Below are 71,185 nucleotides of genomic sequence, written 5' to 3'. Positions count from 1 at the left end.
GTTGTCTACGCCAAAAGGACTGGAATGATGAAATGTTCCATTTGTGAAGCAGCCTCCTGTGGCCAGGTTTTGTAACCATGGCCATTCTGATTTCCACTGTCTTCCACTGGAGCCTCAGCAGTAGTCAGCAGATGGGTTGCTTCCCACCCATAAGGACCTAGAAGAGACACTACTGTCACTGGTCCAGAGATTCAGAGCTGGGATTGGGAGGGGAGTTGCAAGTGATTTAGAAATCTTGGACAGACCTAGCTCTGCCAGAGCAAAGGCTGAGCAGCAGCTGGCTCCCGTCTGAGCTCCCGAGTCTCCTGCTCAGTATATAGGTCCCAGGAACTGCAGGCTGGGCCTCTCTGACAGGAGCATGTGACCTGTCTGCAATGCTCTAGTCACTGGGGCTCCTGCCTGCAAGCCAACAAGGCAAAAGGAAGGAGTGATACTATGTGGAAAAAAGTTGGAAGATATTTGGGTTGCAGAGAGAAAAATGTAATATGGAAAAAGTAAGCATGGCGGAGGGGGATGTATTCTTAATGTTCTTTACAGGTAAATGACTTCTGCATGAAAGTCTGGAATTTCACCTCCCGCCATCCCATTCCAAAACCCCAAATTCTAGACTTCTTGGCGTCTGTGCTAGAGGAATCCTGGGAGGAAGTTGTCTGGGCCAGGCCAAATCCTTCCCAACTTTGTAGGGAGCTGAAACCCCAGAGAAGATGGGGTACTGTCAGCTATCTGCCATTCCCAAGACCCTAGAATTTTGAGGCTCTCCTGTACACATTTTCTGGCTCTTGAGGTGTTATGACAAAGTGTGTGGGGAACCTTGCATGGATTCCATGGTAGGCGAGGGTGACCAAAGCAGAGGGACAAACACGCCATGCAGACAGAGCTTAAGTGGGAAGTTTTATTAGAAAGGGGAGGGAGGGCGAAGGAAAGAGAACAGAGAGAGACAGAGAGAGAGAGAGAGACAGAGACAGAGGCAGAGACAGAGAGACAGAGAGAGACAGAGAGAGGACAGAAGAGGGCAGGAAAAATCCTGTCTGCCTCAGGGGAACAGCGGGAAAGAGAGAGAAAAAAAAGCAGGAAAGAGAATGGGGAAAGAGAGGAGTGAGAAAGAGAACATAAGTGGGTAGAGGTCTTTCTTTTAAAGGGGTCCTTTGCACCTGAGCTGACCAGGGCACTGCCTGAGTGTGTTCTGCCAGGTGACAGGGACAGGCCAGCATAATGCCTGAATCCTTACAAGAGGGATGGATTCAAACAACTGTTTGGAGAAACTGGGCCACTTCAGGGATGCCTTGACCTACAGGACTACTGAGGGATGCTGGGAAGAGCTCTCAGAGATTCCTCTGAGACACCTGGGTGAGGCCAGGCTGCTGAGGATAACAGTGACTATAGGTCCTCTTGCTCCCAATCCTGAGCTATTTGTATTGTTATCTCTGCAGCTACACCACAAGACCTTCCTCCACAGTCCTATCTACCTGTGCATTTTAACATCTTCATATCCCAATAGTTATTTTTGCAACTGGAGATCTAAGGTCTCAAGCCAGCCCTAGTCACTCAGAGATGCTACCTCCATCTGCAGATGGGCATGTCATGGGGTCACAAGGGGCTGAGGACTCTGGAACCTACCACCACCCCAGCATTCTCTCCCCTGGTACTTCATGAGTACCCCAAGTCCTCATAGCTGCCACCTGTTCAACCTTTGCCAGAGCATAAGGAAACAAGAGCTCAATCCCAATCGCTCCTAACTTTGGCTTTTGTCCTTCTTGCAAGTGATCCTCTAGTGAGGATAAAAAGAAGAACTACCCAGCAGTCCTGTTTCTCTCCATAGCCTTCCCCTCATCCAGGCCCTCTATACCCTCTCTCGTACGTTCCTGTCCAGCTTAAACTCTACGTCCCTTTCATTCCATCCTTGCCTGTACATTTGGGGATAAGAATGTGGAAGCCAAAAGATGAGAATGCATTTTCCCAAGGTCACATTTTCTTTTCTGAAACAAGCACCTAAGTAAAGCTGCTGGTCAGGTTGGGTGCTTGGGAGAGAGACAAGAGTCAGAGGAAGAGAGACAGGCTCTGTGGGCCCTGCTAGAGTGCTGCATTTCCCAAGGACACTCCCTTGGATCGGGTCCTAAACTCTAAAAGAATGAGTAGGAGATGAGTATGTGCATGGACAGAAATGGTGAAGCAAGGTCTGTTTTTTGGGTTTTGTGGTTTTTTTCTTTCTTTCTAGGCCAAACTAGGCAGTGCCTGCTGTCAGCATTTTCAACAGGGATCCCCATTCCTGTGTCTCGAATCCTGGTGCCTCTTTTCTCCATAGTAACCCTCTGCCACATCAAGCTCTCTGGGAAAGTGACTTAGTCATCAGAAAGTGGTGTTTTGAGCCAACCATCACAGGGATTAGCCCAAGGGGGCTGAACCTCATGCCTGAGATGTGCCCACAGATATATCCAAAGACAGGGACCACCAACAGGCACCACCATAGCTTGGGCTTTCCCACCACCGGTCCCAGAGGCCAAGTCTTCTCTGAGTCCAGGGTGTGTCTCCAGAGCTTGACAGCCTCCCCAGGCCAGCAGTAGTAATGTCAAGGGCAACTGTGCAAGAAGAGGTGTTACAAAGAAGGCATTATCAAGTAAGTAAAGAACTGCCCATTTTCTGTTCTATCTACTCCCCACATTCCTAGCTTTTCCTCAAAACCAGAAGTAAGCAGTGTCCACAAGAAATGCCCAGGCTGTGTTTCAAAGAGCAGCCTCTAGGTTTCTCCAGAAGACACATTCCCCAGTGACATCTGCTTGAGCTGCAGATTCTTTCCAGCCTTCCTACCTCTCAGTCTGAGTCTGCATCAGCCCTGGAGAACAACATGCACAGGGCCTCTTGGCCTTGAGTTTTCCAATCTCTTTTCCACCCAGGCCCGCTTCCCTTTTCCCCTGTCCACACCCTCTAACTTTGGTCATCCCAGCAGGGAAAATGAACTGAAAAGATCTGCCAAATGCTTCCACATGGATCCACAGGAGAAGGTAAAAAAAGCTCCATTCTGTGCCTCAGTTTCCTTTTGGGAAACATTAACTGACACCAGCTATGTCAGTGGAGAACCAGCTCATACCAGGACCAGGGCAGTGTGCTAAGGGGAATGACAGCAGATCAGGGGGATCCAAAATATTGCCCCTAGCAGGGTGTGCATGTCAGTGAGGACATTGTCTTTACAGCTTCATAGGTAAGAGAAAGACCCAGAGGCCACACTAAGTTCAGAATCCAGCTCAGCAACCATCCACTTGTACAAACCTGGGCATGCCACCTTATGGCCGTGATTTCCCCCTTATATTCAAGCAGTTTGGTATAAGGAGAAGATTTAACTTTCCTCCTCTAAGATCATGGGAGCAAGAGATGAGGTAGGTCCTAGGCTGGGATGAAGAAGCCAGACAAGTTGTGGGCACCCAGGCTCATTCCCAACCATGGGTGCCCAAAGTCTGGAGTGCAACATGAGAAGTTTCTCTGATCATCAGAGCCCTAGAAAGCAGCTTTCTTCTTTCCTGGCAATGATCCTGTCCCATGTCACCACAAGGCTGACAATGAAAGTGACCTCAGGGTTCAGCAAGCGGAAGGTAAATTTGTGTCCAAATAAAGGGATCAGTCACATAGGGGAGGCTTCAGTGAGAAATGAGGGAGTGTGGGCTTCTGGCTTTCAGAGTGCATCAAGTCAGAATTGGGGGTGTTTGCTTGACATACAACTGAAGCTAGTTCAGAAACAGGTGCCAATGCCTATCTTATCCAGGTCCTGGGTGCTGGGAAATCAGAGGCCTGGCCCTAGAAGGTCTTAGAAGACTTTAAAGGCCTCTTGGAGCCCAAAGCAGTTTGAGGAAGAGTTATGCTAGATTCTAGTAGCTCCTGGGACCACTACCCTCAAGTTGGGAGGGCTTTGTCCCAGATGCATACAATTGCTCCTATTATGATTCAGATGGAAGCTCGTTCCAGAGTGGCCTGTCCCTTTAGACTTGTCTTTGTAAAATGTCAGGCTGATTTCTCTCCTACTCCTCTTGACCTGGAGGCTGCTGGACTCTCACCAAAGTCTCCCTCCTCCAGGGAGCCTACCTAATCTTTCCAGCTGGGGTTGCATCCCTGATCCAGGTTTAGGGAGCCACCAATGCTTTTATGACTCTCAAAGCTGCAACACCCTCTGTAGTCATGAGCCACCTTTGTCGCTGACTCATGAGCGTCTAAAGGATGAAAAGGAACAGATTTTGAGCACCTGCTATGTTCCTGGCCTTGACCTATCAGTTCCATCCCACTGACTGCGGAGCCCCAGCCATGGCTGAGAATCGATGACAGCAGGACAGGTGAGATGCTGTTGTTCCTCCCAATACTGTAGCATGTGAGCTGGGGGTGCTGAGGTGAATCGCACACACCAAAGCCCTTCAGCAAGTTGTACCTGGTGAGTGCACCACTAGTTGGCATCTAAGCTGGCAGTGTTTGTTCAGATGAGCCAGTTGAGGTTATGGGAAGATGACCTCCTAAACCTTCCACTGCAGCTCTGGGATTGAGAGCCCCTCACCACTATTCAGACTTGGCAGCTTGTGGAAACCAGCTTCGTACCCCAGCCCAGGCACCAAGACCAGAAACCCAAAGAGCCACGAGACCAAGGCAAGACCAAGAACAGGTGTCACCACCTGCTTTAATATCAAGACTCAGTACAAATGGCTTGTGGAGGACACAACTCTCAACAAACTTCAGAGAGTACATAGTCCTGGAAGGCTTCTTCTCCCTTTGACCAGTTGGAGCTGTTAGGTGCCACAGTTTGGAAGGAAGTGGCAGAGCACACAGGAAGGCCTGAGTTTTCAGCCTTTCTCAGAGGCCATGTATCACTACGAAGTTCCAAAGAGGATGAGGCTCTTAACTCCCCCCCCCAAACAATCCAGTCACAGAGCCTGTGCGTGGCAGATCCCGCTGATAACACCACAGTGACACTTGATTCGGCACCTTCTGTCTGAGTATGGACAGCTCCCTTCTGAGCCCTGAGATCGCCCAATGCCCAGTACATGCCTATCACAAACCACCACCAGATCCCTTTGCCCTAGGCCCCAGGCCAATGAAAGGTGTCTTGGAGTATGCTTGTCTCAGAATCTCATTATTGCCATCTATAAAATGGGCACAATTTACGGAGGATGTGAGATTCCATAATTTTTGCAAAACACCAAATCTGGGCTCACCTCGCCCTCTCCCAGCTGGCAGTATACTAACAACCAGTCTTATCCTCAAATGATTAGGACTGAGGGACAAGGCCAGCCAGGGGGTCACTTGCCCTTGTTGGTCACACTAAAGTCCCCTGCCTCTCAGTTTCTTCACTCACAGTGAAAAGTAGAAAACAGAGGGTACTGTCTCCCCGAAGGGAACCCAGGAGGGATGTTTGAAGGGAGTATGAATTATGGGTAGAGAGACTGAGGCCCTGACTTGTGTGCACGAGGACACAAACCGGGCATCCCTTGCTGCCTCCCTACCTGGTACAGGTGCCCAGCTTGTGGGATGGGCGGAAGGTCGGGCAGGCGTGGTGCGCGGGCTCCCTGGAACGGGCAGCTCCGGACCCTGCTGGGCTGTGTCAGCGGGCAGGCACGGGGCGGCGCGGGGTGCAGCGGGGAGCGCGCAGGGAACAAGGAGGCACGGACTGGGCTCCACCCGCAGGAGAACAAACAGGTTTTCTCCGGCTGCAGGGAGCCTCGCCCCTCGCCCCTCCCCTCGGCCGGCCCCCTTCCTCTGCCCTCTCCTGGGGTAGGTAGATGCGCCTGGCACATTCCGCAAATTCTCCCGCCAGTGTCCTCGGTCCTCCCACTCCTTCCCTGCTCCGCCTCACGGAGCTGCTGGAGAAATCAAGGCTGGTGCTTCACTTGCCCGGCTTGGAAAGAGCTCCAGAAAGTTTTGCCGCCATGGAAAACTTCCAGGCTAATTCCTCTGGGCACCCGGCCCTGAGGCCAGGAGGCCTCTACCACGTGAATGGCCCCTTCTGCCTAGTGGCGTCCCTGCCTGTGCTCAGCGAGATCTGGCCCAGACTCTGAGCCAATGACTTCCACAGATGCTGGCGGATCCATTCTGTCGAGAACTACTGTGCCTAGATCCATTTTACAGATGGAGATTCCAGACATGGGCGGGGATAGGACCGGGGTTGGGGGTGGCGACTGATGATTGAGATCATGCAGGAAGTCAGGCAGAGGAGAGAAAAGGTGAGCAAGAAGCTTCTGCCTGGCACCCGGGAAAACTTGCAATTTGGAAGGCCATTTTTGGAAGAGGCGGGGCAAGATGCAGAAATCAGGACCACCTCTCAGGCCAGGCCAGAGACACACATTCAGTTTGATAAGTGACATTCATTCATGTTTGTTGGATACTTAATGTGTGCACGGTACCGGGTGGGAGGGTGTAGGGGCTGTTGAACTTAAGAGAACATTGGACAAAGGCTCCTAACCCTATCTGTGAGGTAAGGGAAAGCCTTCCAACATAGGAGTTAATTAAGCCAGCTCAAGTAATAGCCTATCAGGTTGACAGACTCAAAAAAGAAAAAGAAAAGAATAAAGGTCAATAGATCCTACTTCTCCAGTCTCGCTAATTTTATAGCCACTGCAATGACCTTCAAATATGCCCACTGGTGATCCCCACCTGCAACTTATACTTCCTTCCCACCCAGCTATCACACAGAAGTCTGGTTAAGCAGCTTCATTGGGTGAGTATTACCAGATGCTACCTGCTTAGAGCTCTCTCCTACAGCTTCCTGTTGCTCTTTGCATCCAAAGCAGATGTCTTTAGAAGGCCTAATGGTTCACTGTGGTCAACTTCTCTCTGCAAGACTGGCGACTCCACTGTACTCACCCTGATTTTCTCCTGTCTTCTGAGTAAGTACATCATGTGTCTTCACGCCACAGACATTTGTTCCTGTACTCACACTCTCAAAGTGCCCTAGTGAACTCAGTTATTCCTCAGACTCCATCCAACCATTCCTAAATCCTCCCCAGCATGTCACCTAGTCAGGCTGACCACTTCCTTCTGTGCACTCACTTCCCTAGTTCCCTTTCTTCTCGATGGTGAGATTGGTGCCCTGTCTGATTATCTCTGGGTCACAGAGTTCAGCCCAGGAGATCTGGGGCATTTGCAGATGGAAGAGATGGGAGACTGTAACTCAAAAGAAGGGTTCTTCTCTTTGTGGGGTTTATCAGACAGAAAGGAAGAGCCCTGTGTGTTCTGAGCGAGTGGTTAATCTTTGTCTCCTGCCAACAGGTGTTTTTCTCCTTTCATTTCAGTTGGCCCCAGGCTAGCGGCCATCATCTAATGCTTCTTTCCCTTTTCCCACAGAGGCTACTGATGGTCTTGCATTTGACTTGGCACCCTAGCTTCCAAACATACTAACTATATAACCTAGGGTAAACCTTTTTTGAGCCTAGCTTAAAAAGAGGCAGAATGTAAAACAAAGTGATACACCATGGGTAAGGATGAGTGGTGACACTTGTCCCCAAGGCCCTCCAGAAAATAGAAAGCTCTACCCCAGTACCTTGAATCAGGATGGGCCATCTGAGAGCATGGGCAAGAGTGGTGTCTAGTAACATGACTATCCACTGAGGGCTGCACCAGACCTCAAGCTCTTTTCCTGTCCCAAGTGACTCAGCCCCTGCACAGGACAGATCACTCATGACAGCTCTAGCCCAAGAGACCAGCCTTCGACTCCTCCCTCCCAGCAAAGCTGCCAGGCCCTGCAGCGGATCTTGCCTGAAAACGGGTTTGACTCGAATGGTAGGTGCCCTGCCCTGCCCTGCCCACCTGTTCACTGCCCCAACAGAATCTTCCAATGATGCTTTCCACTCCCACACTCTTCCAGGGTTACCTCCAGTCACCTCACCAGTCACCATTTGGGGAGGAGGGATGCTGGCCTCAGACTCACAGCAATCCTGAACTCAAATATAGATATGTACAAGTAACATGCTTTCAGATAAACCAAGTGCTGTCATATCCCAAGCACCCTTGTTTGGGATGACATTTCTTCTTGGGGGATATCAGGTAATCTTTTATCCATTCTCAGCTGTCAAGTTGTTGTCTTTGTGAACCTTTCCTTGGACTCCCCTCAAGTTCTGGGTCAAGGTTGTTTTTGTGGCCCTCCTTTCCAATACTGCACCTTAGCCCCTGGCTTATCTCTAAGACTAGCCAAAAAGTCTCCCCCTTTCAGAGTTGCAATTTCCCCCTCCAATCTTTCTTTCTAGCTCTGGTATCCTTCCAGCTTGGGTAGCAGTGCCCAAGGGAACTGGGAAGTAGCCCCCAGGGATGCCATCAACAAGACAATGCTCTGAAAGCACAGGTGCTGGTTGTAAATGTAAAAAGCTCAAAGATCAGGCTGGAGACTACCAGGAAAGGGAAGGGGTGGTAAGTAGTGTCTCTGTTCAGAGGGGATCACAGCTCAGGAGGAGGTAGCCAAAACAGCTTCTCCAGAAGGCCTGACTGAAGTCAACAGATGGACCAGAGGAGAGATGGCTATCTGACAGGATGAGCCAACAGGATTACTAAGCTCACAGAGTGGCACTTTCCCATCTGCAAGACTGGAAGCAGAATCCAGGCAGGCCTATTTAGCTAAAGAGTTCCCAGGCTTGGAAAGGAACAACTGGTGGTAGGTACCCTAAAAGCTATCAGGACCCAGAGGTGGTCCAGGCAGGATTCTTATGCCAGAGTAGACTGGAGACGAATGGCCTGAACTCTGCAACTGTACACATGGAGAAATGGAAGCAGGGGGAGGGATCTTGAGATTGCACAGGTAGTCTGGTGCAGAGATGAGCTCCAGAGGCTCTGGATAGACAATGTGATTAACTGGTAGAAGCTGGGGTTTGTGTATAGGCAGTGCCACGTTCCTGCTTGGAGCCTAATTCCCTCATCCCCTCCCTCCTTCCCAGATCCTGCCCTGCCCTGCTGCCTCATCCTGCTAAGCTCTTCAACTAGCTTATACTTGCTGGGTGACTCTGCTGACTCTCAGTAGGGTGGGTCCCCTGGGGCTAGGGGTCCCCAAGCCAGGCATAGCTACACCCAGGAAGAGACCTATGGAGCCCTGAGCTTGTGACACTAGGACTCTGTAATCAGCTCACTTGCTAGGAGGTGGACCAAATTCTCAGCATTTGGGGGTGAATTCTTCACCTATGAAATATTGCCTTCAGGGACCCCTACAACTGTAGCAGTTTGCTCTATCCGCAGTGAGGTTGTGCCCCTTCTCCAGCAAGCACAAACTCTATTACTTGTCAAGAGCTCCCATTACACTGCCATCTCCATCTTGCTCAGGAAAAGGTAGCTCCCAGGGTGGTGACAGAGACAGAGAAGTACTTTCTGAAGACCAGCTTCCATGCCCAGGGATTGTTTGTTCTTCAAGCCACAACCTTGCTGGGAGTCTTGAACTTATCTTCCAGTAAGGGGACTAGGAGGTCACGCGTCTGCTGAGATGGGCCACATTGAAAAGTCTTCCTGCCCTGGGCTTGGAGCTGTGCTGGCTTGCAAATTTGAATAAGCAGGACGCATTCTACCAGCAGTCTCTGTCTGCATGACCTGATGCTCCAGAACAGACTCTGCCTTTTCTTTCTGGCTCTGAAGCTGCCCCAGGCCAGGCCTCCAGAGCACGAGTGCACAAGCCGAGCCAAGGCCTTGCTGGCAGATAATCCCCACATGCCCTGAAGAATGACTTTTTGCTGCTTTAAGAATCATCCACAGATCGGAAAAAGAATGTTCTAATTGGAAAACCTCCCCGCCATGGTTTTCCGGAGTTTTAGTACAGTTGGCCGGCAAGGAGGCTCCTGGGATGAGGAGGAAGGGAAGTCATGAGAAGGAGACAGTGGGCTCCCTGCCTAGTACCCCCCTCATCTCCTTAGCTAGCTCAGACACTGCTGGCTAGCATGGGGCCATGCTGAGGGCTTGGGCTTGTCAGCTTTGAGACTCCAGAGGCTGTCTGACTTTAGCTAGGAGCTTCTTCCTGGAGTCCACCACCCTCTAGGAGGCCCCATTGCTGCCCCAGAGTGTTACAGGCTCTTGGAACCCTCTCACAGGACTGATGCCCACTGGGCATTGTGAACAAGTGTTTGGAGAGGAAAGGTATGGAAGTTGCCGTCTGCTCAGAAACAGAAAGGCATAGTCAATACTGGGGTCTGTGGGGCCCATGGCTCTAATGGGTCCTGCACTAGGAGGCCTAGCAGCCTTCACTTCTGAGCAGCCCATCTGTTCCAGGAAGCCGAGAAAGAGGCACCTCAGACTAGTCCTACTAGGCCTTGCCTGGTAAGCCACTGACTAAGCTGTGGCCACAACTACGAGAAGGAGCTGTGGGTTTGTTCTGTTAGGTTGAGCTCTGCCCTTATACCTGTAGAGCCCCACCTAGGAAGGAGAAGTGCAGAACATTCCTGAAGCCCCATTGCACCTTCTTCACCCAGGAGGGGGCAAGTTACTTGTGACTTACCTCTTATAGGCTGTAGACTTCCTAAACTTTCTCAGAAACCTTCCTGGATGCTTACCTGCTTTGACTTCACCGAGTGGGGCAGCCTTTGGGAGAATAAAAGGAAGGAGTATACTGAATTACTCCTTGTCCATCTGAGGAGGATCATTATTCTCCTGCCCCATCTTTCAATTGAGATGAGCATCTTTGTTCTTGTTGCCCAAGTTGCTGCTGGCCAGATTCCTGGTCCAATCATGGAAAGTCAGGATCAGGGCAAAGGCCTGGCTTTCATCATAAATAATCAATCTGGCTGGGGGTTACCTTTGGCTCCTGCACATGGCATGTAGCTTTAGTAATCTGTGTCTGTGGACCATGAACTGACCATATGACTCTAGGTTGGCACTGTGCCTTCCATCCTTCTCTTCCTCTTGTCCCATTCCAGGTTTAGAGTTCTGCGACTATGTAGCCTGAAACCAGCATATATCTGTAGAGCTGTACTGGCTTCACTGGCCATTGGGGGATGTCCTTGAACAGACATTGATCCTAGGCTGGGAGGCCTAGCAGAAAGCTACAGGGTACACATGAATGCTCATTTCTAAACAACTGCATCTGTCCTGCTCAGAGGCCCTGCTACTGAAATTTAAATGAGTCACAGTGAAATACTGTTGGAAATTCTGCTCCTCTGTCATCCTGGCCACCATTCAAATGCTTAGTCACCCCACGGGATTGATGACTACTGTGTGGGGGAGCACAGACAGAAGCTGTATCTATCATTACAGAAAGTTCCATTAATAGTGCTGCTCTGGGTGCCCCACTTCCCCTTTGACAGGTCTCTCTCTACTTTAATCCTAACTGAAGCTTGCTCCCTCCACCTGGCACGGACTACCTGGAGACCTTTCCAGCCACATTCACCTTTCTTGAAATGGACTAGTTTGTTCCTGCATGGACACTCAGGTCTACTGACCTATGTAGCAGGTGTGGGAATAGCAACAGCAGTGCAGTAGGCTAGTCAGTATGTGGCACCAGTCACTCATATCTGGGAACTAATCATCACCAACCTGCACCTCCCAATTTTTTGTACCTTTGTGTCTCCAAAGACTCTGTCAAGTCCACCTCAGGTACCTGGCATTGTGTCTGGACTTCTAGAATCTCTAATACAGGCCTTCATCTTTACCACAACTTCTTCTCTTTCTAAGTTTTTTTTAGTTGCTTCTGAGACAAGTATACATCAAACTTTGTAGAGCTCCTAGCCTGATTTCTCTACTTTCTTTAGCCCCTTCCTTTCCTTGTTTGTCTCCTGATCCAACTAAGTCTACAGTTTATCCCTTCAGTCACACTGTCTTGGAATAGCCTAGTCTTTCTCTATTACCTCCACCTTGTAACAGCACTAAATCTGTGCAGAAGGAAACATCTGCATCTTTGAAACACTTGTCCCAAGTCAATGAACAGGGCTGGCAAAGCTCATACAACTGTGCAGAATGGTGTACCTTCCTAAATCCTTCACAAAAACTTCTTCAACTGCCTGCTTTCCTTCCCTCCCTCCCTCCCTAACTCATTCCCTTCCCCTTCCCTTCCTATCATCTCTCTCTTTCTATCTATCTATCTATCTATCTATCTATCTATCTATCTATCTATCTATCTATCTATCTATCTATGTATCTATCTATATGAGTCAGGGTCTCACTATGTAGCCATGTCTGGCCTAGAACTTGCTATACAGGCCAGGCTGCCCTTGATCTCACAGCAATCACCCGCCTCCCCTTCCAGAGGGCTGAAATTTAAGATATGAGTCACTATACTGGGCCATTTTATTATTTTTTGAAATAAGATTTATAGGTGTATATCAAAGCACCAGGCTTTTGTTTGTTTGTTTGTTTAAACAGAGGTCATAGGGATTGAATTCAGGTCTTCATGCTTATATGGCAGGCAGTTTACTGACAGAACCACCTCCTTAGCCCTATAGCCATCTCCTTTTCTTTTGTATCATAACAATGTCTGTCTCACTAGTTCAGTGGTAGAATGCCCACTTAGCATGTGCAGGGCCATGACATCAATCACTAGCACTTCAAAAGAAGTGTCCATCTTATCTGGAGCATTTCCCATCAGCATTATTATTATTATTAATTTTAATCTCAGTGAACCCCACTCCCACCTCTAGTTGCTGCTCAACTTCTGTTCCTCTACTGGGCAAAACCTAAAGGAATTTTCTGGACTTTCTCTCTCTACTTCTCCCATTATCTCACAATCTCATTCCCATTAGGATTTCAACCTACCACTTGTTTAAAATCACCCTTGTCACCAGTTCACATTGCCAAACTCACAGCTCACATCCATGCCCTTTCTTTGCAGGTACAACTGACTGCTCCTTCTTTCTAGAAAAAAAACTTGTTTTTCTTGGCTTCTCTGAAACCCCACTTATCAAGAGATATGAAAGTTAGATGCTCAGTCTCTGGAACAAGATTATTTGGGTACAAATTCTGGATATGCAAATTATCCAAGTTACTTGCCCTATCTGTGTTTCAATTTCCTATCTGTGCATCTGAAGCAAGAGTACCACCATCTGCCTTTGTAAAGTATGGCACATACATTCTGTTAGAATACAGCTTGTTACTTGGCAGTGCTCAATGAACGTTTGCTGTTGCAAATATTGTTACTTGAACTCACCACATGGATGTTTAGGAATCAATTAAATTTATACATGTTCAAAAATCTTTAGTCTTTTCAGTTCTAAGCCTTGGTTTTGTGACAGACTTTTACAATACACAGTCACACACGCATGTACATATGCAGGTACACACACACACACACACATATTCATCTCAGAAAGGGAGTCTACAACAGATCAAAATATGCATATTACCCAAGTTCAGCTTGGTGAACCAATGAGTTTTGCTGGGACCACTTATAAGAACTTGGGTAAGGGGTTACTTACAGGAGCAGAAATGACTCAAAGACATCCCAGCACATGTGACAGCTCACAAAAAGCTAGGAATGTGGAGCACACTGCACAACCTGTAGGCAGTGTAACAGGTTGGAAAGTGTCCTTTCAAGTGACTTAGTTGGTGTAAACTTCTTCCAGGAAGTTCAGTTGGTTTTTGCTTCTTTCGGCAGCTTGGCGTGTTCAAGAGTGATTCCTGGCAGTCTTTATTGTTTACTCTTGGGAGAAAGGGACCTAGTAAATCTATTTAGTTTTAGGTACTTCCTGGAGCTCTTTTGAGTTGTTTACCTTCTGTCTTAAGGAGCTTCCCTGAGAGGTGGAATGTTTCAGTATCAGATTAAACTTCTCCAAATAAATCTTTACTCTCTGACTCCATCAACAGAATGGCTCTTCCGTATTCAACCAATCTGCAAGTAAGTCTTAACTGCAGCTCTACCTTCCTACTCACACTCATTGTCATCTCCACCCCTTGTCTGCTTTTTCGACTGCTGCTGTCAACCCACTGTGTCCACTGATTGCAAAGCAGACACAGTGATTTTCCCTGTGCTTTCTATCCAAGCTGGCAACACAGCACCATCTGAGACTCTGTAGCTCCTGACCCAGGTCTGATGCCACGTACAGCCCCAGCCTCTTTAAATCCACATTGGGTAACTGGATTTCTGGTTGTTTCCATTCAAGACTCATTGTGTCTCTAAGCTTTAGTGTTGATGAGGTCTCCTTCACCTGCCTTACCACTACACTCAGTTTTGGGTTTCTATGTATAACATCCCTGACTGTCCTGGAACTCGCTCTGTAGAACAGGCTTGCCATGATCTCATAGTGATCTACCTGCCTCTGCCTCTCGAGTGCTGGGATCAAAGGAGTGCTCACCACTGCCTGGCAGGAAGTTGTTTTTAATCACTAAGATCTAGAGCAAGGTCTCTTCCATCGGCTTTGTCACAGTACTTACTACCTATCATGGCCACTGTTTCCTGACTGTCTCCTCCATACTTCCTGAATTGTGGGCATATCCTTTACACCTGCCCTTTTCCTGAGTGAGCTCTTGATACCAAGCCTGGGTGAGCACACACGAAACACCCAACAAATACTTGAAGGAAGAAAAAAATTAAAAATTAATTTCAAATGCAGTGTGATCAAGGTAGCACTTCAAATCAGTGCATTAAAAGCATATCATCCAAGAAATCATGTTGAGACAACAAGTTGGGTTTCCTATTTCACACACCACATGAAAATAAACTCCAGATGGCTCAGAAATTTAATGTAAAAATGAAACCATAAAAGCACTAGAAAAAAATCTTGGGGTGGAGACAGCCTTTCTAAGTGTGTCATGAAAACCAGAAACCATAAAAGATGAAGAAATGAAAACCTTCTGTACAGCAAAACCCATCCTAACTGTAACTACAGAAATAGCAAATAGGCAAGAGTTGTTTGTTGTACATATGACAGCTTGAGTCCCAATGTTCTTAAAATTAACGCAACAGGAAAATAGGCTAGTAAAGGAATGGAACAGACACTTAAAAACAGAATTCATTCGCCAGTTAACACACAATGAAATACAAAAGAAACTGACTGTTTCTACCTCTGCCTCAGATATGAAGAACTGACAAGGAATATGTAAAACATGGGGTCATTTGGGGTGAGGGAAAGTGGGTTTACTCATGTTCCAGTAGGTCCTAGGAATGGGAATATAGGTCAGTACTGTCTTCTTCCTCCAAAGTGATCCAGGTAACAAAATGGTGACTCCCTTACACCCAAGAGTACTAACATATATAGATTTCTTTTACTATGTGAGATAATATATGCACATTTGTATATTATATAAAACATGATACACATAAATATCTATCTATGCTATTAGCATTAGCTAGGCACTCCAGCTTCTGTCCTGGTCTTGGGCATGGCAAGTCCTTGCTCAGATGAAAGGCCAACTTATATGATGTAGATCCCATTTCCTGCCATATACATACCCTACTTCCTTCCTCCTAGGTTAGCTGTTAGTCCCTCTTAACCAGGCCATTCTTCATTCTGATCAGCATTCTGTAATTCTCCTCACTACAAGAAGCCAGCTTTTTCTTGACCCCCATTTTCCCTTCAGAGAATCATCTACAGTTCCTGCTTCTGTCTCTTCTATTTTTCTTCTTTTCCTCATTTGTATCACTATGGGCTCTTGTCAAGGCATGAAGTCTGCTATGTTGCTAAATCCAATGGCTATTTTTAAAGTTCATATTTTACTGGACACCAGTCTTATTTAAGACCAGTCACTCCCATTTCCTGTAGTTACTTCTTGGCTCCTCCTCTCTCCCCAGGTCACCCTCTTAATTTTGGAGGGATCCGGGACTCAGTCCTTGGAACTCTTCTCTACTATATTCATTTCTATGGTGACTTCAATCCATCTTGTAGCTTTAAACACTACCTAGAGAACAGTGGCTTCTAAATTTTGAATTCCAATTTTTCACTCAAGCCTATCCTCTGAATTTCAGGTTTTCAATATCTCCACCTGTGTATTTATTGGGTGTCAACTAAAAAGACATCTCTCTCTCTCTCTCTCTCTCTCTCTCTCTCTCTCTCTCTCTCACACACACACACACACACACACACACACACCAACCAGAATGCTCAGAGATCCTTGTTAAATATAATGTGGTACCAAGCCTGTTTGACCTGACAATAGAACATTAATTTTCATGCCTCAGCATCTCCAGTGTTCACAATCCTTGTCAACACTTGATACTGCCAGGTGTTTTATATTTGTCAGTGCAGTGGATAAAAATGCTAACTTGCTGTGTTTAATATTATTACAAGAGTTCCCAAATTTAGATATTTATCTTTGCTTGCACCTGTATTATGGTGAAGAAAATGGAGTACAGGTATGCTCATTATACTATTCTTCACTGGTATTTTTTAAGTCTTGTTTATGCTGAGCACTGTAGTATAAGTCTCTAATCCCAGCATTCAGGAGATGAAGGAAGATCAGGAGTTCAAGGTCATCATGAGTTTGGGTTACATGAGACCTTGTTTCAAAACAAACAAACAAATAAACAAACAGTATTAACAAAACCCACCAAGTTTTAATTAGTAGGTACAAAATACCCAACAACAACAATTTAAATGTTTGACTTATGGTTTCAAAGTCCATCATGGCAGGAAGACAAAACAGGGGCTTAGCCCACGGTACTGGGAACTTGTGTCAGTGGCTCTTCACATGGTGTAGACCAGGAAAATAGAGAGCATAGGGCTGGAACCCAATGTGGGTGTACTCTTCAAAACCTGCACTTAATGACTTACTTCTGTTAGCTTGGCCCCATATTACAAAGATCCAACAACCTCCCCAAATATTACCACCAGCTGGGGACCAAGTGTTCTAACACATGTTCTAACATCTTACATTCAAAACCAAACAGTAACCCAAATTTATAACAGGTTACTCTGGCTGACCAAGGTGATGATTTTATATCTCAAGTTATACACACAGAAAATTGTACATCATATTGTTAAATGAAAGAGAGAAAATATGACTTGCATGAAAATAAGGTATGTTGGAACCAGGCATGATGATGCATGCATGCCTTTAATCCTCAGGAAGCAGAAGCAAGTGGAGCTATAGGAATTCAAGGCAAGACTAGTGTACATAGCATTAGGATACATAGTGAGACTCTGTCTCAAATAAATAAATAAGCAAATAAATAAATACTTGAGAAAGAAAGGACACATAGCAGCATAGTGTGATTGTATTTCTATAACACAATACAAAGGCATTTAGAAACACCTTGGAAAAAGTTACTACTAGCTGCAGTCTATAAGCTGGAATTCCAGTCACATTTTGTTGTGTTTGTTTTTTTTATATGTTCTATTTTGTATTTAGTACATTTCACTTCTAAAAGATTTCTTTATTTTTATTTTATAAGCATGGAATTTTTGCCTACATATATGTCTGTGAACCACATGGGTGAAGTACCCATGGAGGTGAGAAGAGGGCATCAGATCCCCTGGAAATGGAATTCTATGAACTGACATGTGGGTGCTGGGAATTGAATCTTGATCCTTTGGAAGAACAGCCAGTGTTCTTAATCACTGAGCAACCTCTCTAGGCCCTTTAATTTTTTTTTAAATCATGCCTGTAATCCAAGTACTTGGGAGGTAAAGACGGGATGATCAGGAACTCAAGGTCATACTCAGTTACAAATAGAGTTCAAGATCAGGCTGACCTGGGCTACATGAAACCCTGTCTCCAAAAAACAAAACAAAAACAACAACAAAATATCTCCACCTCCCTATCAGTTATTAGTCAAAAAGTCCCACAGGTTCCCCAAATCATACAGAATACAGCCATTGCTCTTGGTTGCCCATTAGGGCTAGATGGTAAGAATCTATTGCTTAAGATATTATCCACATTGGTTACAGTACATATAGAAATCAAGTTGAAAATTATTTGGAAGCTTCTTTCCTCCTGGCTAGCTTTCATAGTGCCTGGAGTTTCTGTGCAGTCTGCTGGGGGAAAGAATACTCATCAGTAGTCTTATCCAGCTGTGGACCCTGCATCCTGATCTGCCAGGAAATTTATGACTACTGGTATAATGGTGGCATGACTTTTTGGAAGGTAATCTGATGAGGCCTGGTCTATAGTAGGGAATACATGTAAAACTGATCAAAAGACTATAACTGGGAAAGTAACATGACCAAGGGGGAAATGTACTATATACTATTGATGCTTTGCTACTTGGACATGCAGCCAAATTACATACTAAGTATTCATGATTATACCCACAGACTAATGCTGCTCTCCACCTTGGACAGAGAAGCATCTTTTTATAGTGGGAGATGGTTAATGCAGAGACTCATAACTGGTCAAAGTGCTGAGAATAAGTGACTGTTCAGTGCTCAGTCCTTAATGGGACATCTACATCACCCATTCCAGGGTCCAGGGAACATTGTGGAAGAAGGGGTAGACAAGATTCTAGGAGCCCGAGAATGGAAAGAAGTTCTGTAGAATGTTTTCTTCTGAATGTGTGTCACTTGTTCAACAAGCATGAGGACCTGGGTTTGAATCCCTAGAACCTTTATAAAAAGAAGGTCAGGTCAGCCCCTTCCAGGCCTGAATGGGTAGAGGACACAGATGCTACCCCATGACTTCTTGGTCTGGAAGGTATCGCGGTAATCGAGGCTATATAGGGAAAAACAATATATTTATTTATCAGGGAGAGAGAGAGTCGCACATACCAGGAGTTAGAAGCGTGGCTGGCTTCCAGGAGAAAAAGAGGGAGGCCCCTTTTCCTTTCACTACCTTTTATCTCTACCTTGACCCCGCCCTGTTGGGCGGGTAGCTTTGTGGGGTTCACTCCTACAGGAAGGAAGGGGCGTAATCAACCAGGAGCCCTCCAGAGCCAGAGACACTATCATACCAAGCGTCACTTAAGGTTTCCAGGCCCAGGCATGAGAGGAAAGGGAACAGCTTCATGCCATGCCTTGCAGCTGGGGTGGGTGGACAGGACTCAACCCTCAACCGAGTACCACCCGGTGACCCAATCAAGAGTTCTGGCACTGGGTAGTCAAGCACCACTGTGGTGAGAGAGTACAGGGTGGGAAGGTAGAAGAGAGGGAGAGGAGGAATGGTTTGTAGGCTGGGGAGAGAGGTAGATCTGGAAAGGTGAGGGTGCTAAGGTACAGCTAATGTGAATGGCCTCTTGGCCATCAGAGTCTGGGGTGATGTGAAGGCTTGGGCTATGGCCAAGGCCCAGGTCATGGTCCGGGGCCCTGGATCAGTTGATACCTATGGCTCCTGATGCTGCTGGGGGCCATGTACAGGCCTGGGGTATGGGCCACCATCTGAGGTCGTTTTGGTATCTGAGGGCCACACTGCCACAGGGGCCATGCCAATCTGAGTGGTCACCTGGGGCCATGGTGACATCCTGGCCTGAGCTACTGCCGGGAACCATGTCTAGATCTGTGGTCCTGCCTTGGCCGGGTCAGACTCAGTGGACAGCATTTCATAGCACTCCTCTCCATTCTCAGGCCCTTATATTCTTTCTGACCCCCATGTGCCCCCATATGAATATCACACACACAAAACACAACCCACTCACACCCCTCATACACATACACAAAACAAGAAGAGGAAAAAGAAGACAGAGCAATTTTGACTACCTGTTTAAGACCTATGAGAGATTGGGCCCTTCAATATTTCATCGGGGATCAGGGAGAGGATTATGAGGCCCCCAATCCTTCCCTGGGGATCTGTTGTCAGTTAATGGTTGCTGGGGAAGGGTTGTCATTTTCATTCAGGGTGTAAGCCACTGGTAGGTTGTCCATGCTCTAGTAAATAACACTTTCTGCTACATGAGCTGCAGCCCAGTCCCACCACATTGTCTTTCTAACCAAGCATTGGCAGTCTATAAAGGTGGTAGAAGTATAGTCTGCAAAACAAGAAAATGCTAAGTATACATACATCTCTCTATTCTACACTTGAAGACAAAATTTGGAGTCACCACAAATTGAGCTCCTTTTTTTCCTCCACAGCTCATGAGCTCTCAAAGGCAGAAGCCAGTTCCCATTCCTTTCTGAGTAGTAAGTAAATATTGGGGAAAAGGGAATGGGATGATTTCCAGAACAAACAGCAAACAAAACAAAGAAATATTTTGTGAATTCCTATGTTACTAAACTCAAGGTAGCAGTGACATGTGACTGTCTCCCAGCATTTCTAGTATTCCAGTCTAGGCAGTGGCATGCAGAACTCAGCTCATGCTTCCTGACTCCAAATTATTGAGGTGGCAAAATCTGTAGGATTCTGGGACAAGGCCTCCTTGGACAAGTGGATCTGTCACAAGTGGCTTTCAATAAAAAATAGAGACAGAGACAGAGAGAAGGAGGGAGAGAGAGGTGAGAGAGACTGAAAGAGAGAGAGAGAGAGAGAGAGAGAGAGAGAGAGAGAGAGAGAGAGAGAGAGAGAGAGAGAGAGAGAGAGAGAGATGGAGTTACAGGAAGTTGTGAGATGCCTGAATGTGGATCCTCTTGAAGAACAGCAAGCACTCCTAACTGCTTAGTCATCTCTGCAGCCTCACTGCTGTTTTGATTTTTTTTTGAGACAAAGTCCCATTCTGTAACCCAGGCTGGCTTGGAATCTGTAATAATCTTCCTCTTTCAGGCTTTCCAGTGATAGGATTACAGATTTGAGCTACCATGCCCAGAAGTAACTGGTTTAAAAAAACACATTAATTTATGTTTTGAAGTAACATTTTTTAAATGTGAGTATGTTTTACATATTCATCATTTTTTATTTTAAATACCAACCACAGTTTCCCCTCCCTTTTTCATTCCTGTTACTTCATCCTACCTCCCTTTTACCTCCCCCACATCCATTCCTCCTTCATCTTCATTCAGATGGACTAAGGCCTGCCATGGGAGTCAACAAAACCTCAAGTTGAGGCAGGATCAAGTTCCTCCCCCTGCATAAATACTGAACAAGGCATCCCACCATTGGGAATAGATTCCAAAGAGCCACTTCATGCATCAGGAATAGGTCCTGGTCCCACTGCTAGTGGCCCCACAAAAGACCAAGATACACTACTGTCACCCAGATGCAGAGAGTATAGGTCGGTCCCATGCTGGCTCCCTAGCTGTCTGTCCAGAGTCCATGAGGTCCCATAGGCTCAGGTCAATTGTTTCTGTGGTTTTTTTCCATCATGATCTTGATGGCTGGGGCTCAGAGAGGCCTAATTATGAAGGGACAGAGGCAACTTTTCTTGGCCCCCTGAAGCTCCTGATGTCATGTAGGTATCACAAGAAAGAGTATGTCAAGATGATCAGAGAATCCAGGCAGGAACCACAGTTCCATGAAAGAGGATTCCTACAAGGAAGGAGTTTCAGAAAAGGCCTCAGAAGTCACCTTGGCTGAGATTTACCTGGATGCCAAGAGTAGACCACCTCTTCCAGGAGGCTGCCCTGCCTGGGGAACAGTGAGCACAAACCTGCAATTGACATTTCAATCTGATTTGAATTTTTGTAACCACAAGAGATCAGAGATTGCTGAACCCTGCTTGATAAGACATTATTGGATAGACAAGGCTACCTCTACAAGGCTGGGTCAAGGCAAGTGCTTGTAGGGTGCATAGGAATCATTTTATTCCAGCCTCATGCCACACTACTGTGTATAGTGATAATTATTTAAATTTTACATAGGGTGCCAAGATTGAACAGTTGATGGGCAGTGGTGTTTCTGACATCAACAATGAGGCTAATCTTTACTGAGGCCTTACTGTGTGTTACAAATGGTGCTAAGTACCCCTGTTAGGTGTCTTGGGAAACACATCCTTGAGACTTTGGCTCCCTTCTTTCTAACACTTTATAAGGAAGCTTGTTTTCCTTTGGTAATGTTGGGGAAGTCCTGTTATTTGCCTGTTATTTGTCAATAAAGTACTGTTGAGCCTATAGGAATCTAGATAGGTGGGGCTAGGAGTCCAGGAGGATTCTGGGAAGGAGAAACACAAGAGAGTCAACATGTAACGCCATGGGGGTAGGAAGCCTAGAACTATTCTCTGGTAAGAAACATACTTAGATTAACAATTATGGGGTAATTACTTAAGTCAGAGCTAGCTAGTAAGAAACAAGCAAGGCCAACAGCTTCATAATTAATATAGCCTCCTGTGTGTTTATTTGGGACTGATGCGGATCTGGAACCAGGGGGGCGAGAAGGCTCCTCTCAAAGAAAAAGCTTCTCTTAACATAGGTAAAAATTAAATTATTGACTGGGTATGGTGGATCTATAGTCTCAGCACTTGAAAGGCTGAGGCAGGATTACTTTGAGTATGAGACCACCCTGGGGGTGCATAGTGAGTTTGAGGCCACCCAAAGCTGCATGCCAAGAGCCTGTCTCACAAATGAACTTAAGAAGCAGATCCAAATGTTTTTATATGACAGAAAGCACATGATTGGTTTTTTAGTATGACATTTCTAGAAAGATCAGGAGGTAACTTGTACTTGGAAGCTCCACCATAAATGTTTGACTGCTTGTAATGGGAGTGAAGGCTTCATCAGTCCCCAGCAGGGCACAGTCCATGACTGGCTTTCTTTCAGGGGGCTATGTATGACCTTAGGTACTTGCTGTGTTCCTTACTGAGAGTCTAGGCAAACAAACCTGATCTAGGATATATGCCTGTGTTTCCTGCCAGCTGCTGCCATTGGGACAGGTGTCACTCTAAACAGTTGGAAAAGGCCCATACCTCCCATGGTATGGTTCATAGAAGGATACTGAGGTTTAGAGTAGTGAGGGTTTATAGCCATATAGCTTTGAAGTGGGGACCACCCCTGAAAAGGATTATCTACCAGCCTCTTTCCCCTTTTCTTTTGTATTCTAGTGACAAGGTGAATGGTTTTACTTTGTCACACACTCCCATCATGATGGCTGCTTCATCATAGGCCCAAAGTAATGGAGTCAAACATTCATGGTCTGAAGTTCTTGGAAGTATAATAAAAAGCAAGCATTTTCATGTCTAGATGCTTTTACACAGCCATGTTTGTAAGCAGTCATCAAGATGAAAATTCATGCATGACTGGGCTCCTCCTATTATGTGTTATGCTTTAATACAGAGTGAAAAACAAAAGAGTACATGGTTTGGAGGTTTGACTTGTTAAAGGTTTTCTTTCCTTTTATAATACGAAGGACTGGAAGAGAATCTAGCAAGGATGGCCTCTCTTTCTTTGCTTGTGAACAAAGACAGTCTTTTTATCACCAATGATGTTCAGGTCTATCTACTGGGACACACAAGTCAAGTTTCAATAGACGGAGCCAAGAGTGAATCTGCCTGGTACAAAAGTGATCCAGGTTGACGCATGGGGGATAAAGGAAGGATGACTTGGAGTCTGGACAGCCTGGGACTGGGCTGTTGCTGTCATCATACTAATTAGTGGCAGAGTTAAAGGCAGTACTCTAACCTCAGTTTTCTATCCATGGCATACCTATTGTCTGGCCAATGATTCTGGCATGGTGGCGACAGCCCCAGTCCTAGCACTCCTTATCAGGGCCCATGGTTTTAATCTGAATATCCCCAAACTGTGGATTTTGATCCAGATTGCCTCTGGATTCCAGCAGACTCCTGCCTCCAGGCCTTCTAACCAGCTACTTACTCACTTCAAGTAATCCTTGCTTGCTGGCATTCTGAACAGAAACACCAGAGGGATTCTTCTTCTTTCAGTTCTATTAGGCAGGGGCCACACTGGTCCTTGGACTGACAGTACTTGGGCTCACAGTATAGAATAAATTAAAGGACATGTACTTTTGTAGATGTTTGAACCACTAGTAAGACAATTTTGATGATGTGTGGACAAGTAGAGTTCATGTGGTTAACATCCCTGTACTCCCCATATTCCTCAATCACAGAAACTATTTGTGTGCCCATAGCTTGTCATTTTTAAGTTTGGGGAACTGAGATGAGTGGAGGGCCTTCCCTAGACATGTTCTGTGGGACAGCTGGGAAAGGCTCAACATGTTACTACAAGACAAGGCTCAGATCTCAGCAGTCACCAGACTGTGCTTCTGGCTAGATCTGGGCACAGAATGAAGATGATGTCACTGGAGCTTCACATTATTTCACCCAATTAACTGAGAGTTAATTAGTATTTCCAAAGTGCTTTGAAGGGGAAGAGTGCTGTTTATTCACTGCTGGAGTGGCATTGAGAAGATCACTCACTTAGAAAACATGAAACACTTACACCTCTGCAGACACGTGGGAAATGTTAGTTTGCCAGTGCTGCTGGAACAAAGAACCACAAACCAGGGGGCTTAAAACAATGGAAGTGCATTCTCTTTCAGTTCTGAAGGTCAGAAGTCTAAAATCAGCATTGGCAGCACTATCCTCCTTAGGAAACCTCTAAGGGTCATCCTTCTTTGTGTCTTCCAGCCTTAGTAGCCCTAGGTGTTCCTTGGCTTATGTCTACATGGCTCACATTTGTTTCTTTCTCCAAATGGCCGTCTTCAGTCATGTATGTGTCTCTAGTGTCTTTTTCTGAGGCCACCATCATACTTGAATTTAGGCTCCTATAATATTATCTTAGCTTGATTTTATTTATAAATACTATTTATTAGAAAGGTCACACCACACAGGTTTGGACTTGGACATGGAACTGAGGTCATGAAATTAGCTTGACAGTATCTACCTATTTTCCTGCTTTGTTCCTCCTTTCTTCATTTGAATAGTGACATTTGGCATCTTGGGTATTACTGCTGTCACTGGTGCTGGGTTTGGCCTTTGAAGTCTTGCTCTTGGGGGTCAAATTCATGTTGGAAGCCCCTTCAGTTGAAAAATGAATAGGTGGCTGTCAGCTGGAAGCCTTTAGCTCAGCCTCTCAGCTCCCTTTCCCTATATGCTAGTTGCAGTCCCAAATAAGGCACAAAGGGGTATGCTAAGTCTCTGAGTCCCATCCTTACTGGAGCTAGAGACTCAGACCTGGTAGCAGATGTTCCAGTCCAGAGCTCGGAGCAATGCAGAACAAGCACTTACTCACCCTGGGCCATAGGATTCTAAGGAAGATCCACCCACATTTCTCAACTGCTCTATATAGGCTTCACACTAATTCGTTGGTGCCAAATGAGTCCAGTGAATGATCTGAGTAGTTCTGGTAGACAGGGCTGAACATATCTAAGTTTTCTCAAGGTCCTAGACCCTAGTGGGGCAAGAAGGGAATGAGGTAGGCAGTCCTTTAGCAATTTCCTCTCTGAGCCAATTTGCCTGGCTGCCCAGCCCCAGATTTGTGGCAACTGACCCTGTTAGGACTTGCCTGCCCTTTGACCTCTCTTCCATGTGGAACTCAGCTTCAAGATTGAGCTCTAGTATATTTCATGCCTCAGCAAGTGGCTTGGTACCATCCTCTGTTGGTGCTTCTCTATGGTTTCAAGGCTTTAAACTCTAGGTTTCTTGACCCCACTCACTTGATCTACTTATCTCTACCTTTGTAGAACCAAATGCTTTTGCCATGCAAAGATTAGAGGACTAGGATACTCCTGCCCTTCAGTCCCACCAGCCAGAGGAGCCCTCTCTAGGTTTCAGCCATTATGGTAGGTTGATGTCCATCTTCTAAGCCTCATAGCTTCCTGTTTTTGTTATATGGGCAACAAAGTCTTTGCAGATGTGATTAAGGATGATAGTCCTGGATCACCAGGCTGGGCTTAAGGATGATCATAAGTGTCTTCATAAGAATAAGTGAGAGAGGAATAGGATAGTATAAACAGAGATTGAAATAATATTCTTTGAAGCCAGAGGAAAGGGGTCACAAGCCAACAGAGCAGGTGATCACTAGATGCTGAAAACAAAAAGGCAAAATGGATTGCTACCTGAGGCTCCAGAAGCAATCAGGCCTGACAGCAATTTGACTTGAACCCTTTGGAATAAAATTTGTGTATTTACCTCTGTCCCTAGAACAACTAGAAAGTATTTTTAAAAAAATATTGTTGTAAGCCACCAAAATGGTGGTAATTTGGTGGAGCAACCACAGGAAATAAATGCAGGGCTCTCATCCTATGCTGAGGCAAGGGTACACAACTTACCTGTGTGTCCCAACATACAGACCTGAACATCAATGGTGACACAAAGACTGTCTTTGTTTCACTTGAAAGAACAGGAAGTCATTTGGCAAAAGGTTATGGAGTTGGGGGCTGCCAGCCTGGGGTCAAGGCTCAGCTCTACTCCTAACTGGCTGTATGTCTGAGAAAGTCTGATTTTTCCTCTTTGAGGCTTCAGGATTCCTTGTACGAAGTAGGGGATCATAGACCTTACTGGAAAAAATCAAAGGAAAGAGTGAATAGGCATTTCTCCCTCCGAGTATTTGGGAATAGATGGGCTTGTTGGCTGAGGAGGTGCCCTGCTCCCCATAACCTTTACAACCCCAACTCTTTGTTCACACTGCTAGCCATTCTGGTATCCCTGACATTCTCCCTAAGGTTCCTTTGGCTTTTGGTTCATCTCTTAATTCTCAAGGTCCTACCTTCCCTTCATCCTCTTATGCTCCTACAGCTTCAAACTGCAATAACAAGCCAAGGTGCTATCTCTCTTGTCTTTTAGACTCTTACATCTAGAAACTACAGGATTCAGCAAACTTGGCAGAAATTTGATCTCTTTACCACTACTCAAATCTTGCCCCATTTTGGGTGCCTAGCCTACTCAAAGGCACCACTAGCCATCAATTCTCTGAGTGACCCTCCTAGATATCTTAGCCTCATCCCTCTTCCTTAGTATCACATGCAATCAATAACTAGTTAAGTATTCGGCATTCTAGTATCACAGCATTCCTGAAATGATTATGCTGTCTCTTTACAATTATCACAAGTCCTCTAGGTCAGATACCCTTACTTTACTTATTTTCCAGCCTCTGGTTCCTCTCTCTCCTTGTACTTAGCCCACCACCCAAACACAAATGTAACTCTCTTTCTTTTTCCAGCTCCTAACTCCACCACTTTTCTACCCAGTATTACTGATGTTCTACTTAGTATCTCTATATAAGTGGAATTATAAGTGATTTGTCCGTTCATGACTAGCTTATTTCATTCAACATAATGTCCTACAGTTCGTCTGTATCATAACATGTCTCAAATTCTCTTCTAAGTATGCGTATCATTATGTTGCATTCATACCACATTTTGGTTATTTATTCTATTGATGGATACTTGGGCCATTTCCACTTTAGGGGTATTTTAATTAATGCTGCTATGAAAATGAGTCTACAAATATCTCCTCGAGATTTTGCTTTCAATTTTCTCAGTTATGTATTCAGAGGTGGAATTGTTGGATTATATCAAGCTAATACCTTGTGTCCATGTTTGTGTGTATGCAGGCACACATGGATATGGGAGTACACATGTATGTCCTCTGGCCTGCACAAGCATGTACATACATGGTATGATTATACTCTACTGCTGTCCACCTTGGTTTTTGAGAAGGGATCTCTTATTGGCTTGATAGTTAGGACCCACTTGTCTTTACCTCATCAGATCTAGGATATAAAGTGTGTGTCCTGAGACTTGAACTCACATCTTCATGCTTGTAACACAAATACTGAGCTATATCACTCTCGCCCACTTAAAAAAATACCAGCAGTCCTGATATGTGTGAGCTGATGTTTATTTAAACAATGGAGTTGAATATCTTTTTTTATTTTTGGTTAAACTGTTTTCATATATTTTGATCATGTTTTCCCCTCCCCAACCCTTCCCAGATCCTTCCAATGTTCCCTCCCCCATTAACCATATTTTTAGTGTCTTTTGTCCTATCAGTCTTAATTAAGCAGCAGTCCATAAATCTTTATTGTAAAAGGGAAATAATATTTTTGGTTTTGGGGGCCAGACTCAATTCCACTATTGTAGCAAAAGGCGTGTATATGTAAGTGAATAGCTGTGGCTGTGGCTGTGTACCAGTAAAATGCTACAAAAGCAGTGTCAAGCAATATTTGAGCCCACAGTTGCTCTTAAGAGGAGGAATACTTGGGCTAATTTGGCATTTCATTTCTTTGGTGGGACTTTGAACTCCTTGAGGGAAAGGGCTGTATTGTCACTTCCAGTTTCCTTTGAATATAGTTAATAATTTCTCTCCTCCTACAATGAAGAACAAAGCTGGTGGTGCGTGTGTTCCCTAGTACCTGCTACAGAAAGCATCTCAAGAGTCACCAAGAGACAGACTGCCTTCACCTTCTTCCCTCCTTTCTATCCCTACAGGAATGTTCTGAACCAGTGAGCTAATGTGAACCATCCTCCTAGAGATGAACATATAGGAAAGGGAAATCTCTACTCTGGCCATCATCATGGGGAACTTTCCACAGTCAATGGCTAAACAATGTTGAAGAAAGGTGCTTTTAGGATGGGAGATTCTAGTGTCTTCCATAGTGCTTCTTTTCTCTCTCGTAGTTCCCATTTGTGCTTATGTGTGTGTGTGTGTACACACATGTATGCAGACACACTCCTGTGAGTACATGTGTGGAGGCCAGAAGACAACATCAGGTCCTTCCTCTATTGTGTCTTCCTTAATTGATTTCTACCTCATTCTCTTGAGACAAGGTTTCTCAGTGAACCTGAAGCGCACTGTTTTTCGCTAAGCTAGCAGCCAGCAAGTCCCAGGAAATCATACCTCTCTTTCCCACCCCCAGCACTAGGATTACAGGTATGTACAACCATACTCAGCTTTTTATGTGGGTGCTGGAGATCTGAATTCAGGTCCTGATGCTTGTATACCAATCACTTTTATTCACTGAGCCATCTCCCCAGGTCCTATTTGTGCTTTTGAACTCTTCAGGTTAGAAATATTTTGAAGCCTGCTATCCTATGTGCTTAGGAACTCTTTGCTAGATTAGGCTGCCTAAATTCAAATGTGAAAGGTGGGGTTTACTGACCTTGACAGTTCCAAAGCCCAGTGGTCCCCTCCTGGTTCTGAGAAGGATCTTTGTGGGAACTGCTGGCTTTCTTTCCCCAAAGTCCTAAAGTCTTGGCACACTTTGTGGGTACCTTTCTTGGGATAAGTTAAGGAATAAAAAGCCCTTGGGCTCTGAGGATAGACGTGCAGGAAGTGAGGGGAGCACAAGGAAGAAATTATGTTGGAGATGGAGTTTGAAAGAGAATCAGCTGCTTCCCCCCAGCCTCCATGAGCACAGGAGAATGCTGTTGAGGAAATGGGTGGAGGGTGGCACAAGTTGGACTCCTGGGGAAGGAAGAGGAGAGTTGGGAAGGAAACAGTATAAGGGGCCGATCAGCATACACTGTCTCACAGCAAACCTAGAACCGCTGAATTGCAGGAGGTCATGAATGTCCTTTGCATGGGTTCCATGACTTCCGTTTTGGATTCATGGGCCCCAGAGTGGAATAGCTAGTTCAGAGACTTGTAGACAGGGGTGTCAATTGCCCCTTAGTTTCTCTCTTGGATCTCTCCCCCAAGTAGGTTTCCCCACAGCTGCTGAGCCCCAATTCCCTGGCTTGTAATTTTTATTAGGTCATAGTCTTGTCTGACACGTTGGTGAAAGACACATGTTGAAAGGCTAACTTGTGGTTACTGACCCCACACATGTATGCTGGCATTGTGGATCTGCTCTACCCTAACCTGGCTGGCCATTCCTTTTTGTGGTTGCTGTTGTTCCTTTAGGACACCAAGCCAGAAAAGATGATCACCTGTGCCTAATGAACACCCACTCTATGCTTGCAGGGAACACTGGTTGACTATGCCCCTTAAAGAACTTCTGGCCTGGTGGAAGTGGGATAAAGCAAAGGCAGGGAACACATGAAATGAGGTGAAGTTCAAGAGTCACAGGCTGGGGAACCAGAGAGGAGACAGATAAAGGTAGGATTCTGGTAATGAAAGGACTTGTCATTCTAGACATGGAGACAGAGCCACGAAAATACAGTGTCAGCAAGCAGGACAGCCTGAGTAAGTGCATGGATGACAGGGTATGAGTCAGAGTCATGGTGCAGTTTTGCTGGAATACAGCATGTTAGACTAGTAGGAGGACTTGAAAGGTAGGCTGGGAGAACAGAGACCTGCTAAAGCACTGTTGGTAGTGGAATGGAAGCTATAGTTGTTCTAGGTCTGACATACCAGGTGTAGAGACTGGACTGGAAGAGGGACAGATCATCTTGCTGTCACAGCACACCTGACTCAGGTGCACATGGGTTAGGAAGAACTAGGTCAGCAGCCAGAGAGAAGGGAAGAAGGGCTGAAATGGGAGATCTCCCCAATAGACATACAGGGAGCTAACTTCCTTCCTGCGGCCCTGATTCTCCGGATAGAAAGTACCACATGGGAGAGGCAGAGGCTAAGCTCCATGCTCTAGGCAGCCACTGTAGGCCACCAGTCATCAGGATTGGAACAGGTGGGGTAACCCCTAGGACTTGGGCCTGGGATGAGAGCAAGTTATGTCTTGTAGTGGCTGAGGTGAGGCTCTAGCTACAGTCAATGATCATCTGCAGGGCTTGTGGACACAGTGCCAGACCCACCCTCAGTCTCAGTTCAGCATGTTTGGGGTGTGGCCTGAGGCTGAAATTTCCTGGCAGTTGTACTTCCTCCAAATTGGTGTAGCGGGTGAGTGGGGTGGGTCTGAGTGAGGAATGTAAAGAAAGAGTAGTCAGTAGCGTACTTAGGGTCTGTCTGGAGGACTTCCCCAGTCTCTTCCTAATTAACTCACCTTATCTTTCAGGTCTGAGGGGACACTGCTTCCATGCCTAGCTCCAATTTTTACCTACACCAAGTTCACTCGTAGGTCCACCTCCTGCCCATGATACTCTGTACTTTTCCCTGAAAAAAGATTTATTTTTATATGTATGAGTGTTGTGTCTGTATACATGTATGTATGTGCATCACATGCATACTTTGTGTCCATGGAAGTCAGAATGGGCACCGGACCCCAGGAACTAGAGTTAGAAATATTTTGTGAGCCTCCCTATGGGTACCAGAAACTGAACTGGGTCCTATGCAAGAGTAACAAGTGCTCTTTACCACTGGCCCATATTCTTAGCCTCAATTTCCTCCTCTTAAAATTTTCAACAGTTTTCTGTTATATATTAGGTGTGTGGTCCTGCTACAACGTCCATGCCAGACAGGCAGGATCTATTACTCACTGCACAAGCTCAGAGCAGCACCCAGTGAAAATATGTGGACTACACAAGTAAACAAAAGCCACAGTTTGAGTCTTGAATATCTCCTACAGGACTGTATGTTGAAGGTTTGGACTCCATCTCCTGGTGTGGCTGGGAAGTGGTAGATCCTTTAACAGGTATAGCCTAGTGGGAGTAAGTTAGGTTTTTTTTTTTTTTTTTTTTTTTTGGTTTTTACGAGGGTTTCTCTGTATTGTTTTGGAGGCTATCGGTCCAGCCCAGCCTTGAACTCACAGAGATCCGCCTGCCTCTGCCTCCCGAGTGCTGGGATTAAAGGCGTGCACCACCAATGCCCGGCCGTAAATTAGGTTTTTGAGGTATGTCCTTGAATGGGATAGGGCACCACAGTCCCAAACGCAACAGAGCAAACCAACCATAGAGTAAGTTCTTTCAAACATTTCTTGCTTTCAAGTTGTTGATGTCAGGTATTTTGTCACAGTGACAGAAGGCTTACAAAATAGAAGGAAGAATGCATTGGTCAATTGAGCTTGACAATTTTTGAAGGAATTTTAAGGCATTTGGTTCTCAGTATTTGTTACCTAGATCTATGGCCTTCTTACCCAGTTCTTCTGAGCAACTCCTAAGCTCTGTTCCCATCTCAGGTGCATCTTTCCTTTCTGTGCTTAATTCTGATTCCTTTCTAAGTATGTCCATTAAATGTTCAGTTCTAACTCATTGCTATGCTACTTATTACTCTCTGGTCCCCATGTAGGGCTGTCAGGAAGATTTTCTGGATCCTTGTCCTCCACTGAGTAAATCCTTAATTGCATGAACCACCACAGGTTGTCTAGATCTACAGAATAAAGGTTATTCCCTGCCTTCCTCTTTAGCTTGACCAATGTCCTAGTGCTTCCCAAACTAGCCTTCCTGCTTGTGTCCTGTACTGAAGTGAAGTTATACCAGTAAGTGCAAGACACACTATTATTTCATATATGGTCAAGAAACACAACATGCTGCTGAAAGCTATTGCCTGAGACTGATCTCTTTAGTCTGAAATGCCAATTGGTGGGTCTCCATCATTTATCATTTCTCCATCCTTCAAGTTTAACCTCAATGCAGAAAACATGCTACTTCACTTTGTCTTACATAAGTGCATCAATTTTTATCATAATTCAGGGGTTTATACATATAACTCCATTATTGTAAGCTTCATGGGCAAAGATGGCCTTATTCACATTTATTTCTGAATATCTTGGCAGCTCAGCATGGTGTTTCCCCAAGCAGAGCTAATAAGCCAGCAATGCAAACTGTATGACTTTTATACTTTTATTTTATTTTCACCCAATTGCCTTCCTACCTTTGAACAATGATGAAGAACAACCTAGAATTCTTGACGAATACATTTTAATGACTTCAGAGAACAGCATCTGCCTGTATTGTTTTTCCATAAAACATTTCCCATTACCCACAGAATCTAGTGGTTGTCTTTAGCTGTCAGTGGTGATACAGTGTGTGCTAACATTGTACATTGTGTGCTGTGTGAACTGGTCAGCTCCTTATAACATGGGATATTGTTAAAGGGGCTGCACTCTTTGGAAGATGGCCTGATATGTTCGGTGAGGTGAGCTGCAAGGCAGCAAGGAACCAGAAATGGATTTATTTTTAGGGACTGGGGATTGGGGGTTACAGTCATCAACACTTCTAACAATTCTACTGTGATCATATGAAATGTATGTCTGAGGTCTTACTCTGTGTTTATAATTTCTGGTTTAATCTTGTGGTTTTCAGTTTAATGCTGGTATACTCAGGGTTGTCTTTACGATAATGACACAGGAGAGAAGCAGGGGGAAGGAGAGAGAACAACTAAAGCAGTAGATTATGCATCTGCCTGCTTTAAGGCCAATGCTATCCTGGAAGAAATGTCTCCTATTGTTGTCACCTCCTCATGGAGGGAGTCGGGTATGCTATCATCTAACCAGCAAGGTGCCGTAGCTCAGAAGAAACTCATGTAAGGATATGGTTCATCAGAAGAGAGAAGAAAAACTTATTGTTGAGGGCATTGGGGCACATCACTTGCCCTTCCGCAGGTGGTGAAAACTCTGCACTGTCCTTTCCACAGCATCATCCATGGTGACCAGTGGCTGGTACCCGATAAGCTTTTTGGCTTTCTCACAACTGTAGTAGTGGAATGTACCAGCCAGTGCCACACGCATTGGTGTAAAAGTTGGTTGAATTTGGATGAGAGGACTGACCACCATCACCAGCAGAGAGAGCAGGAAAGCAAGGTAGTAGGCCACCCAGTAGGGGATGTGGTACTTGGGGGCCTCATAATTGAGGCCTGTCAGCATGCGGGACAGGAATGTCCAGAAAGGAATTGGCTCATCATTGGTAATGTGAAATGCCTGGTAAAGGAACACAAAGTTAGTGAGGTCTACACAGCTGCTGGGGTGAACATGCCACACATGGGTCTCCAAGTTCATCTAGCTGCTGGCTCCATTTACAACTCTTGCTGTCCTCCCTGCCCTATCTCTTTTGTAGGGGCACTAAAAGGTGAGATGTGTGTTATGAGGCCTTACATGCCTAGCTGCTGCACTGTATCACAGTCTGTGTTAGATTCTCAGAGTGGGCAGTGTACAAGGGCAGAGAGGGAAGGTGATACAGATTCTGCAAAGAGGGCAGGACTATAAGTAAAGTTTAGCTTGCACTTACAAAGTTACTTTTGGTCATTACAGGCCATGGTAAAACTCTACATGTAACAAATAGTCCCTACCAGATCTTTCAAACATGTAGCTTGTTCTAAACCAGAAGTTGTAAGTGGGAAAATGGGAAAGGTTCACAGGGAGAAATCAGTATGAGTGCTCAGAAGGATTACAGAGTTAGCGGTGAGAAACAAGGAAGACAGTGAGCCTGAGGAGGGGAAGGCCTCTCAACTCTGCTAACTTCTGAGTGACTCCATTTATATCCCCTGCTAGAGGACTGGCAGGCCTAAGCCATATGAGCCATGTGTGGGTGGTGAGGGAGGATAGAGACCTGAAATATGAGGAGAAAAGGGAGAAGTAAGCATCTGCCTAATACACACGTGACCAGGCCTGGAGTAAGCATGGGGGTTCTAGAGAACAAAGTCCTGAAGCTTGGGTCCTAGATTTTGGCTGTCCAAAGTAATGTGATGCTGCAGTGATGTAGAACTTCCCAGTGGGTCCTAAAGTGCTGGGAGAAGCAAGTGTCTTACCTTCCCACCCAGCGCTGCATCTTGGGATAGGTGCTCAGCTGCCAAGATATGGCCATGAACCACATTCTCCACGAAGGTGAAGTCCACCAGGTTCTCCCCATTTCTGTAGGTACACAAGAAGTATTTCCGTTTTGGTGAGTGTTTGGCTGTCAGCCCCACAAAGCGCTGGCACTGAGACATTTGAGAGATTAACCTACTTCTAGACTAACAGCGTCTGCCTCTGGTACACTTGAGTGATTGCATGCAGAACTATTGGGACCTTTGTGGCAGGGAGATATTGAAGGACCAAGCAGTGAATGTGAAACTCTGGTGTTCTGCATAATCAGCAGCAGTGTGTCTTCTTGGGCTTTTATTTGGGGGTATAGATCTTGACCACTTTTCCAGGATACACCAGGCCAATGGTCTTCCAGTTTTCTCTTGCTATCTCTGAAATCCCTGAAAGTCTTAAGTTAGAACATCAATGAGATTTAATAAGTAAAGGAAGACATGACACAGAGATAAAGAGGGAAAAATGTAAAAGGCACCAGGCATAGTGGCACACGCCTTGAATCCTAGCACTTGGCAGGCAGAGGCAGGGGGATATCTGAGTTTCAGGCCAGCCTGGTCTCCAGAGTGACTTCCATGGCAGCCAGAGCCACATAGTTAAGACCCTGTCTTGAAAAAAAATTAAGAAAAGAAAGGGCATGTTTAGCACCTAATAACACCTGCTGTCATTCTCTACTTTTAAACACACTAACTGCCTTGCATATGCAAGGAGTCAAGGGTCATTGCTTCTCTCCAGAGCCTCAGCTTCTTTATTTTTTCAAGATAGGGTCTCTCTGTTTAGCCCTGACTGTCCTGGAACTCGCTCTATACACCAGGCTGGCCTCAAACTCAGAGATCTGCCTGCCTCTGCTTCCCAGGTGATGGGATTAAAGGTGTGTACCATCACCACCCACCCAGCTAGTTTCTTTAATTTCTAAGCAGGGACACACATCTTTTCCCAGTGTACCTGAAAGAGTATACAGAACTGAATAGTATCCTTCCAAAACTTCTATCACTCTGGAAATTGCAGAGTTGACCTTATGTTGAAATGGGGTCTCTGCAGATGAAATCAGTTAAGGTCAGACTAGGGTAGAAGTTACGGCTCAATAACCGATGTATTAATAAGAAGGGGAAACTTGGCCACAGCACAGAAGATGGTCATGTGTAAAGGCAGGAAGAGGTAGGAGTAATGCACTGGCATGCAAGGAGGAGCCCATAGAGACCTGGAACATGTTCTTCTCACAGCAGCCAGAAGGAGCCAGTCCTGTCAGTAGCTGCATTAAAGACTTCTGGCTTCCATAACCGAGAATCAGTTTTTGTTGTTTTAAGAACTATTTGTGGGAATTTGGGATGGTCATTCCAGGAAATCAACATGGAGGACAATGGAGAATGCCACATGTATGGTCTGAATGTTTGTGTTCCCTCTATATTCTTGTTAGAACCTACTTCCTAATGTGCTGGTGTTCTGAGGTGGAAACTTTGTGATGCAATTAGACCATTAAGAGCTCTGCCCTCATGAATGGGATCAATGCCCTTATAAAAGAGGCTTGAGGGAGCCTGTTTGTCCCCTGAGCCACATAAAGTACACAACAGGTAAGAGGATTAGACTCTTAGACACAATGTTTGCTGATGGCTGACCGTGGACTTCCCAGTCTCCAGATCTGTAAGTTGTGAGTTACTCTTGTTTGTGAAGTTATCCAAGCTATAGTATTTTGTACAGAAACCTGAACAGATTCAGACTATTATACAATGCTGCTTGGCATGCTCAAATTATTATCTGCATGTGTGCTCACACAGTCTGAAGGGGACAGAATGAACAATGGTAGTTGTCTTACCCAATCATGAACTTCATTTTGCCCTTTCTAGCTGCATCAATTAGGATGGGCACTAACTGGGGGTCCCTTGGGCCGAAAATGCCATGAGGACGAATGGCTGTGGTTAAGAAATTCTTCTCAGGGTTGTTGGCATTCAGAACTTCCTGAAAGAGAGTAGGAGAGAAAGGGTCCACTGTAAGACTTCTGCTGATCTAAGATGGTACCATACTATGTGTGGAGTACTTCCCGTTAGGAGACAGATCAATGACATACTTGGTATACGTGCAGGCCACTGGATAGTTGAATGCCTTGGGACAAGATCTTACATTACAATTCTGTATCCCATCTATCCACGGAAAACCAACAGTGAAGGAGAAAACTGGCTAACACCTGAGAAATCTCAGATTGTGTTCAATGGCTACGTACACATGCAGCGTAAGCTCGAGCCTCCAGTAAGGCTGCTACCACCAAAAGAGCTCCTGCATTCAGTGGCATGTACAAGGCTTCAAGTATACTCATTCACTATGTAACAAACAGTTCAGTCTAAAACAGGCACATACAGTTGAGGAGTTAGCTCAGTAAGCAAAGCACTTGTCTTGCAAGCACAAGGACAGATTATAGTCCTAGCTACTTTAAGGTAGTTATCAATGGAGTGACTGGCAACCAGAGCTTCCTGACCCAACTCCCCTCAAATGCTGCTAAGTGTTTGTGGTGCTGAGGGGAATGACTAAGCCTTCAAATGGCCTTTGACATGGCTATCTCTATAGAGTTTGAAGAATTGCTAGACCAATCCCAAATATGGCTTATTATTATTAAGGGGATTTAAAGTGTGTTGATCTGGAAAACAAGGTAAGCTACTGCTGAAGTCATCTCCAGTTTTTCTGACTTCTAGTTGAGTATCCAAAAGTCCATGCCAGTGACATGTTGATGGCTTGAGCCCATGAGATCATGAGCCAACTCAGCTGAGGGTTGGAAGCCCAGCACCACAGGTGACAGTGCACAGGGCCTCTGAGCAAACTAATATTATCTGGAGGTCCATGGTAGGAGCAGGAGGGCATAGCCTAGACATAGAACTTCTTAACTAGGTGAGATCAGGCTCTGCTGTGATTTCTGTGTGACTGTGTCCTACTCTGAGATGGAAGTGAGAACAAGCAGAGCAGTTCAGTGTAGAGCCTCAGTTTACAAGTACTGTATTGGAGCGCAAACCTCAGTGTGTGATTTGCTGCAAAGACCTAGGAAACATAAGGCACTGCTGCCTAAATAACTGTGGGGGCACAGGGGTACCCCAACCTGCAGTACAGAATTTCTAGTGTCCTAGAAACCTGAATGCTCAGCCCACAATTCTGCCCAATACAGTCACATGGAAATTGTGGGATCCCTAACGAAGACTGGATCCCTCTGTGTATTTTCCTATAATCTGGAGATGGTAAGAGTGCCTGTCATATTAGATCATTTCTGAGTTTAAATGATATAGTCCCCATAAAATACTGAGAATAGTATCTGGCCACATCAAGTCATTCTGTCCTCTTGAAATTTAATTCCACACATGAATTTACATCTCATGTTGAGTACTTAGGTCTCAAAATACTAACTTTCCCATGTTCACAGGCATTTTTTTCTTATGAATGGAGACAGTTGATGTATTTGTTCATTTAACTGGCTTTAAAGTACATACTCTCTCCTGCAAGATCTTGGTCTCTGTGTAGTAGTCAATGGGCTTCATGGCATAAGGGAGGTCTTCAGTTCCATTTTTTATGTCAACACCCTCAAAGACGACACTGGCACTGCTGGTTAAAATGAGTTTCTGGCAGAGAAAGATTTAAAGTAAAACACAAGTCAGGAATTATTGCTATTCCAACTGCCTAAGGGTCATATATGAGCAAGCCCCATCCACAAGGCACTTCCAAGTCACTTGCTGGAGTGCCTTTTCTTTTAAGTCTTCTAAGATAACCCAAAGATCACCACCTTTGTAGCCATAGAGACTTTAGACACATTCTGGTATTATAATCTAAAATGAGAGGATCTTGTTTTTTCCCATCCTATCATGTCTGAGGAGAAAACAAAACTAACACTATTCATGGTAGATTTCTATGGGAGAGAATCTCTATGGAGGGAAGGATGGACTACCAACCTGTAGGGAAATTTCTGTTTGCAAAATCCCACTGTGTACTCTTGCCATGTGAACACAAACATATGCTTATGCACCTAAGTCATGCTTTGCTAGTAGAGCCAAGCACCCAGCATGTATAAGGCCCAAGGTTCAGTTCACAGAACCATGTTAAAAGAAAGGAAAGAAGGATGGAGGGAGGGCAGGAAGGCAGGCAGGCAAGCAAGCTAGCTATATTTTGAAGGAGGGTGCTCTCTTTTGCAGGTCCCCAGATTACATTGTTTTGGTTAAGGGCAGTTCATCTGATACCGACACAATTAGCTCCATTAGTTATACCTTTATTTCTTTTATTCTACATCATTCTACAAGTCCTAGTCACAGTGGTAGAAGACAAACACCAATTTATAATGTTTTTAAAAACAAGAAACCAAACTAATGTTTCTCAGCCTTCCTCATGCTTCGACCCTTTAATATAGTTTCTCATGTTGTAGTAACCCCCAACCATAAAATTATTTCATAACTATAATTTTGCTACTGTTATGAATTGTAATGTAAATATCTGATGTGCAAGATAGCTAATATGTGATCCCCGTGAAAGGGTCATTTGACTACCAAAGGGATCGTGGCCCATAGGATGAGCTCAGCTGTATTAATAGATGACAGAAATAAAAAAATATAATGCCTACACAAAAAAACATGGGCAAGTCTACAGAGCATATAGGCAAACCTACAGAAAATATTAAGAGTTCAGCAAACTAGCTGAATTAAAAATCAATACAAGGAAAATAGGAGCTGGAGAGATGACTCAAGTTAAGAGGGTTTAGTGTATTTGAAGTAAACCTGAGTTAGGTTCCCAGCACCTGGATTATATGGCTCACAACCACTTGTAACTCCAGTTCTAAGGGGATTTGATGCCTCTGGCCTCTGAAAGCCCCTGTACACGTATGTGTACATACACACACACATACTCTCACAATACTCACACACAAATAAATACCAAACATAGGTAGAAGACTCAATGTTAGAAAGACATCAGCTCTTTTTAAAAATTACTCAGAACATAAATGCAATTGCAGTAACAATCCCAGCCAACTTCATCAAGGAACTTGACAAGATGATTCTATAGTGGATGAGAAAATTTGAACAAAAGGCTCAGAGCAACTAAGGGATCATTGAAGAAGTTTTTCAGGGAGTGTGTCCTACTAGATACTGATACATATGCTAAGGTAGAGCCTACATGAGAGGACAGACAGAGATCAGTGGAGTAGACAGAAAACCTAAGGAGATAGAAACAGGTGGATCTCTCTGAATTCGAGTCTACTGAGTGGGTTCCAGGACAGCCTCCAAAGCTCAAAAACTAAAAACGAAAACAAACAAACATACCAAAACCTAGGAAAAGACTCAGGCAGTACAGGATGTCCAAAGTATGCTGCAGGCAGCATATATTTACTCAAAGGTTGAATTAAGCCATCAGAATGCTGAACTGATTATTTGGAAAACAATCAATCTTGACCCTGTTGCATATAATGGTAGATTTCTGGTTAATTAGATTTAAATAAGGGAAGTAACACTTTAAATATTTGAGATAAAATGCTTTGAAGACTTTTTTTTTGGTTTTGGTGTTAGAGATAAGTTCCTTAAATCAATTTCTGTTTGGCCTTACACACCAAGCTATCTACCCCCTCAGAGGACAAACAAAAGTTATATATATCAAGATGCATAAAGCTCAGAATGGAAAAAAGTTTCAGAAAGGCATGTTCAGCACATGATTGGTATAAAGTTCTACAACATGCAAGATAACACTTTATACTGCAAGTGTATGGAATTAACAGAAACAACAAGCCCAGATTCAGAACCGTTGCTGACATGGGTGAAGAAGGAACAGTGACAGTGAGGAAGGGGCCCAGGCGGCTTCAGTTATGCGAGTAATAAACACTGCCATTGTATTGTTCTGTGCCTTTGATTTAACCCACAGCAGCGTGGGGCTTCACAGAACTCCTGGAGTGGAGTGTCTAGAACTTGGCAGCAGAGGGTCTGCTTTAATTTCCATCTCTTTTATTTACTACCAAAGACTTTGCTTCACCCTTGGCTACCTAAGAAAAAAAGTAGGTGACAAATGTAGCACAGCAAAGTTCCTGTCAAGCGTAAAGCATAGCTGAGTTGCTTTGGCAGTTGGTTCTGACTGTCAACTTGATGGGGTTTGGAATCCTCTAGGAGACATACTGCTGGGTAAGCCTATGAAAGCATTTCCAGAGAGCTTTAGTTTAGGGAAGGAAATTCACCCTGAATGGGATCATGGGCTGGGTCCTCAACAGGAAGAAAGGAGGAAGTCAACTGAATACTGGCATCCATCTCTCTCTTTGCTGCTTACAGATGTAATATGCTTAGCCAATGGGAATTTTAACTGATGGGAATTCAGAAGAGCTCTTCTCTCATCCATTCCTGTCGGGTCACTTGATTACTGGGAACTGGCCAAAAGTACCCAGGAAGATTATGAGGAGAACAGTTCCTGCTCTCTGTACACTTTTTCTCAGTTTCAAAGTATTTGTGGCATGCAGCAAATAAGCAAATGAACTGTTGCACCTGGAGGCTGGGTTCCATTAAGGTCATTGTAGGCACCAAATTTCTAACAGTATTATAAGCTGACAAGGCCAAAATTTGTATGCCCTTAGGCACAAGTCAGGATATGTTTCTATCAGATATAATCAACAGTGCTTTCCTTTTTTCTTTTAAAATAAAAGCAGGTTGGTAAACAATGTGATGATTTTTTAAAAAAAAGGTTCAGCACAAAATTACCTTATGATCCAGGAATCTCACCCCTGGGTAGGCTCAAAAGAATCAAAAGCAAGCCGGGCAGTAGTGACTCATGATTTTAATCCCAGCACTGGGAAGGCAGAGGCAGGAGGATCTCTGTGAGTTCAAGGCCAGCGTGGTCTACAGAGTTAGTTCCAAGATAGCCAGAACTGTTCCACAGAGAAACCCTGTCTTGAAAAAACAAAAGGAAAAAACCAAAAGTGAGGACTGAGGCAGGTATTTGTAGTTTCCATTTACAGAAGCATAATTAACTCATAGCAGTATAAAGGTAAAAGCAACACAAATGTCTACTGATGGTTGAATAAATAAATAAAATACTTATTCTCTCTCTCTGTCTCTCTCTGTCTCTGTCTGTCTGTCTGTCTGTCTTTCTGTCTCTCTCACTAACGTGTGCGTGTGTGTGTGCGTGTGTGTGTGTGTGTGTGTGTGTGCGCGCGCGCGCGCGCGCGAGCAGGTTAGGGGTCTATGTTGGAGGTGTTCCTTAGTCTGTCTCCATTAATAAATGAGTATTATCCTTGAAAAATGAAGGAAATTCTATGATGTGGACAAACCTTACAGACACTGTGATAAGTAAAATAACCACACCACAAAAGGATAAAAACTGTTTGAATGCATTCATGTGCACTTTCCAAAGTAATAAAAGAGATAGACTAGTGAACAGTGGCTGCCAGGAGCTAGGGAAGGGCAAAAGAAGGCAGAATTTCTGCTATGTGGCTAGAGGACAGTGAAAATGGTTGGGCAATGAAGTGAATATGGTTAATAATCACTGAATGCATACTTGAAAAAGGGTTACAGTGGTTAAAAAGCATATTGGCAACATTATGTACATGCTGTTCCAAGACAGAAAATAAGCAATGTCTAAATTTCATAGCTCTTTAAGCTAAGAACAATAAGCCTTAGCTTATCTGAGGACTCAGTTGGTCTATCTGTATTGGAAGAGTATAACCCCAAATGGCCCTCTGTGATATCAACTGGTACCTAGAGCTTAATTTTTAGTATCTTCTCAATACAAAAGTGGCAACCCTGGATAAGCCCAGAAAGACAGTAACAGGAACCACTTCACCTCCCTTCCCTCTGAAAGAGCAAGCATGTGCTCCTGATACTAGTCACGGCAGCATTCCCCTTACCTGAACCCCCGCCTTTTTGCAGGTTTCAATGACATTCTTGGTGCCAATGAAATTCACTCTATAAAAGAGTTCCTTGTTGTTACTGGATGGCGGTGGTGATGCACAGTGGAAAACAGTGCTTACACCTTTCAGAGCTGGGTACAGGTCCTGGAAAAGCACACAAACACAAAAGAATCATTCCAGCCTAGGGCAGGTCAACAGCCTTCTCACATTCTTTGCCATCTTTGGCCTGTAGGTCTTTTGGGTTTTTGTAATTATATAAGCAACACAGAAATAGACTCTTTTAAAAGACTCAAACTACACGGAACATGTGGGATAAAGCCACATTTTCTTTTAATTGCCCCATTTAATTACCTTGACCTGAATAAAAAGGGAGTATGAGAAGCCAGACAATGCAGTAACTGGAAGATGTACAAAGTGAGTCAGTTTCACTTACTTCTAGAAGGAACCTCCTAAGACAAACAGGCGGCTGGATATCTGGGACAGTTAACTCACTCAGTGAACTAGGAAGACCTTGTTTTATTTTATCGTGAAGTAAGGAGGCTCTCCAAGCATACTAGGGACTTAAGATTAAAGAACAAACATACAAAGACTCCTACTAAGCCAAAGAAGAGGAAATTTGGTCATTTCATAGCTGATTAACTCTTGAGGAAAAAAGATCTGAGGGGCTAAATGAACAGAATGACATAATGTAACTATAGTGCCAAATCTCCACAAAGTAGGCTTTAGGTATAATTTATGGTTATCATCAAAAGAAAGAAAATAACCAGATGCCATAAAATCCTTTGTCATTATGCACAAACATTATAGTGCTGGGAAACCATTTGAGAATAAGGTGTCATCTTCTAAGCATACAGACTTTTGCCCAAATAACTATCAAATGATGAACAGTAGGCACATTCTAACACATAGGATATTCTTTTTAAAATTAAATTTTAAATGTATGCTCGTGTGTGTACACATGTCTGCAGACAAGAAGAGGATGTGGATGTCTTCCCTTCTCCTTTTTTTTTGAGACAGCATCTTACTATGTAACTCTGACTGGCCTGGAATTTGCTATGTAGACCACACTGCCTTCGAACTCACAGAAACTGGTCTGTTTCCACCTCCCACACTTTAAAAGATACCTTGTTGTTTCAGGTAGGTTGGCTGGCCAACAAGTTCCTGAAATTCACCCATCTCCACCTCTCTAATGCTTGGCTTTCATGACCATGTATAGCTTCTTATTACTGTGGGTTTGGGAGATTTGAACTACTACTTTTATAGAAAGTACTTTTACTCACTGAGCCATCTCCTTATCTCCCAGCTACTTTTAAGTAATAGTTACTTCATATTTAAGTTTCCCTAAGCATTCAGATAATATCTTTTATATCTATTTTTATTTGGGGGTTTAGGATCCAAATGTGGACCATGCATATATAAGGACCTTGTGGTTTTTACATTTCTGTTAATCTGGAACAATCACTAAGTTTTGCTTTCTGCCTTTTTTTTAACACTGTAATATTTCACAGGATCAGGGAGGTTAATTTATGGATTTCTGCTCAATTTACACTTGTCTGTTCATTCATAATTACATTCGGGCTTAATACTTTTGGCAAGCATTCCACATCAGTGCTAGTGTGTTCTTATCACGACACTTCTGTTTAATGCCAAGTTGGATCATTCAATGAAGGTAATGGCTTCCAGATTCTTACCAAATCTGTGGGGGTAATACATCCAAGGGCTGTTTACAGCATCTACTGATGGTTCTGTCCTGGAGCATTTCTCAGAAAATGGTGACATTCTCATTTGAAGACCCCCTATACATTTTATTGAGTTGCCATTCCTCTGCCAAACAGATCTCTGTCTACCCAAATTTTCTTTTTAGTAACTATGGATGCATAGATTCCTTTAATAATGTGCTAGATAAGAAAATTTATGCATCCACACTCCCAGATTCCCTTTATGGTTTTTTTTAACTTGTGCATGACAGAATTTAGGTAAACACATTTACTGACTCATTATAAAGGAATTACAAAGGATAAAGGCAAAGAGATGTACAAGGTGAGGAGTTAAGGGAGTGGTGTGGACCTTCCACACCCACACTGGGTGCTCCAGCCTCCAGTCTCATGATACAAGCATGACTGAAGCACAGGCATAAGCAAAGCAAATAAGGAAACCCACCAAGGCCTGTCTGGTCAGATTCTTCTTGACTGCTCTATGTAGCATTCCTTCCTCCTAGGTATGGGGATGGATCCCTTCTGATACTGGGTGCAGAGAAGAGCATAAAACTCATCTTTAGAAAAATGAATTGTAGTTTCTATAGTCAGTCTTAGAGAAGGAGCTGTGAACTAGGAAATATGGATGAAAACACTCACTCTTCTATTTAGTATCTCTAATAAATATATTCTCTCTCTCTCTCTCTCTCTCTCGTGTGTGTGTGTGTGTGTGTGTGTGTGTGTGTGTGTGTGTGTGTGTGTGTGTGTGTGTGAAGCACAGGGGTTTGCAGTCATGACGCACCAGGATGGGGTGACCTGAACCACCCATCAAGTTTTTATTTTCATAGAAATAAATGAGATTGGGTGTGATGCCTCATACTTGCAATCCCAGCATTTGGGAGGTGGAAGCAAAAGAATTAGTGTATCCTTCACACAGCGACTTCCAAGGTAAACTAGACTACAAAGCAAGACCCTGTCTCAAAATATGTGTGTAACTCTATCAAGTCCAGATTTTATAGCACCTAGACATAATTAACATAAAATTATTGAGATACTTATTGGTATCAACATGTTTTTAAAAGTGCCTCTCACTGTAGACTTATCTCAACTGAAGTGCTAGATGGCCATATGTGTCCAGCGGCTGCCTTACTGGACAATGCAGTCCTAGATCTACCAGCTCACAAGAAACATCAGGTGGCACAGAGACATGCTGGTGCCATGGAGACTCAATTAACAAAATCCAGACCCCAGGAAATGCTGCCTGGTGATGAACACGGCAAGCACCACTAAGTCAGTGCACACACTAAGGCATCTTGGGAACTAAGAGACTAATACATTTTAATCAAATACAGTTGTCTTGATTGTACTTAACTCTTTATTTGGAAAAACAATTACACAGAAGTCTTATGAAGCAGTTAATGAATGCCCGACATTAAGGAGCTATTAGTGGTGCCTCTGAGATGTGATTATGTAATGTTTTCAATAAAAATGTTTTCTACGTTTTAGAGACAAATTCTGAAATGTTTACAGATAGGCCAATAGATATGTTGAAAAGTGGCTTCAAAATAATTGGCGGGATGACACATTGAGGAGATGGCTGAGTCAGCAAAGTGATTGATTTGCAAGTATAGGGTCTAAATTGGATTCCCAGGATCAATGTTAAAAAAATAAAACAACCCAACAACAACAACAACAAACCAAACCAAACCACCCCCCCAAAAAAAAAACATAACTGGAGTTTCTTAGCCAGCCAGTCTAGCTGTCAATGATCTCCAGGTTTAGTGATCCTGTTTCAAAAATGAGGTGGAAACCTACTAGAAAGAGACCTGATGCCAACCTCTGGCCTCCATAAGCATGCATACTGGCCCATGTCCTCATGCACAGAGAAAGTAATCTGAGAGGGTAAAGATGACATGGTCATGAGATGTTATATAAAGGAGAGAATCTATATAACAGTATAAAGAAAGGGAAGGAACACACAACAGAAGCAAAGATACAGAGGGAATATAATAAAAGACTAAAACAGAGGCCTGGATATTGTCAATCCTAAAGCCATGAGTGGAAAAGCCAGATAGATGACTTACAAAGAGCAACAATCTGAACTGAAGGCTTCATGTGAGCTACAAAAGACACCAAAAGACATGGGGGCAACTCTAAAAAGTGGTATGTGGGGCTAGAAGGATGGCTCAGTGGTTAAGAGCACTGCTATTCTTCCAGTGGACCTGGGTTCAATTTTCAGCATCCACATGGTGGCTCACAACCATCTCTAAATCCAGTTCCAGAGGATCTGATGCCCTCTTCTGGCCTCTGGAGGCACTGCATGCATTTGGTACACAGACACACACAGCAGGCAAAACACCCACACACATAAAATAAAAATAAAATCTCCCAAAGTGGTACGTAATATATCTTTTTTTGTTTTGTTTTGTTTGTTTTGTTTTTTTGTTTTATGAGACAGGGTTTCTCTGTATTGTTTTGGAGGATATCGGTCCAGCCCGGCCTCGAACTCACAGAGATCCGCCTGCCTCTGCCTCCCGAGTGCTGGGATTAAAGGCATGCGCCACCATCGCCCAGCTGTAATATATCTTAATACAGTAGATCTTGAACTACTTTGAGCCTCCCCTTTCAGTTGGTAAGCATCTTTTTCCATCTGGTTGTTTGGAAGGCAGAGCCAGGAACTGAATACAGTGCATTGAGAGGAGGTTCTTTGGTTGGCAGCTGGGGTAGGTGCCTTTAGTTCCAGCACTAGGAGGCTGAGGCAAAGGGATTATTTTTAAGTGTTCCCCTGCCATGTTCTTTACCTGCCTCATGTTCACAATTCTTTCCTTAGCTCAGAATTCAGGATCCACTGTTAGAGCTCTGCCTTATTCCTCTGACCCTTTATCACTTTTGTCTGGCAAACACCTGCTCTGGTTAATGAACCTTGCCCCCAGTCCATGCCTGCACATGGAAGGCTGAGTGTGACAACAGAACGTGCTGTGTTGGGAGGGTCTTCCTTTGGAATCAGATATAGTTGTGGGAAGGTTTTTAACAGTGCTGAGGCTACAATCTGAAGGAGATTTTAATGGATCATCCCAGTGACTGCATCCAGCACTGGTTTAGGAGCGACTGTGGTGGAGTATCAACAATTAGCTGGCTCAGACAAAAGAACAATATCCTTGAAACTCTTGGTGAAGAAGACCCTAAGAACAAAGCAGGTTTCTATAAGAGGCAGGGGTTCTAATCAGGGCACCGTGCTAGTTCTACCCAAGTTTCCTGCCTGTCCCAATAACTTCACATTGCCCCCACAATCACAATCTTTGAATTCAATCTCAGTCTTTCTCTCCTTCCTGCCCTGTGCACAGCTCCTGTCTCTCCCACTGTGGGTTGTTTCTCTGGAGAACCCTGGATAACATATGACAAGAAGAGTATGGGTCAGGCGGTGGAAAGTTATATAGGACAACAAAGGGGCTATGGAGGCAACACTGGTGAGGATATAGTACAGACAGTGACAACAGAAATGGCAAGAGTTGGTCCTGCTGCACTAGTAGAGGGCAGGACTAGGAAGAGATAAAACAGTGCCCAAAGTTCAGTGTCTGCCTTTGAAAGAACAGACTTATTGGGGAGGACAGGTCTGGGCTTGGGAATAACAATGGGAGTAGAGGACTAGGGCATTAATTGCAAAGGAAGAGACAAAACCAGTAAGACTGTATTTTCTTAGACATCCAGTTTGACAATAGTACCAGAAATGCTAATGGGGTCATCATCAACAAGGAGCTGAAACCATTGTGGAATGAAGTGAATTGCTTGAGAAGGGAAAGGAATGGCTACGGATGGCTGCCATAAACAGACCCAACAGCTTTGCAGAACAACTTGGCAATACATACAAATATCCAAAAATATAAATACCCCATACAACATGGATGGAACTTGAAAGCATTGTGTTAAAAAAAGCTGGCCACCAGTGAAAACTGTAGAACAGAGAGATGAACCAACTAAAGTCGGAAGTGAACAGGTATAAGAATTCTTTTTGAAGTGAAGATGTTCTGGAAATAGGTAATAGTGAATGACTACACTGTGTTGAAGAGCTGCTGAAAATTATTTCAGTGTACATTTAAAAATGTGAATTTGGGGGCTGGAGAGGTGGCTCAGCAGTTAAGAACATTTACTGCTCTTTCAGAGGACCTGAGTTGAGACCCAGTATCAACATCAGATGGCTTACAACCACCTGTGGATATGGGATGGAATCTAACACCGACCTCTGGCCTCTGCAGACACCTGCACTCACGTGTATATACAACACAGACATACACACATAACTAAAAACAATAGAATTTTTAAAAATATGAATTTTATGGCATGTGAACTATATTTCTCAGTTAAAATGAACGAATACCATATAGCCTAGCATCTGTATACTCTAAGGCAGTAGTTGGAATGCTACAATGTATAATATGTTTGATGCGATATTTTTTGTAGAGTTTGCTTGGCACACAGCCTTGTCTGTTTACTGGACAATGGCCCATGGCTGCTTTCATGCTCCTATGACAAAATAAAGCCCCCGTGGCACATAAAACAGTTATTCTTCCTGAATACTGACAACATGATATGTGAAATTATTTCCTGTAACTTTCACATTTTTCAAAATACATTTCTTTTCAAACTATAGTTTTCCTGACCTATGAGCACTTGGTTTTCCCTTTGGGGTCCTGTACAAGATTAGTGAGGCTGAGAGGGTCCCTTACCTGTTGGCTGCAAAGATCGCCTATAAAGAACTGCACCTGGGGATTATCAAACCCTTGGCGAATGTCAAATACATTGACAGCATAGCCTCGTGCCAGCAACTGCTCCACCATGTGCTGCCCCAGGAACCCAGAGCCTCCAATCACCGTGCACTTCTTAGCCTGAGGAAAGAGGGATGGCAAGAGGATCAGAGGTATGAAGACTAAAGTGATAAAGGTCATGCTCACATGTCATGAACCATTGCAATGGCATACACATCTGTCTGTCTGAAACTGCCCGAATCAGGGAAAAGCTTGGTATAATTGTGTCTGATCACGTGTCACCTCTTCTCCTGGGCTTAACAAGGGAGGAAGAGAAAACAAATGAAACTAGGCTAGTCTGGTAGGTTTGGTGTAATCTAAGTTTTATATTTAGTGGAAGAAAATTAAAATTCCTATGATCACATCAGACACTCTAAGCAAGCAAAAGAGCCTAAGGCAATGCCTTCTGGCTCCTGATTGATAATCCCTGGTCAGAAAAAAAACTACCCATTTGAGAATCTGTAATTAAAGCATCTGTCTCCAAACTCACAGGACAGTGATTGTCTTTGCCTCCATGCACACAAGGAGGGTAGCTCCTGCAGCTCTGGGCTGACTACATAACTCCCTCCTCCTTAGCCCATGTATTAAGGGTTACACTGCTGGTATCTCCAGGCAGAACCACAGAGCCATTCATCACTCAGGCTCTGCTTTCTGTGCCACCTCTGAACTTGGAGGAACTGTTAAATCAGCATTGGGTGTGGTATTTAGATTCCAGCCTCCCCAGAGCACCTAATTCCTTGGTTAAATTGCAACTCTGGGAAGTGGGGTAATAGAAGGATAGTATACCACATCTGCTCAATAAAAAACCATGAGAGGAACACATGTGTGAGCTGGCTTATTTCCCTCTTACCCGCAGACTCTTTTTAGAAAAACTCTACCCGCCTGCTGTCTAGTCCCTAGCCTGGACCATGAGAGAGCATCGAGGCTGGAACTAGAATGCTCTTGCTATTATACAAAGATAGGATAGATATGAGTTCAAATACCTAGCACCAATCTGAAAAGTCAGGCCATATTAGGCAAAACAGCAATCTTCTACTTTATAGAGTATAGTAGTTTGAATAAGAATGTCCCCCATAATATTGAATTTAAATACCCTGTTCCCAGTTGGTAATGATGTTTAGATAGGTTTATGAGATATGGCATTGCTGAAAATATGTCACTAGGGGTGGGCTTTGAAGTTTCAAAATCTCCTGTCATTCCCAGTACTGTCTCTTGGCTTCATGCTTGTGGTTCAACACGTGAATGCTCAGCTTGCTGCTTTGGCCACCATGCCTGCCTATTGCCACACATCCCTGCAGTGATGGTGATGGATCTTTATCCCTATGAAATCATAAGCCCTAATAAACCCTTTATTCTATGAGTTGTCTATGTCATGGTATTTTATCACAGCAACAGAAAAAAATTATTATGTTGAGAGACTGTCTAAAAGAATTAAGGCAGTGAGCAATAAAGATACCCAATATCTTCCTCTAGCCTCTTTGTTTAAACATATGGGTGTGTATACCTGGACACACACTTGCATGAACCACACATGTACAGACATGCACATAAATACATTTTTAAAACAAGCCCTCATAATTTTGTATTTGTTTATTATTTATGCATTTACTTACTAATTGAAACAGGGTCTATGTATCCCTGGCTGTCCTGGAATTTCTTATGTAGACCAGGCTGGCATTGAACCTACTGAGATGTATCTGCTTCTATCTCCCATGTCATGGAATTAAAGGTGTGTACCATCATACCTAGCTCTCATTTCCAGATTGTAAATAAATTTACTCTTGTATAGGATGACATAGATTCCCTCCTTATACTGATACTGCTTGGGACAACTGAGCCAATGGCTAGTCAGTAGTTTTATAATGGTGGGAATCAAACTATCCTCTGCTCAGAGATGTCAAACATGTAAAGGCTAATAATGTCTTTAATCATATGTTTAAGGCTATGTGAGGAGGCCATGTGAAATAATCACTAACTTTTTGTGGCCACAGCAGATAAAAAAGAGAATAATAATAACAAAATGAAATTTTGGATAGGAAGCAAGTAGTGAGACTTCAGAATGGACTAAATGGGTGAGAATATGATAGTGTTAACAACAGGAAGAATGGGCTGAGAGTGGGGTGTACAGCTCAGTGACAGAGCATATCTATTAGGCTATATGTTTAGTTCCCAGTACCACAAAATAATTTAATTCTGAGGCCCCAGGATTTCTCCAATTTTTCTGATTTTACTTTTTCTTCAGTAGGATGACTTATTTTTTTCCAAATTGGTCCTATGTAAAATATGCATATGAGACTAAAAGTATCCTTTCATTTAGACATTTATTTCTGAGGAAGTCACTCAGTGGAAAAAAGAGCATATTCCAAAGCACTAAAGAAGGTTGAAGAGCTGGGTGGTGGCGGCACATGCCTTTAATCCCAGCACTTTGGAGTCACACAGAGGCAGGTAGATATCTGTGAGTTCAAGGCCAGTCTGGTCTACAAAGCAAATTCCATGACAGCTGGGTCTATAGAGACCAAAAACCAAAAAGAAAGAAAGAAAGAAACAAAGAAGGAGGAAGGAAGGAAAGAAAGAAAGAAAAAAGGTTGGTGATATTAGCAGTTATGATGATTTTTGGGCACAGGTTTTCAACCAAACATGCCCACATGAAGCCTTATTTGAGCTCTACACCAAAACTAGATTGATTTGGTAGGTCCAGAAGCATCTTGGAGAATATCTAATTTCCTAGTACTTGATATAGACATATTTTAGAAGTATAATGTTTATCAAGAGTGAACTACATCACAGTAAACTTGAAGATCCGACCTATGTGAAGAACTTCCAGAAGGCTCGACAATGATGATACAACAATTCCTTCAAGTCTCTTCTGAGACTCAAGACACTAGATCATAGGTGCTACTGTCACCATCTGGGAAGGCTTCCACCATTCCACTAGGAAGTCTAGGTAAACCAACATGTCTAGCTGACAGCCGACATTAACTACCATCACATGCATGAGTGTACTTGGAAACATGCACACCAGAGGTGTCTGCAGGGTTGCAGGTACATGAACAAGCCCAGGGAAGACTAGTGTAAAATCTCCCAACTGGATCCAGAGTAATGAGCAAAGATGTTATTACTTTAAAAATGATTTTATTACTTTGTGTGTATGGGTGTTTTGCCTGCATGTATGTCTGTGTACCATATGCATGCAGTGTATTCAGGAGTCAGAAGAAGGGGAGACCTGGGGACTAGAGTTACAAATGATTGTGAGCTGCCATGTAGGTGCTGGGGACTGTACCTGGGTCCTCAGCAAGAACAGCTGGTGCTCTTAACCACTGAGCCATCATTCCAGGTCTAATTACTGCTTTTTAAAACCCTTGCTTTCTGATTTTTTTTGTTATACAACAATAAGTAACTGGCATATCTTAAATAAAGGTATATAATACACAAAAACATAACCAGCCAGCATTGCCTGAACAAACTGATTAAGTGCATATTAAAATGCATAGGTAATATCAATGGTTTGGCTTTCCTCTACTTTTTGTTTTGTTTTTTTAGACAGGGATTCCCTGTAAAGCCCTGGCTGTCCTGGAACTCACTCTGTAGCTCAGGCTGACCTTGAACTCACAGAGATCCACCTGCCTCTGCCTCCCAAGTACTAAGATTAAAGGTATGCGCCACCACAGCCTGGCCTCCCCTGCTTTTTAATGCTAGTACTTACTTTGGAAGTATCTTTTGTCAAATGTGTCCCTGTGACTTGGCCTCTCTTTGACTCACCACCAACTGCTTGTTCCATTATGGATCAAACTATAGTCTTGTTTGCAATCAACTCTTCTTCCTAAAGACATAATTAGAGAAAGACATTAATAGTATGTGACGCAAAGAATCTTTAGCTGTTATGGGTGAGTGTTCATAAACAGCTGAGTCACAGCTACACCTACTGGCCAAAGTACCCTGTGCATATTTCCCTGTGCTTGAGGCTGCTCTCCCAGGGTATGGCGAGCCCTTTAATTTACAGAGTACTTGGCTTACAGGCAGGACAGGAAGCCAGTTAAGTAACCCTCCTTCACCAGTCATACCAAAAAATTTTTGGTTTGCGACTGGAGAATGGTGGCGAACAAGCACTTCACAACTCGAGACAAGAGTAACCATGTGCGATGATGCTACCAAACAGAAAAGTGCAGCCAAGGTGAAGGCTTAATCATATACTCCCCTCTTCTCTTATCTACAATACCAAGTTGAAAACACAGAGAATGTATTTACTGATGCAGTATGTATAAATGTCAAGATGTACCAGAAATGATAGTCTACCCATGAAGGAAGATGCAGAGAATGTCACTGGGGAAAGAAGTGGCAGGCAGCCAACACCAACTTGGTCTTACAATGGCTCCAATCCAATTTCCACAGCCTGACAATTTCAAACAACATTAACTTCCAGTGATAGAGATTTTAAGTGACCTTTTCATTAAAAATCTCTGTGAGATTTACAGAGAGAAAGTTTCCCACAGGCTTAGAGCCCTGTTATTTTAAACCATCCTATGTAGCCAGGTGTTACAAAGACCTAGGAGATGAATTCTGTGCAGTCTGGAAACACAGAGCATAGCTGCCCACCCCATACTACTTGTCAAAGCATATACCCTCTCCCACTTGTCAAAAGAGGACACAGGAAGTAAAAGTAACACGCCCCACCCTAGTGTAGTCACAGTGCTCAAATACGATCATATGGGTGTTAGTACACCAGCTTTTTGTCAAAACTAAACCTACACTGTCTCAAATTATATACCTCCTATCTATCTGAGACTGCAAATACTGTGAATCAACAATGAATTCTTAGAGTATCAGAACTAGTCTGATGCTCAGTCAAATTCCACTGGTATTCCCTTTCCCCTGCCTGCTGTCTGAAATGCACTGGGTGTTCAAATGCATATTAGGAATGGCTCTGAACGAACAAGCATTTCTCCAGAGAAGATAGCAAGTAAGTAAGCACATGAAATAGATGAAACATTACCAATCATTAGAGAAATGCCAATCAAAACCTCAGTAAGGTCATTAAGAAGCCAGAAAACAGCAAATAAGTGTTGGTGAGGTCATGGAAAAACTGGCATACTCATGTGAGGCAAAAGGCAAAATGTTTTATCCACTGTGGAAGTTTGGCACTTCCTCACAGAATTAAACAGAATTACCATGTGATCCAGCAGTTTCATTTGAGAGTATAAACCCCCTAAATGTTATGTGGGGATCTGGAGCTGACACTCCTATATTCATCTTTACAGTAGGATTGTTCACCATAGCCAAAGGATAAAAACAACCTAAATTTCCACTAATGGATGAACTGACAAAATGTAGTCCATTTAAACCAAACAGCAGGATATTATGCAGTCATAAAGAGGAACAAAATTCTGACACATGTAACAACTTTAATGTACTATGAAGGTATCATGCTAAGTGAAATGAGGCAGGCACTATCTGATTCCACTACCACAAGCTAGTCAAACTCACAGAAACTGAAAGTAGATGGTATCTGGTAGCAGTTGGCAGCGGTGGGATAGGGAAGGGCTGCTAATACACAGAGTTTCAATTTTGCAGCAGGAAAATATTAGAGTGGAGTTGGTGTCCTTGCCCTACAGTGGGAATAGAGTGCAAAAATGGTCAAAATATTGCAATTTTGGTACATCACTTTGATCACACACTTACACACATAAAAAAACAGAACTGCCCTGAAATGCTGAAAAAAGAACCTTTAAGAACAAAGTCCTAGGTGCTTGTGGGCTGTGATGGTTGTCATGCCAGAAGCCTCAAGTCTGGTTTATGGTGGAACTTTGACTCCACTAAAAGCCAAGCTAAACCCCCACATCATACACTGGGATAAAACCGTAAGACTACAAGCTACTAGAGACTGTTTCAGATCACTGATTGCAAAAGTTCAGGGAAGGGAGGGAGGTTTGCAGCTCTGGAAGGAGTTAAGGGGAGGAAGGAAGAGTGAATATTTTGATACATTGCCAATGCTGGGTATGGTGGCACACACCTTTAATTCCAGCAGTCAGGAGGCAGAGGCCTGTGGATCTCTGTGAGATTGGCCAGCCTGGCCTATATAGGGAGTTCCAGGACAGCTGGTACTACATAGTGAAACCCTATCTCAAAACAATGACAAAAAGCTGGGCGGTGGTGGCGGACGCCTTTAATCCCAGCACTGGGGAGGCAAAGGCAGGGGATCTCTGTGAGTTCGAGACCAAGCCTGGTCTATAGACTGAGTTCCAGGACAGGCTCCAAAACAATACAGAGAAACCCTGTCTCGAAAAAAACAAACAAACGAGCAAAAAAATGACAAAAAATTGTATACATCTGTGACAAAAATTCTCAAAGAATTAATCAAAATATTATATTTTTTAAAAAGTTCATGGGGCTGAGTAAGGTCAATGCAGGAGAGTTTATCAGTCATGAAGCCAGTGTCTTTGGTGGGAGGTAGCCAGGGATGAGGAGGTAGGTACCAGTGTGGGTATGATAGGAGGAGTTGCATGCCAGGGAGACTGTTGATAACTCCAGCTCATATTGCCAATGAAGGGCTGGGGTGAATTGTTGCTGGAGGGAACAGAGTTGTCAAATGGGACACAAATTTTTGAATCTGGTTCATGGCTCCAAGGAAGGAAGGTAAAGGGCCTACATTACATTTATGGGGTGCTGTTAAGTTTCTGGCCTTTCTCAGTTTGAGAGACTAATGTTATGTCCTTAATGCCCCCAAACTAATATTCTATGCCTTGAGGGAAGCAGGTGTGACGGTTGAGGTACTGCTGTAGCTGACCCTGGACCCCCGTTACTTCTGGTACCTCCATCCCCCTGCACACATTGCTCTATCCACCCAACATTTCCAAAATTGCTGTGGCTTTGCTTTGAAAAGGAGTTTTATCCAGGATTGCTCCTTCTCATGTGACTGGAGAGCCTGCATGTCTAACAGGGCACATTCTGATGACTTTCCTAGACCCAGAAAGTCCTCCAATTCATCATCCTGAGAGCTAAATTCACAAAGACGCGCCTGGATTCGGTTTCTGACATAACGCGCAGCATGCCCACTCCCCTTTCTAGACTTCAGCTGCCCCATTCAGTCACTCCTCCAAAGAGTCCGGCCAAATCTTTCCTGGTCCCTCAGAATCTCTGTGTTCCCATCTCGGGTTTTAGAACATTCCACCCACCCCCTCTCACTTTCTCCCGGCTCTGTCTCCCACACGCAACAGCCTCCGAGGGCAAGGACGCAGCTCTTACCCGGTTTAGGCACTCTTGCAGTTGACTTCAGCTTGTTAGCAATCTGCAACCAGCGAACATACACCCTTGTCTACTGAGAGGTATAAGCCCATGATCAGCCGAGCTTCCTTACTCACGTTGATTGGTCTAGCGGGGCTCTGGCGCAGCCCGTTGACGCTCGCAGGGCGATTTTGTCCAATGAGATCGCCAGTCCTTGCCGCCGCCACACTGCCCTCTTACCCTGGGGCGGGACTTGCCGGGTTAGTCCCACCTGCTCAGTCCGCAAACCAATGGGAAGCGGGTCGCGCGCGCACAGAGCAGTGGGAAAGGCGCTGAGGCCGCGAGTACGCCGTTGCCTTAACAACCGGTCGCAGAGGTGTTCATTCGGCGATGGTAAGTGCTGGGCGTTTCATGGGATCTGCGTGGCGCCTCCGAGCCCTTCCTAGGCCTCAATTGCCGCCCTGCAGCCTTTCCTGCATTGTTCTTCGCGTTGGCGTACGAGTTCTTTCTTGGAGCTCTATGCCGGAAGGGTGGGAGAAAAAATACAGTCTCCGGCCGCTAGCCTGCCTGCGCTTAACCACTTTAACCCTCCCCGCCCCCAGTCACCTTCAGCCACCCCTAACCTGCCTCTTGATCTCTGCGGGTTTTCCTGGAACCGCAGGTGACCATTCTGTTGCAGGGAGCACTCAGGCTTCCCGCAGACTCCGACCTCAGTCAGACTCAGGCCTCCTGACCGATGCCACCTACTAAAGTTTATGCGTGTTACTAAGAGGTTTACTATGTTCTGATGGTCGCAAATGTATTGAGGCTTTCAGGAGATGCTTTCAGCTTCGCAGACCAGGCACCAAGTGTCAAATGGGTTAGGAACTAGCATCCCTAGTAGATGTTTTAAGTGCGTGTCTAGAACTGAAACTACCGGATTCAGGAACAGTTGATATCTGTTAAGTATTAATAATTGGTTTCTCAGTTAGCTCTCTTTCAGGATGAAGAATAAGGGATTTCCTGGCTTCTAAAATCAATAGTTTTTTTTTAAGAGTCAGAGGTTCATGGAAACATTAATTGTTCTTTGCAGGAAACTTCGTTATGGCTCAATTTATTAGGCAGTTCTTTAGAATCGGTTGGTATAAACTGTTTTCCCATTAATCAGCTGTCTGAGGTAGCAGTGGCACTAGAACAAGGAGGGATCGATTTTTATCTTTGGTAATGAAAACTGAAGCCACAGCGTGTTGCTGTAATTGAATATACAATATAGAAATTTGTGACAGTCTATTCATAATAAAATGATAATCTTGTTACAAACAGATATGGTCTTAAATTTGCTGTTTACTGGCTTTAGAAAAGGAGAAAATTCAAGCATGATGAAGAGTTTTTAATGTTGCTTCTTTATATTTAAAAGTTTTTTATTTAAGAAATTTTTATTTAAAAAATTTAATTTCCTAAAGTGGCATGTCTATTAAATGTACAAGTGCATAAACTATCTGTAGTATAAACTTTAAGACAGTGGGGTCAGAATTATATCTTCTGATGAAAAACATATATTCACTTGCTTGATGTTGGTCTATACAGGAACAAGGAGAAAAATTATAATATATGATTTTAAAACAAAAAGTCCCTTCAGGTTGTTGGCTCCCCAATGAAATATAGTTGGATTTAATCATGTGAGATATTACATTATTAACAGAAATGATGTTTTAATTTATAGTTATGGTAGAAGACAACCATATTTAATTAGTGTATTGCTGATTTCCTGTTTTATACAGTGTAGTGGTAAAAGCTAAAATATACTTATTAAAACAGTTTTAAATGAAAGAAAGTTTTTCTCTTTTTCTTTTCAGAGAATTATTTTGGAGTTGGGGTTAATTTTACTTAGTTTTTACCCTTGTAATTTTTGTAAAGGAGAAGGGGACTTACTTAGTCTGAGTGTGAAGGTCAGAGAACAACTTGGAAGAGTTGGTTCTCTCCTACCATGGAGGCTCTGGGTTCCCTCTTTTGTTGTCAATCTTGGCAAGAAGACATCTCACCAGCTTACAAAAGTTTATCGAATGACATACGTACATTATTTAGAGTGGAGCATAAATGAAAAATTTATGAATGTCTAGAACTGTCATGAATAAAATATGGACTATGGCTTGTAATACTGTGCTTCTGTGTTTGTATGTCTGAAGGCCTCTAATTTTAAGAAGACAAACATGGCATCCAGTGGCCAGAGAAAAAGAATGAGCCCTAAGCCTGAACTGACTGAAGAACAGAAACAGGAAATCCGGGAAGCTTTTGATCTCTTTGATGCTGATGGAACTGGAACTATAGACATTAAGGAGCTCAAGGCAAGCTGCACACATTCCTGCTTTGGCACCTTGTGTTTCCCCGTTGTTTGTCTTTTTTTTTTTCCAGTTTAAATTTAGATAAGAAACAAGGTTGCTTCACAAGTCAGTTCCAGGTCCCTCTCCCATTCCCTCCCCTCCTCCCGTGCCCTCCCCCCAACTCCCCCCCCCCTCGTTATCCCCTCATTCCCCCAGGGAGGGTGAGGCCCTCCATGGGGGTGTCCATAGTCTGTCATTTCATATAGGGCAGGGCCTAGACCCTTCCCCAAGAGTTCAGGGTGAGAGTGCACCTCACATTGTTCTATGGGAGTCCAAAGTCTGTTGTTTGTCTTTTACCTATCACATTTTCTCCCTGTAAAAAGTAACAGAAAAATGTGCCCTGTGTATATTTTACCTGAAACAATGATCTAATTGATAAAGTTGATTGCAAATATCAATTAAATCAGCATTACATTGTTCCCTAATCAATTTTCATCATTTTGTCAGGTGTTAAGTTAATATCCTCAACAACCATTTTTTCTTCTATATAATTTATATGTGTTAATTTAGATGATTCTGTTTTCATTGTAGGTTGCAATGAGGGCCCTGGGCTTTGAACCCAAGAAAGAAGAAATCAAGAAGATGATAAGTGAAATTGATAAGGAAGGAACAGGAAAAATGAACTTTAGTGATTTTTTGACAGTGATGACTCAAAAAATGGTAAGTTAGTTGAGATAATAAGCATACTTTCCATCCATAATAGTAGATACATGGGAATCTAGACATAAAAAGAACTTCATTAAATAAAATCTATACCATACCATTCACAGGATTGAGAATTGTATTTTCAATAGAGAGGATCTATAAGTTTTGTTTGGCTTTCTTTAAGGATACAGTATTACAGAAATCATTTGACCTTGTCTCATATGATAATCACAAGCATTAAAACATGTTAACACAGAGATTTTCATATGATTCAAATTTTTATTTTAATATCATTAAATTAGATTAGCATACAATAAATCAGATATTATGGCATTTTCAGACAAATGCTTCTCATATTGACAATTCACTTTGTACAATCAGAGGCACAAGAATTTTGAGCTTTAGAATCGATAAGGTGTTTTGGTACTTCTAAGGTTGCTTTCATCTATCCCTAGTTTCTCAGATCCTTTTAGCAGGTCCAAAGGTTTGAGAGAACATGAACATGTCGCCTGAACCAGACCAACTTTGCTCTTTCATTGGCCTTCTGGCTTGTTGGTGTGGCTCCTTCTCTCAGTATACCTGGAGAAAGGTAACCCCATTCAAATTCTTCAAAGTGTTTCCCAGACACAGGCTATACCTCTTTAACAGTTGAGTTGCTTTGAAATCACCATATCTACATCTGTGTGCATGTATGTGCATGTGTGTACTGATTTAAGAGATCAGGAAACTTGGTATTCTGCAGCTCCCTAGCAAATCCAATTCGTACTCAAGATTGGCTCCTAGATTGTTCTAAGTAGTTCTCTAGTTGTAGCTTCTGGTAAGAACTTTCCTGAAACATTTGAGGTTTAAATGCTTTGGGAAATTCTATTCTCTTTTTGTTGGAATACTCAGAGACCCAGTAATTCTTTGAAGTCCACTGTGCAAAATGCCTCTCTTATTTAAAATGCTCTTACAAGTATATCTCTATCTTCTGTTAGTATAAGCACTGTATCTTCTAAAATTATAACCCTACTCACTGCTTTTAAAAGATTGTAAAATGATTCTAGAATCTCCTTGGTCTGTACAGTGTTTTAGATACAATTATATTTCTTTTGTAATCCCTGAGTTTATGTTAAGTTTACAGAGTTTGTTTTCTTTTTCCCTACTTTTTTTTCTGTGACTGACGGCCTATATCACAACAGCTATCACTAGGATCATGTGATGATGTGGGATGGGGCCAGGGAGTTAATCGAAGATGATAGTTTTCCTAAAAGAAAGTTCTGAACAAGACAAAGCACAAGAAGGGCAATCAGTATAGATACCTAGTAATATCCAGTGTTGGGTGTTGGAAGGATGAGCTCTAGCTCATGTCAGAAGCCCTTGTCTTCTACCTGTGAAAACTGTCTAGCTGCCCCAGGAGTCTGTCCTCCCTACATGTTTCATTGGCCCCTCAAACCAATCCTCGTGCCTATTTATCAGGACTTCTTGGCTTTTCCACCAAGCTGGCATCTTTTCCTACTGAATTATGAGCTAATTATGGAATATATGATAGAATAGGAAGTAGACAGAGAGTACATTCCACCGTGGACCAGAGAACCTGGCTTGCCTGACTTCTTAACGTGGCTCTGGTCAGGTTATTGGAGACAAAAGGATGACCAAGAAGTGGCAGGACTGCAGGACACGAGTAACTAACTATCTGTTTTATATTCTACTAAAGTCCGAGAAAGACACCAAAGAAGAAATCCTGAAAGCTTTCAAGCTCTTCGATGATGATGAAACTGGGAAAATATCATTCAAAAATCTGAAGCGTGTGGCCAAGGAGTTAGGAGAGAACTTGACTGATGAAGAGCTGCAGGTAAGTAAAGCCTCAGTCAGGAACTCAAAACCCCACCTTGGAGCCCCCTGGCTTTCCCAGGTTATATTTTCTCTACTAGAAAAACTTCTTATGCCTCTAGTGATAATTTAATGCCCATGGACCCTGTTTCTGGAGTACACGTGTGCAGCTGAATTTCTTCTTTTGGGTTTCAGGCCAGGGTGACTTTCTAGCTCCTTTTCAGTTGATGCATTTGACAATATGTGTGATTTGGTTTCAAATAACTATCATAAAAAGTGGCACACTCCCATTAGATGGACCATAGTTGTCTTTCCTCATAGCATTATTTGAAGTTTCTTGTCTAATCTGTTTTCAGTTTAGTTTGTGACTTAATCTAAGATGAACTCTTACTGCTGTGCAGGAAATGATTGATGAAGCTGATCGAGATGGAGATGGCGAGGTCAATGAGCAAGAGTTCCTGCGCATCATGAAGAAGACCAGTCTCTATTAACATCAGTGCTTCCTTTTCTACTTCAAGCACATGTAATTAGACTTAGTGCCTGCCATTTTGTGAAATATGGCTTTTGAGAACCCCCCTCTTCCAACCTCTGGGGTAACTAGCCGTGACCTTGAATCTATTTTTGACTTTTGGAAGTTTCTTTGATATTAAGTTCTTTGTACATTTACCTGCTGACTAATTCAACAGCGCAGAACAAGAGCACAGAGTGGGGAAAGGGTCTGAGGGTGCGACTGTGGCCACTCCACTTCCCATTATTTCATGTTGCTCATGCATGCTCACACAGCTGCAAACATATAGTGGCTTCTTAGATGTCTACGTATCCATGTCGCCATAAGCAGTGGTTGTTCTAAAATTGTTCATTTTTAGTTGACACTAGAGTGCAGTTTTTTCCTCTCATAAAACCCAACAAATGCTTGTTATGACATTTAGATATGTGTTAATTCATTTGTTTTGTTTTAAAAATAAAACTTTTCTTAATTTAAGCTTTCATTCTTTAAAGGATGAGTATTTTTACCTTTAGCTGTGAGTTCATCTTGTAAACAGTTGTGTTGGGGGCAGCCTCATAGATATATAAAATTTGCCATCAGCCTATGGACAAAAAAGGAAATAATTCTTTGCTACTTTTCTGCCATGGATTGTTTCTTGCTTTTAAAACTTGTTTTTACAACTGGTAGAATTTCCATATGACCTAAGCCTAAATGATGCCCTAAAACTGCTTCCAGCAAACGGTAAAGCTTATAGAGTCTTGTGGCTAATTTGTGCTTGGACAAAAAAAGAAGAGAGCTAGGCAGTGGTAAGATTCAGGCAATCCTGTGAGTTTATTTGCTTATAGCCATCTCATTGAATCTTAGGATTGTATTGAGAAGAAAATAGGTATTACCCAGGTGCCCTCTAAGCCCTGTACAGAATTGCCTAGGAGAGAAGCCCAAGTATGTGATATTGAAGTCAACTTCATGGTGAGGGTAGTGAACAAGGCAGGCGGAAGGGAAATAGAAAATGAACAATGATTGACACTTATTGATCCTCATATGAGAAAGAAAGAATGTGTTTTTAAGCTTGTGTGGGCATTCTAGTCCTCTGATGAATTTGTGTGTGTGTGTGTGTGTGTGTGTGTGTGTGTGTGTGTGTGTGTGTGTGTATGTTCCATATGTACAGAACAACAATAAAAGTCAGGCAGGTGATCATGCTTGTAGTATATAGGTGGAGGAGCCAAGAGGGTTGCCATCAGTTCAAGGCATGCTGGGGCTGCATAATGAGTTTCAGATCATTTTGGGTCACAAAATCTGACCCTGAGTCAAAGAAGCACAAACAAAATAACACCAATGAAACCCCACACAACTAGATCAGTTTGAATCAGGTCATTAATGAATATATATTACATATATATATGCATTTACATTTTTCAGATTTATTTTATGTGTTTGAGTATTTTTCCCGCTTGTATGTCTGCATGATATGTATGTATCTGGTGCCTGCAGCATCAGAAGAGGGCATAAGATCCTCAATAACTGAAGTTAGAAACAGTTGTGAGCTACTATGTAGGTTCTGGATGCTAGAAACAGAACCCAGATCTTATGCAAGAGTAACAAGGTTCTCTTAACCACGAAGTAATCTCTCCATTCCCCTTTCTGTCTGTCTCTCTGTCTCTTGTTCCCTCTGTGTGTGTGTGTGTTTAATAAAAAGGCCTCTTACTAGTCTTCTTGTTGAACTAATATTCAACTTACCTAGGCATTTTGTATTTCAACTGGGAGCCTGTTACAAAGGTCTCCTCTTGGGCCACATCTTTATATCGGACAGTTTTGAGAATCTAGGAGCCCTGCAATGAGAGAGAGATTACTCCTTGGGAAACACATGAAAGGAGACAAAAAGCCAAGAGTAACTCGAGGCTTAGGTTCTAACATGGGTACACTTAACTGGATGAACAATTGGAGGCAAGCTGCTTCTCTTGGTGCCTCAGATTACTTGTTTACACAATAGTGAGAACTGTTTAACTGAGAATTTCTGGGATTCAAATGGAATTTTCCCAACAAAACCTTGCTTTATAGTGTTTAAGAATGAAATGTTTCAAAATGATCTCATTCCTTGTGGTGGTTTGTAGTTTGGAGCAGTTCCATGAAACTTAGGATCTTTGTCCCCAGAGTCAGTTGACAGCAATTTTTTAGGAGGATGTGGCTTTTGTCTTTTTATTGTTGTTTTCTAATAAGAGACATATGACTTAGTAAAAGACAAAGGGTTGAGAAGATTGGCCCTTCCTCCCATTTTACTATGAAGTATAACCCTACAAAATCAATTTATGTTTAATGGGCAAGTAAAAGTTTTATATATTTAGTATATACACAGTTATATTTTGAAATGGATCTACTTGGTGAATTAATTGCCCTGAACATATTTTCCTCCTGTTTAATATTCCCAAGTATGAAATCAAATCTCTCTAGAATCTCTTGAGGGAGGTGAGAGGGTGTCACCATATTCTGCAGTGCAGCCATTATGTGATTCTCTGTGCAGGAAACAGACAGGGTGAGTCATCCAAAGATCCCAAGGAGGGAGGTAGAGCTGAACCAAGGAGCTGTGAGAAGGACAGCAGCCATGTAAGTTCAGTTCACGTGGAGCCAAGCAAGAGGCACTATAGGGATTGGGATAGAGAAGGAACTGATGCAAAAAAATTAGATGGCATAGGTACTCGAGACAATTGAGAATGGTTCCAGCATGACTATACCAGAGAGGCATGGGCACTCAGAAGGCGAGGGAAAAGCACATTCATTCATATCGGTAGATGTGTGGCTGTGTGTTCATGGAAGCAGTGGAAGCACTGGGTGAGGGAAAGAGGAAAAAATGAACCAGGGATATATTGGAGGGTAGGAAGGGGTCAGAAAGTGGAGAAACCAAGGACAGTTCAGTTCATGGAGGACAGAACACAACGATGTATGGAGGTGGTGGGGAAGAGGAGAGAAAATGGAAAAGACAGTTCGTGTGAGGATGGAGCAGAGAGATTTTTGTTGAGTGGTATTAAAGAGAGTAGTAATGAATTGGTATGAGGTTTGCTCAGTGTGATCTCAGGGGTGTATTGGGAATGGTCCAGTGAGTTATTCAGTTATTCATTCTCTCTCTCTCTCTCTCTCTCTCTCTCTCTCTCTCTCTCTCTCTCTCTCTCTCTCTCTCTCTCTCTCTCTCTCTCTCTCTCTCTCTCTCTCTCTCTCTCTCTCTCTCTCTCTCTCTCTCTCTCTCTCTCTCTCTCTCTCTCTCTCTCTCCCTCTCTCTCTCCCTCCCTCTCTCTCTCTCTCTCTCTCTCTCTCTCTCTCTCTCTCTCTCTCTCTCTCTCTCTCTCTCTGTGTGCATGCCTCCCATACATACAAATGTCTATGCCTACAGAGGCCAGTAAAGGATTTCAGATCTGGAGGTCAAGTTATAAAGCTATTGTGAACCACATCTAGCCCTGCCTAAAACTCTTACGAGAGCTCTGGCCTCATGGCTAAGACTATCACTGTCAACCTTTGCAGTATCTGGAAGGAAGTCTCCCTATTATGTTTTGCCATGGAGGGATCTTCTGTCCTCCCCTTAACCACTGTTTTTTACATATCATTTACCCTTCCTTCCTGTTCTTTGCTCTGACCATCTAGGCTGCCACCAAGATTTACCCTATAGAAGCCACTTTGACCTACCCCTCCCTTCAAATTTATTTTCTTAAAAATATTTTTATTTTATGTGTATGTTTTGCCCCCATATGTATGCTTGGCACCCTCAGAAGGTGTAGGAGCTCCTGGGATTGGAGTTAAAGACGGTTATAAGCTACCATGTGGGTGTTGGGAAACCAAGCCAGGCTCCTCTGCAAAAACAGTAAGTGCTTTTAAGTGCTGAGCCATGTCTTCATCCTCTGTCTTAATTTTCTTTAAAAAAATCAAAATTACATTTGTCTTATTTATGTGGGTGTCACTGCCACAGCACAGGTGTGTTCAGAGGACAACCAGTGTGAGTGGGATCTCCTACCATGTGGATCTCAAGAATTGAGTTCAGATCACCAGGCTTGGTGACAAACTTGTATACCACTGAGCCACCTCATGAGCCTCCCTCCCTTTTTAATTGCTGAAGTTACGAATCAATCCAAATAAGGATTGTTTCACCATTCACCTACCTAGTTTTTCTATCTTGTCTATTCCGAAAATGTTGTTCTCATGTTATCTTGCTCTGCAAAGGAGTGCAACATTTAGTTATTTTTTCTTTTTGGTTTTTGATCTCATCTGCTTCAATTGCAACCTTTCTACTCAGCAATTGTGGCGTTGGGGGACTAGGACTTCTTCAGCCTTGCTTTGCATGTCTAGAAAATGGGTGTGCTGTGAGAAAAAAAGAGCTGACAATGCCAGGCTCCTATACAACATATTGTCCGTTTTCCCATTTCCAAACCTGTTATCTTTCATTTTTCCATGAATTTGGACCTCAGTCCTTAATAAGAGCCTATCCCAGCTCATTTTTGTTTTTTTTTGTTTTTTGTTTTTTACGAGACAGGGTTTCTCTGTATTGTTTCGGAGGCTATCGGTCCAGCCCGGCCTCTGCCTCCCGAATGCTGGGATTAAAGGCGTGTGCCACCACCGCCCGGCCCAGCTCATTTTTGTATACATACTCTTGTCTCTGCCATTGTCCTCAGTAGCAGAAAGGACTGCACTGATTTTGCTGAAGGCTGTATGTGAGGCCTACATCCGCTGTTACCCACCAGTTTTTTGGCCTGTTTTCCTGTTTCCATGAATTTGGACCTCAGTTCTTAATAAGAGCCTATCCCAGCTCATTTCTGTATACATACTCATGTCTCTGCCATTGTCCCAGTCGAAATATTATCCCCATCTTTGTTCCAAACCTGTTATCTTTCATTTTTCTCCTTGCAAAGTTTTGCAGGGCTCTTTCCTTCCAGAAAACTTTTTTGCGGGGTGAGGGTGGGATGGGGGGTGCTTTCCAGCTGGAATTAATGTAAGTCTTGCAAATATGTTCTTGCCACTAGATGGAGTACCAGGACAGAAGCCCTGAGGCAGTGGCTTTTGGAGCTCAACTTTGGATTTATCTAGAGCTTCTTGATGCCCAAATGCCTTGGAACATGATGGAAAGGATGTTGGGAGAGAGTCAAGGTGGAATCCTGGTGGGTCTGGGTACACCTCAAAAAGACTAGCAGGTGTGGGTTTTGATGAAATGATAACTTATTTGGATGGGTACCCTACTGATTCTAATTAAAAGTATACAATGACAGGTTTACAATCAGAATTGTTTACCTGATACATGGCTTATTGAGATTTCCCAACCACAATGAACTGTACCCCTCCAGGGAGGGTACAGATATGACTTTGAATTCTTCAGTCATGCTCTGTGCCTGGTGCAATGTTCAGCTGTAGTCAGACTTACTCATTTACTGTTTGTGAATCATAGCACAAGGACTTACTAACTCATTAAAATTTTCTAGCCTTCCATGACTTTTTCTGGCAATTATTCTTTAGTACAGGTTGAATTGTGCTTCCCTCAGTGTTGATGTTGTAACTCCTGGTACCTCAGAATGTAACCTCATTATTGGAAAGGTCTGTATGGCAGTGATCAAGAAAAGATGTGGTCATGAGGTTAGGCCCACATCCAGTGTTACTGATGCACTTAGAGAAGGGGAATATTGGGATACAGAGGTAAATGAAATTATAGACTAGGTTTCTCTGAACAAAATAGGTGTCATCTTCATCCAATCACATGTGCCTACTTGCAAGAAGCAATCATGATCAGGCTTGTGGACTACTGATGTTCCCTTATAGAAGAGGTATAGATCTGAGAGCTATTGGATGCACACTTGAGATTCTACCAACTTCTCTTAGTCATGTGTGTGTGGTTCTGCCATAATCGCATGCAGCTTCAGTATCTGGAGAGGGGCTAGAGTGCAATCGGCTGTTGAAGGTTAACAGCAAGGTTCTATTTTTATAGCTATAAAGAAGTCATTATCTATGCTGGGTGAACACTTTCTAGGTGCCTCTATATTGGGGTCACCCACACTCCTGCCAATAACCCTCACCCAGTGCTTTGTGAGTAATCACAATAAATTCATCAGTTCTCATTGAAATTCGGTGGAGTTATATTTTGATTTGTCTTTGAGATCTCATGAGGAGGGAGTAGACACTGTTTATGCCTCCCTAGGGAACTAATTTTTTAACATGTAAGAGACACAGAGGGATGGTTAGAATGCCCATGGAGAGAAGCTAGAGCCCTGCTTTTCCTCATAGCCCTACTAACATTCAATTCTGTGAAAACAAAATCAAAACATATTTCTCTTGCTGAAACCTCTGAATTGGTGGTATTTTGTTCCCAGACCTCTGACAAAACACCTTCTCTTCCTGAAGTACTTGCCCTGCTTCTGGAATGGCTTTGCCAGTAGTATACACAGCACCTACCAGCAAGGAAACAAAACTTGAACCTGGAACGTTGATAGAGAACACTTTCCCTATGTGTGCTGCCACTACCCTCTTCTGGAGAGGTCCATGAGTCTTGCCTTTCACTCAACATATAGTCTGAGTGTGGATAGGTATGTATGGGTGGGACATCTTTTCAGAAGAGATGGTTGATGTGGGAAAACACTTACCAACCCTCATACAAATAAGTCCGAAAGGTAGATCAGTGATCACAAAAAGCCTGGGGAAGATGAAGGCCAATGCAGGTTAATAGAGTCTCAGTGGGGCATTGGTATTGGGCTTGCTGTTTTGAACCTGCAATTTGCAGTTAAAGAGAAATGCTTTCCGAAGGAACCTAGCTGAGCTGGCTCTGGTGATGCTGGGATGCCAATACTAGAGAGGTAGAGGTAGGAGGGAGGATTAAGAGTCCAAGGCTAGCTTTGAATGCAGAGCACTTTGAGGCCAACTTGAGCTACATGAAACCCTCTCTCATTAAACAAACCCTTCCCCCAAACAGTCCACCTACAAGAAAGAATGTAGATACCTGAAAAAGCAGATAAACTATCTTGTGAGAGGCATTGTTCGGGGTAGCAGTGAAGTGTTGAGCTTTTGTACCTGTTTCCACTGCTGCTGCTTTGACCCTCAACAAGTTACCTAAGGCCCCAGGACCTCATCCATTCCATATGTCTACAAGGAGTGTGTTAATATAACCCACCTCAAGAGCAATCGTGAAGGTTTGAGAGATGACTCAGCAGTTAAGAGCACATCCAGGGGTCCTGAGTTCAATTCCCAGCAACCACATGGTGGCTCACAACCATCTATAATAAGATCTGATGCCCTCTTCTGGCATGCAGGTATGCATGTGGAGCATGCATACATAAAATATGAACAAAAATCATCTTTAAAAAAGAAGAAGAGCAATTATGAGAACTATAATCAAGCTAATACATCTAAAGGGCTTAGAGAGGCCCTGTACATGACAGTCTAATAAATATTGTCCAATTAATAAAACAAGAATTTGGTTGTAATTTTTCACTACGGAATTCAGGAATTGCATCATGGATCCAGGTGTTGAAATTAAGGGGTTGTCCTGGATAGTTTTATGTCAACTTGACAACAAGCTAAAGTCATCTGAGAGAAAGAAACCTTAACTGAGAGAATGTGTCCATAAAATCTGGCTGTAGATCATTCTCTTAATTAGTGATCAATAGAGGATGGCCCAACCCATGATTGATGGTGCCTTCCCTGGGCAGGTGGTCCTGGGTTCTATAAGAAATCAGGCTGAACAAGCCATGGAAGCCAGACAGTAGGTAGCACCCCTGAATGGACTCTGCATTACCCTTGTTTTGAGTTCCTGTCCTGACTTCCTTCAATGATGGACTATGGTCTGGAAGTGTAAACTGAAGAAACCCTTTTCTCCCCAACCTGCTTTTGTCATGGTGTTTCATCACAGCAATAGTAACCTTAATTAAGACAAGGTTATACATTTAGAATACGCTTCTAATACAGGTTACATAGACATCAGGATTCCACGAATTGCTCTGAGAAAGTTCCAAATCTGAAATTATATGTTCAGTTTGTGGGTACATACAGATGGGCAGTTTGTGTCAGATTTGTTCAAAGACTTCCAGGAGCCCAAAAGGATTCAGAATTAAAATTAGGCACAGCATGAAATATGTAAACCTATAGCACTGTGCTACAGTCATATGTGTGCACATGTATCTATGTATGTTTATATATATGTATGTATATGGGTACATGCACAAGAGTATGTATTCACGAATGTGTAGGAGTGTGCAGAAGACACCTGGTTTTGAGATTCTACACACAGAATTCTGAGTCTCAATGGTTTCCTAACCTGCATTTGCTTTTCCTAAAATGCAATCTAGCCCTGATTCCATGCCATGCCCAAGGATCCAGGATGGCTGTTTCCTAACTTCTCTGGAAACTGGGGAGTACCATGCCATTGTCTTTGCCCTGGTGATAATGTTAGTGCAACCATTTGCTACTTGGAGACTTTGGGACCCAACAACCTCACCTTTTGCACGACATTTCTGCTATTTTCCTTCCCTTTTCTCTAACATTTTTAGCTTGAAGATTAATCTTGTTGAAGGAAAAATGCCAACAAGATAATTTATTTTCCTCTAAGAAATTGCTGTTTCCTTTCCTCACACTGACTAAAAGGTATTTTACTAATCTATCTTCAGCATTTTTGAAAGCTTTGATTCATTCTCAGCTTTAGCCTTCCCAAAATTAATTACTGACTAGGATCCATATCATTGTGTGCACGAATGTGCATTTCCTATCAATAGATGTCTTCTCTTATTTTACTATTTGGATTAATTCACCTTTTTCATTCACTAAACAAAGATTTCTACCTTAATAATACTTATAAATGCTCTACCAATAGCTCAGGCTTAATACTAACTAGCTCTTACAGTTAAATCAACCCCATATTCCTTATGCTTTGCCATGTGGTCTGTGACTTGTTACCTCATTTTCTACATGTCTTGCTTCCTTGGCAGCTGGCTGCTGTCACCTCACTCTGCCCTTCTCCTTGGCATCATTCTTAGTTAGGTAGTTGAGCCTAAACTTCCCCAGCCTGGCTACTGGCTAATCAATGTTTTATTTTTCTTTCTAAAATTTAAATTAGAAACAAGCTTGTTTTACATGTCAATCCCAGTTCCCTCTCCCTCCCCTCTTCTCCTGCTACCCATCAAACCCCATCCCATCACCTTCCTGCTCCCCAGGGAGGATGAGGCCTTCCATGAGGGATCTTCAAAGTCTGCCATATCATTTGGAGCAGGGTCTAGGCCCTACTTCATGTGTCTAGGCTAAGAGAGTATCCCTCTATGTGGAATGGGCTCTCAAAGTCCATTTGTGCACTAGGGATAAATACTGATGTACTGCCAGAGGCCCCATAGATTGCCCAGGCCTCCTAACTGACACCCATCTGCAGAGGATCTGGGTTGGTTCTATGGTGGTTTCCCAGTTGTAAGTCTGGGGTCCATGAGCTCCCCCTTGCTCACGTCAGCTGTTTCTGTGGGTTTCTCCAGCCTGGTCTTGAGCCCTTTGCGCATCACTCCTCCCTCTCTGCAACTGGATTCCAGGAGTTCATCTCAGTACTTAGCTGTGGATCTCTGCTTCTGCTTCCATCACCTACCGGATGAAGGCTCTAGGATAGCATATAAGGTAGTCATCAATCTCATTATTGGGGAAGGGAATTTAAGGTAGCCTCTCCACTATTGCTTAGATTCTTAGTTGGGGTCATCCTTGTAGATCTCTGGACATTTCCTTAGTGCCAGATTTCTATAATGGCTCCCTCTATTTTCTTGCTCCCCTCTATTCTTCCCCCGACTCAAACTTCCTGCTCCCTCATGTCCTCCTCTCCCCTCCTCTTCTCCCCTTCTCTTTCTCCTAACTCCCTCTCCCCTCCCCCATGCTCCCAATTAGCTCAGGAGATCTTGTCCCTCTCTGCTTCTTGGGTAGGGAGCATGTATGTCTCTCTTAGGGTCCTCCTTGTTTCCTAACTTCTCTGGGGGTGTGGACTATAGGCTGTTAGTCCTTTGCTCTATGTCTAATATCAATATAGGAGTACATACCCTGTTTGCCTTTTTGTGACTGGATTACCTCACTCAGGACGGTTTCTTCTAATTTCATCCATTTGCCTGCAAATTTCAAGATTCCATTATTCTTTCCCCCGCTGAGTAATATTCCATTGTATAAATGTACCACATTTTC

The 71,185-nt window shown here is 43.5% G+C and overlaps 3 protein-coding genes across 10 annotated transcripts in view; 1 reads left to right on the top strand and 2 right to left on the bottom strand.

Annotated features, from left to right (window-relative positions):
- Znf185 (zinc finger protein 185 with LIM domain) overlaps positions 1-5,665 on the bottom strand; it is a 51,447-nt gene extending 45,782 nt beyond the window's left edge. For 2 of the 5 annotated variants that reach the window (XM_040744741.1, XM_040744742.1), the window contains exon 1: positions 5,475-5,659. The gene's annotated coding sequence lies outside the window, so the exon portion shown is untranslated. Of the gene's footprint in view, positions 1-5,474 lie in introns of all 5 variants that reach the window. The other 3 variants (XM_040744743.1, XM_040744740.1, XM_021223863.2) reach the window with 3 other exon arrangements.
- A 26,541-nt stretch (positions 5,666-32,206) lies between these two features.
- Nsdhl (NAD(P) dependent steroid dehydrogenase-like) lies at positions 32,207-55,904 on the bottom strand. 2 transcript variants are annotated; one of them, XM_013126416.3, is made up of 9 exons: positions 55,748-55,904; positions 53,990-54,111; positions 52,212-52,328; positions 48,431-48,589; positions 42,010-42,156; positions 37,637-37,765; positions 35,983-36,125; positions 34,124-34,226; positions 32,207-33,296 (listed from the first exon to the last, which is right to left on the bottom strand). In XM_013126416.3, exons 3-9 carry the CDS (start codon positions 52,284-52,286, stop codon positions 32,964-32,966), a joined length of 1,089 nt encoding a protein of 362 aa, XP_012981870.1. In that variant the 5' UTR covers positions 52,287-52,328; positions 53,990-54,111; positions 55,748-55,904; the 3' UTR covers positions 32,207-32,963. The 2 variants fall into 2 exon arrangements, with proteins under 2 accessions (XP_012981870.1, XP_005087723.1); XM_005087666.4 differs by lacking the exon at positions 53,990-54,111 and having other exon boundaries at positions 55,748-55,876.
- Positions 55,905-55,967: 63 nt separating this feature from the next.
- On the top strand, positions 55,968-61,525 carry Cetn2 (centrin 2). Of its 3 annotated transcripts, none has more exons than XM_005087665.4 (5): positions 55,968-56,119; positions 57,892-58,050; positions 58,618-58,746; positions 60,428-60,565; positions 60,945-61,525. In XM_005087665.4, exons 1-5 carry the CDS (start codon positions 56,117-56,119, stop codon positions 61,032-61,034), a joined length of 519 nt encoding a protein of 172 aa, XP_005087722.1. In that variant the 5' UTR covers positions 55,968-56,116; the 3' UTR covers positions 61,035-61,525. The 3 variants fall into 3 exon arrangements, with proteins under 3 accessions (XP_005087722.1, XP_040600670.1, XP_040600672.1); XM_040744736.1 differs by lacking the exon at positions 55,968-56,119 and adding an exon at positions 56,125-56,221; XM_040744738.1 differs by lacking the exon at positions 55,968-56,119 and adding an exon at positions 56,644-56,666.
- The last annotated feature ends 9,660 nt before the right edge of the window (positions 61,526-71,185 follow it).

Source organism: Mesocricetus auratus, unplaced genomic scaffold (assembly GCF_017639785.1).
Source record: "Mesocricetus auratus isolate SY011 unplaced genomic scaffold, BCM_Maur_2.0 Super-Scaffold_100003, whole genome shotgun sequence".
Classification (NCBI taxonomy): domain Eukaryota; kingdom Metazoa; phylum Chordata; class Mammalia; order Rodentia; family Cricetidae; genus Mesocricetus; species Mesocricetus auratus.
The sequence above is the reverse complement of the archived record's forward strand: the minus strand, read 5'-3'. Positions and strand labels throughout refer to the sequence as shown.

What these genes read in the sequence shown, in the direction of transcription:
- Nsdhl (XM_013126416.3), bottom strand. Translation starts at nt 52,286, where the DNA reads ATGGAACAAGCAGTTGGTGGTGAGTCAAAGAGAGGCCAAGTCACAGGG. An exon ending in GCAAAAAGGCGGGGGTTCAG is followed by an intron (nt 37,766 to 42,009) that starts GTAAGGGGAATG and finishes TTTCTCTGCCAG; the next exon opens with AAACTCATTTTAACCAGCAG. An exon ending in ATGCAGCGCTGGGTGGGAAG is followed by an intron (nt 33,297 to 34,123) that starts GTAAGACACTTG and finishes TTCCTTTACCAG; the next exon opens with GCATTTCACATTACCAATGA.
- Cetn2 (XM_040744736.1), top strand. Translation starts at nt 56,138, where the DNA reads ATGGGATCTGCGTGGCGCCTCCGAGCCCTTCCTAGGCCTCAATTGCCG. An exon ending in CAGTGATGACTCAAAAAATG is followed by an intron (nt 58,747 to 60,427) that starts GTAAGTTAGTTG and finishes ATTCTACTAAAG; the next exon opens with TCCGAGAAAGACACCAAAGA. An exon ending in TGACTGATGAAGAGCTGCAG is followed by an intron (nt 60,566 to 60,944) that starts GTAAGTAAAGCC and finishes ACTGCTGTGCAG; the next exon opens with GAAATGATTGATGAAGCTGA.